The sequence below is a fragment of the Paroedura picta genome, chromosome 5 (genome assembly GCF_049243985.1).
Source record: "Paroedura picta isolate Pp20150507F chromosome 5, Ppicta_v3.0, whole genome shotgun sequence".
Taxonomy (NCBI): Eukaryota; Metazoa; Chordata; class Lepidosauria; order Squamata; family Gekkonidae; genus Paroedura; species Paroedura picta.
This window is the reverse complement of record NC_135373.1, coordinates 60,582,386-60,654,474: the sequence shown is the minus strand read 5'-3', so window position 1 is coordinate 60,654,474 and position 72,089 is coordinate 60,582,386. Positions and strand designations below refer to the sequence as shown.

General features: G+C 42.7%; 1 long non-coding RNA gene across 1 annotated transcript; it reads left to right on the top strand.

The window, feature by feature from the left end:
- Nucleotides 1-40,452: 40,452 nt before the first annotated feature.
- Nucleotides 40,453-60,532, top strand: LOC143839058 (uncharacterized). Its single transcript, XR_013231564.1, has 3 exons — nucleotides 40,453-40,725; nucleotides 59,259-59,426; nucleotides 59,715-60,532. It is a non-coding gene; the product is annotated as an uncharacterized LOC143839058 (long non-coding RNA).
- The last annotated feature ends 11,557 nt before the right edge of the window (nucleotides 60,533-72,089 follow it).

Below are 72,089 nucleotides of genomic sequence, written 5' to 3'. Positions count from 1 at the left end.
ATAAATGGTTTCCTTGAAGAGCTAAACCAGCTTGGTGTAGTGGTTAGGAGCACCAGTTTCTAATCTGGTGAGCCAGGTTGATTCCATGCTCCCCCACATGCAGCCAACTGGATGACCTTGGGCTCATCACAACACTGATAAAACTGTTCTGACTAAGCAGTAATATCAGGACTCTCTCAGTCCCACCTACTTTACAGGGTGTCTGTTGTGGGGAAAGGACAGAAAAAATTTCTTCCTTTCTAGCGATTTTTGTGAGACCAGAAACCTGTGGGGAACGAATGAAACGCTACTGGATTCCACTACAAATGCAGGTATGTGGAACGCCGAGATTCCACTATTTAAAATAGTGTTTCCGCTTTGTGAAAGCCATTGGCAACATTGGTCCTTGTGCGGAAAGGCCCTGGGAATCCCATCCAGCTCATGAGAAAATATTGCAGTATGAAGCTACCATAAGCAAAATCAGACCATTGGTCTATCAGTGTCAGAGTTAATACTACTGGTTTATGTATATATCTGGTGGTGCATGGCCCCCCCATTGCTGGAGTGGAGGGTGCTGGCAGGACAAAGGTGGGTAGCAAATCTCTTTTGGTGCAGACTAGCCTGTGCAGGAACCTATCCAGCCGACTGTGCACAAACGCAGACAGGCTGGGGTGTAGCTTTGGGCTTTGCGGGTTTAAAAGGAGGGCTGAGACATGCACCTGGCCTTCTTTGCCACCCATGCTGCCCAGGATTGTTGCTCCAACTCACCCATCCACCCACCCACCCTGTTTGAATGTATATCTAAATGTTTGTTCTTTGATTTCTTTGTCACAGCTGTGGTTTTCTTTGGGGCCGGAACCTTTGGGGTTGAGCCTGTGCCTTTGGCCGGGCTCTGCCTAGTCGGGAGCCTCCTTATGGGGATGCACATGTGCATATGTAGCAGTGTCTTCTCACATGGGGAGATGGCTGCAGCACATGGCGAGGTGGCTGAGGGGGACCCCAATAGAGGGTGATGCCCATGGGCTTCTCCTTACCTTCACCTTCCTGGCAGTTTGGCGGGCCTGATGGAGAAGGGGAGCTTGATAGGCGTGTCGTTTGGACCCTGCAAGTGGGCCTGCCAGTGGGTTCTCCTCCCCAAGGGACTGTGGTCAGCTGGTTGAAGGATGGGGAGGAGTGGTTTGTTGGATCTGCTCCCTCACATTGGTTTGCCTACACTCATTTGTATAACAATAAAAGCTGTGGCCTCAATAATGCCAAACTGAGTCTGTGGATTCTTTTTGTGCTGGTACAGTCCCACCCCTACCCAGCAAATGAATGACATCTTTGTAAACCCTGTTGTAGAGGAAGACCATTGAACGGAAACTCATGGAGAACTCTGCAAACAGTTTTGTTCTGAACAGACATCTAGGAAATGCATTCCAAAGTTCCCTGGTAACCAACTGGAATCAGGAGTTGACTTTTTAAAACAAAAGATGAAAGAAACAGGGTCTGAGGGCATTCCAGCTAAGAAACAATGGAAGCTGTTAAAGCTGACCAAATAAGACTGCAAGAAGGGCCTGCTGCCTTCAGAACCAAGTATACTGTCTAAAAGAGCTGAACTGATGAAGAATATTCTCCCAAAGAGAATATTTTAACAGCAGAGAAAGGAGGTTAAAATAATAATATAAAAACTCCACATTGTAAGGATAAGAAAAGAGTGATTTCTCTTGATCTTGTAGAGCAGGTAGAATTATTTGAAGGTTTAGGCTGTGCCAAGTTGTGAGAGTCTCCACTGCTTATTAAAACGCACTGCTGAAGTGGAACTGGAGAGTCTTAAGAGACAGCCACAGCAGCAAGGCTGAAACTGAACCGCGGAAGGACAGGAATGATGGGTACAAAAGAAAAGGACAGTATAAAGCAACAGAGGAGCCTGGTGAAAAGTGTGACAATTCTCTCCACTTTTACTTCAGTAGCTTATTAATCAGCATCCCCATTCTCTCTTAAAGAGGACTAATGGAACACTCTCAAATTTAGTAAGAGTCAAAGAGAACAATGATGCTTTTATTTTTAAAAAATACACATTCCACTTGGTCATTTAGGTATCTATAAAGTGATTGTTCAGGGCCCTACACAAATATTTTTTACAACACCACCAATATTTGACTATGAGTTCCTTCAAGGCCAACCTTGAGACTAGTTGATTTTAGGAAGTGCTCCAGAGCTAAGGAGATGTATTCCTAGGGAAATCACCTTGGAAAATTTGCTAATCTAAGTTCTCACATTTTTTTCTCCAAATGGGAACATCCACATTCTTTCAAAGTGGGTTGCTGGGCAGAAGCAATGTCATTATACCCAAATGCCAGTCACAATAATGTAAGACAGTGGTCCCCAAACTTTTTATCATGGGGGACCGGTCAACGCTTGACAAATTTTACTGAAGCCCGGGGGGGGGTAGTCTTTTGTCAAGGGACGTCACTGCTGCCGCCTAAGCCCCTGCTCCGCTTGCTTTCCCACCGGCGCCCCTGATTTCCTGCTGCCCACTGTGGGGTGCTGCCAGCAGCAGTTGTGCAGTGCCATGCCGAGGGGAAGCCCCAGCCCTGGCGTCTGCTGGAGAGCACCAAAGCTGAGCCGGCAGCAGAGTGGCAGGGCAACCCCCAAGGCAGCAGCCTGGGAGAAGGACGAGGAGGAGCCACATCTCGGTATCGACTGATCCACGGACTGGTACCGGTCCCCGGACCAGAGTTGGGGACCACTGATGTAAGACACAAAACAATGCCTTGTTTCTCTCAATAGCACCAGTGATTGCCTTCTTTTATGAGACTGAGAAGGACAAATGTTACAAGGACCCGAGCTCTTGCTTGGATTTGTTTCGATCAAAAAGGGACTGAATTTTGCAAACTGCTTTCATCCACTTGAAAAACATTGGCAGAAACCTAAATCAGCAAGTAATATGTGCTAAAAACTACTTGATAACGAGGCCCAATGGTACATAAATTTGGTGCAAGTCAAAATGAGCAAAAAAGTAACCATTTTATTATGATGATGGTGTTTGAACACTACAAATAGTCAATTATGTGCTTAACGAGGACTATTTGCCATTTAAATAGCTTGTTTTTAATAGTACTTGCCTGATCTCATTCAGCATTAAGAAGGGTTAGAATTTGGATGGGAGACCACTGAAGAAGTCTAGTGGTGCTATGCAGCGGTCTTGCTTTGGATACCTTGCAGGATCACCATAAGTCACTGGCAACCTGACAATTAATATTGATAATACTGATTTTTAATTACCTTGTGGTATTGTTTTTTTTAATTTCTGAGGCACCTCAAGTGGATTTCTAGGCAGATAGTATATAATTTTAATTAAAATTCTTGTAATAGTTATTTATCCCCATATCCCTAGTATTTTTGAAGTTTCAGAGCAAAAAAAAAAAAAAAAGAGAGAGAGAGAGAGAGAATGAGCAAAGAAATAACAAAACATCTCTGCTTCTAGCTTTGTCCTTGAGATCAGCCTATCCCTGAGTCCTTGGGAAAAACAGTGACTGGCTCCTGACTGAGATCCTCATTATAGTGCTGAAAAGCTGCCGTGAAGATGCCGTAAAGCAGAGTTCTGGGACTTCCATATTACTGAAACATGGAAAAAACTGGGAAGGAAGAAACAATGATCATATCTAAAATACAGACCCATCATTTATAGCGAGTAAGGTCGTTGCTATTTTTTATAAATAGTAAAGGAATACTTTAGGTTTTGAATTTTTTAAAAGGTTTTTTTTTAATGACAAATTGAAGCATTTTAATCCTTAGAATTAATTTCTGCTTCCATCTAGAGAAAATAATTTTCCTGTCCCTCTGGGTATCTGTTTTGCTTTGAATTATTTGAATTAATTATTATGTTTTGCTTTGAATTTGAAAATATATTGGCAGAATTTAAATCTGCAAAGAGGAGTAGAGTGCCAGGATGCCCAAAATAATAAAATATTTGTATTAAGATGAGAAACAACTTTGAATAGAAAGAGAGGAGGGAGAGAGTCCAAATTCTAACTACCTGTTATATTTATTCAGTCTGATCTGGAGGCCAGCTGGGAGAAAGTGTACTGAAAGGAGCAGAAAGTCTCCAAATGAAAACAGAAAAGAGAAGGGAAAAGAAACAGCCTGTAAAATAAGCAATTGAGAAATCTTAAAATAATCATAAAAATATATTAACTACACATTTTATTGCACAGTGCTAAAGGTCATTAAAAACACTGCATTAAAATCACAGTAGAAAATATATAAGAATTCTGTAACACTAAACTTGCCCAGATAACAAAACGATGTGTAACAAAATGATCTGATGTGTTTCGATCCATATTAATGTTCTTCAGAGGTCAATCCCAGGTCCATCCCTACATAAATATCCATACACAAAAAGCCACAAAGGTTGAATAAAAGGCTGTACTACACAGAGGTGCCAATAAATATCCTAGGTCTATATTGTGATGGACAGAACTCCTGATGATCAGGCTGATTTCTCAGAAAGACACCATTCTGTAAACCTTTCCTGGACTGAAGTAAAATCTCTGTGTGTGACTGAGTGCATATCAAAATAAGTATCCAAATAAGACAGTAAGGACATAGAAGAAGATCATCAACGCTCTAAATACACATCTCCTCTGACACCCCTTGTAGAATATATTTTTCATATTCTGTTAAATCATGTACACTACAGATCTTGCATCTTCCCACACAATAGAATAAAGATTACTCCCTGACACAGATGCCCATGTTTATTTCCATATATATCTGAGCATTTCATACATAATAGAATTTCCCATTCCTCCTAATGGAGGGAATCTTTTGAGGAGGGAGCTACCATGAACAAAGAAGATATCCCATCCTTAGGCAAGACTGTTTAATCAGGATGTCAGGATGACCTTGATGTATAAACTTTAGTCCTAGTTATCTGGCAATTGTCTTTTATCAATATATTAAAACTGCTAGCAATTCCTATAGACGAGTCATACGCTGATCCTACAAGACACACTATTGAACTTGGCACTGGGATACTTTGGTTCAAGATACATTTTAGATGTGGGTCGATGATCTTGGGTCACTTATACTCTCTCAGCCTAACTCACCTCATAGGGCCATTAAGAGGATAAAATCAAGGAAGGGAGTTATTATTTAAGCCACGTTGGGTCCCCAATTGGAGAGCTTGGAACCCTATGAATGAAGTAAAGAAAGAAAGAGGCACACAAACAAATAGGAGGCTGTGCTTGTTGCCCAATCTCCCAGCATTTGATACATGATGCCAACAAGATACGGTCCTGGAAACATCCCAATCCCACTCTATTTTAAATATCCAGTCCGATGAAGAATTCTCAAGAAGTAAGCTCATAGTGTGGCACATTGTTTTGGGTAATTTGGGTTGTTCTTAATCAAAGGCATCATGTGGCTTTCATTTTGGGCCACCACTAGGAAGGAGATTCCTTGCAGAAAGATCCACATTCTTGCCAAGGGCACTGGGGAGGACTGCAGATGCCTCCTTAAAGAAAGCCTAGGCATTCGCCAGAATGTTGGGTGCTTTTTTCACATAGTTATTTTTTTTACCATATCCTTTCCTCCACTCCCTTGGTGTTTCAGCAGCATTGCAAATATTAAGAGATATATGCAATGTTTAAAAATATTTTCAAATTCTGAATAGTAGACAGGTAACCAGAACTGCAAGCCTCCTCTGTCCAGTGCATGAAGACAAGCAATAATGTTGAAAAATAACATTCTGAAGCTATATGAACAGCTGGCAACCTCCAGGATGGCTTACATTGATCAATCTCCACTGGCAGCCTATGCTTAGCTCGTGGGACTGGCCTTCCCACTCTGGTATGTGTCAGTCTCAATGACACATAATATATGGAGAGGAAACACCTGCCAGATCACAGGCAGGTAGGGTTGTGGTGGTGTAGCTGTCTTCACAGCAACTGAAATAACTTTAGGACAGCATGCAGATGAGTCATGGCTGACTCAGTCCTGTCGCTGCCTTGACTCCATATGGCCCCATGCTGTGTAACAGCTGTGTGGCATATTGCAGCACCACACCTCGTGTGGAATCTGTGGCAAGTTGAACTCCATGCCTCTGAATTTGGCTGGCATATACTCATGATAGCAGCATAACTTTACAATTTGTAACGGTGTGCCATGGCTAATTATCCCTGCAGTAGATGTTGTTTCTGCAGTGTAGGATTTCTTGGATCTGGCTTTTTAAATACTGACAAGAGCCTGAAAATATGAACTTGAAATTCATAAAAAGAGTGTCAAGATTTATTTACTCCCTACCACAAAACTCCCTAAAATCTATTATCTGAAACAGGAAGGGACCAATATTTACTTGGTGCTTGGTTCCAGTAGTTCACGGCATGTGGTGGCATGCTTATAACACCATGGGATTGCATTGTGTGCTTGAAATTGGATTGTAGTGCCAAATTATGAGAATATGAGGTTATTATTCCCTTGAAGCGTTCAGTGAAGCCTATATTTTAAAAGGATTAATGATTATTTACTTCAGTGAGCAAACTTTTTTTATTGTTACTAGAATAATATAAAAAGCCTATTTGTACTGTATCATTTTAAAAAGTTGGCTTTGTGAGCCATATTTTTCACTAGGGGCAAAGCCTGTTGTATCCAAGAATACAATGGGTGCTAGAGCTTGGCAGTGGGAAGAGGAAGGGGAAGAGTTGTCCAGTCTGTAATGGCATGGGGTTGAATGTGTGTGTTGTGTGGGAGGTTGTGGTGGTGTGCTGGCAGATGAGGGCATGGGTGTGGAGATATAGGTGTCAAGAACCTGTGGTTTGGAATGTTCATTGAGTGTGGGAGATGACTGACCTTTGGGAATTGTGGCATAGTGGTGACAGATGAGCTTTCCAGAGCCATGTCCTCAGATATGTGAAGGAAAAATCAGACTGGAGACTCTTCTTAGGAGAAGATTACATGGCAACCAATTCCTCCCAGTTCCCTTCTTGTGTGAATTAGGCCACATTCACCGAAATGCCCCTGTGCCCTAATACACATGGGGTAGTCACAGTACACAGGTTTCTACCCTGTTCCTTCTGTCTCCATTTTTTCACTGTTGATAAAATGTTATGTGCCCACATGCTTCTTTCATGGTTGCTTCTTAGAAGAAGAATGGATTTTGTACCCTGTTGTTTACTACCCAAAGGAGTCTCAAAGCGGTTTACAAACACCTTTCCCCTTTATCTCCCCACCTGTGAGGGATGTGGGGCTGTGAGAGGTCTGAGGGAACTGGGAATGGGCCGTAGTGACCCAGCAGGCCTCAGGTGTCTCAAAGCATTTTCCAATCATCTTCCCTCACATGGAAGCTGGCAACCCTAAGAGGAAGACTCTGTGCACATCAGTCTTGACCATAGTAAGTTTTTTTATACCGTTTTTTTATTGGCCAGGCCAAGCTTGAAAAAAGTCATTTTAGTTCCCAGGTCTCTCCAGCCATTTACTTGTTCACTATTTACAGTTTCAGGCTGTAAATATTTACTTAAATCTTCCTGCACTTTCCAGACTCACAGGACTGATGCTGGTCTGCCTGTCTGCGCCCCAGAATACAAACAGTTGCTGGTAAGAGCTGGCCATAGCCCATAGCCCAGGAGGGACACACCTGCAACACTCCCTCTCTACTGCAGGCAAAAATGGCTCCTTTTAAGGCTGGACTCTGAGGCATTGTACGATTTTGAAGTCCCACCCCCAAACCTCGAGGTATATTTCCAACCCAGGGGTAGCCTGGACAGCTCCTGGAATTACAGCTCACCTGCAGAGTATAAAGATCAGCTCCCCAGGCAGAAAAGGCTACTTTGGACAGGGTTGTGATAGAGAAGAAACATTTATGGCCTCCCATACAAGTTGTTGTTGAATTGAAAGACTTGAGGCCTGCTGCACAGGGCTGTTGTGCAGATGAAACATGAGACAAAAGAACCTCTGCAACAGCATCCAGATGTGTCTGCAGAATAATGCTGTGCAGTGGCCTCAAATCTGCAGAGAAGAAAGACACATGGCTTGGCTGTGTCTAATCCTCGGCCAGAGCAGTATTTTAAGTGAGAAGGGGCTTGTCTGTGGCCTTCCTGTCAGCCAACTGTTTGGCAGAAGGGGAAAGTTCCCCACCCTCAAAAGGAATGCCCTCAGACTCCCCTGCATTACTCTTGGAATCGCCTTCCTCCCCTCAGTCAGGGCCTGTCAGAGGCTCCTTCACGGCAGGCCTGGAGGGGAAGGGAGCGCACTCACCAGACTCCTGCCAGCTCTATCAGTGTTCTGAGGCAATTTGCAGTTGGACATGACAGGACAGCCTTGGGGTGAAAAGGGCTGGTGCAGCTTGTCCAAGCCTCATCCCGCTTGGCAACCCTACTTACCTCCTCTCCCTGTGGTGGTCCGGGGCAGACTGGCAGCAATGTCTCCAGATTGCCCCAGGGTGGGCGGGCCCTTTCAGAACTTTGGCCCTGTCAGAACTTTGGCTTTGCACCATCCTACTGGCTGGAACTCTGTCCTGTCCTGGTGAGGGCCCAATCGGAAGGCATGAAGCACCGTCTGACTGGCCCCTCAGCTTTTCAGTCTGTGGCCAAGGGGCCAATCCAAGAGTTTTGATCCTGGACTCGGCCCACCTCAACCCCCCTTACTGTTTTATTAAGACGGACATATGTTCAGAATATATGCTTGGCACAGGAGCTATTGATATATAGTCATTTGATATATAATCATATGATCATCTGCTTTATTTGCTCACCCCTCATTTTTCACTTCCAGTCTGATTCTATTTATTTTATTTATTTATAACATTTATATTCCACCTTTCTGCTTTCATGAAAGCCACCAAGGTGGTTAAATTAAAATGTACATAGTAAATTCATATATTAAAACTATTAAAATATAAGAACACTAGAAAATAAGCCCGCTGCACTCAAAATACAGCGGGCGCTAGCGGGGCACGCCATTAGGGTGGCAGGGCTCTGCGGCCTGGCTTGGCAAGTCTGGTGTCATCCTGTGCCCCCCCCGGCTCGCAGCCTACCTGGTATTTTGGAGGCGAGGCATAAAATGGGGGTGGGAGAGCTTGAGGGCAGGACGAAGTCAACGGGCTGTGTCCTCAGCAGGAGGCTTGCGGTCGGTGGCAGCTTGCGCTCACTCCCCAAGCTTCTGCTGCTGGGCACTGGTGGCTGGCTGGCCAGGTGGGCAATGTTTGGGCGGCAGGCGGGAGCGGCTGTGGCCGGCGCCGTGGAGCTGGGCGGCTGGTGCCCCATGGTGGTGTGCGGCGCCGGCGGTCCCGAAACTTCCTCCGGCAGCTGCTGCTGGCTGGTTGGGCCGGGGGGCGATGTGTTGTGGGCGGCGGTGGCGACCTGCCCTCTTGCAACTCTGGGAGGTAATGGCGGCGGTCGGTCGGCTGCGTCCAAACTCGGAGGGGGGTGGATCAGGAAGCGCTTTGTGCCTCCCGATTCATCAGTCTGGGGGAAGGGGCCTATCGGCACCCTTCCTCATCCCGGACAGGGCCCGCCCTCGGGGCTCTTACAGCTTTATTTTATCAGCTCCGCTAGGAGTGGTTAAAGATAAGAAGAACTTGGCTAGGTCAGACCAATAGTCCATCTAGTCCAGAATCCTGATGTTCACAGTGGCCAATCAATTCCTCTGGAGGGACAACAACAGGACATAGGGACTAAGATTTTCCAATGATGTTGCCTTCTGTCTCTGAGATTCATAAGTTTAGTGCTTCTGAATGTAGAGATTCAGCTTAGTCACCATGGCTAGAAGCAACTGAAAGAGCTGTCCTCTATTAATCTTTTTATTCCTGTGGCCATCATGTCATCCTCTGACAGAAAATTCCACATTTTAATCACTCACTGTGTAAAGTAGTATTTCCTTTTTTCTGTGGTGAATCTACTACCCATCACCTTCATTGGATGTCCTTGAGTACTTGTATTTTGGGACAGGAAGGGAAAAAAATTACTTTGCCAACTCTTTCTATCCCAGGCATAATTTTATAAACTGCTATCAAGTCCCAATTTAGTAATCTCTTCTCTAAACTGCAAAGACCGTCTCTTTAGCCTTTCCGCATAGGAAAGGTGCTCCAATGCCCTGTTCATCTGGTAACTCCTCTCTGCACTTTTTCCAATTCTGCAATGTCTGTTTTGGGATATGGTCACCAGAAATGTGCACAGTATTCTAAATGAGGTACCACCATAGATCTATACAGGGAAATCACTATTCTGACCATTTTATTTTCAATCTCTTTCCTAATAATCCCTAACATGGAGTTTGCCTTTTAAACTGCTACAGCACACTGGGTTGAGACTTTCATTGAGCTTTTCACTACAACCCCAAGATCTTTCCCCCTCTCAGTCTCATTAAACCCATCAACACATACTTGAAACTGAGATATTTTTGACCACACCATGCATCAGGTTACAGCTACCAACACTGAACTTGGCTCCATGACCAACTATTCCAGTGCAGTCATTTATTATGTCTAGAAATCTCATTTCTACAACATGACTTGAGCACATGTTTACCTAGCCAATGTGAGGGTCCTAGTCTAACAGCATTATATCCTTTAGTCACCTCCTTATTTCTTTCTCCATCTCAAGATCAGCTTCAGGTGGATAATAGTACACCTCTACATTTAGGAGGTGCTGAAGTAGGAAGCCAAAAGATAACCGGGATAACAGGCAAGTTTGGCCTTGGGGTACAAAATGAAGCAGGGAATACAATGGTCATAGCAAACACTCTTTTCCAACAACCCAAGAGACGACTCTACACATGGACATCACCAAACGGTCAACACAGAAATCAGATTGACTATGTACTCTGCAGCCAAAGATGGAGAAGTTCTATACAGTTAGTAAAAACAAGACCAGGAGCTGATTGTGGTTCAGATCATCAGCTTCTTGTTGCAAAATTTAGGCTTAATTTGAAGAAAGTAGGGAAAAGCACTAGGCCACTCAGGTATGAACTAAATCATATCCCCGATGAATATACAGTAGAGGTGACAAATAAACCGAGTGCCTGAAGAACTATGGACAGAGGTTCGCAACATTGTACAAGAGGTAACAACTAAAACCATCCCAAAGAAAAAGAAATGCAAGAAATCAAAATGGCTGTCTGAGGAAGCTTTACAAATAGCTAAGGAGAGAAGGAAAGTGAAAGGCAAGGGAGAAAGAGAAAGATACACCCAATTGAATGCAGAATTCCAGAGATAAGCTAGAAGAGATAAGAATGACTTCTTAAATGAACAGTGCAAACAAATAGAAGAAAACAATAGAATGGGGAGGACCAGAGATCTTTTCAAGAAAATTGGAGATATGAAGAGAACGTTTCATGCAAAGATGGGTATGATAAGGGACCAAAATGGTAGGGACCTCACAGAAGCAGAAGAAATTTTTAAGAGGTGGCAAAATTATACAGAAGAACTATACAATAGCGAGCTTAACATCCCTGATGACCACAATGGGGTAGTTACTGACCTGGAGCCAGACATCCTGGAATGTGAAATCAAATGGGCCTTAGGACGTTTTGGGCTAGAATGTCATCAATATGCTGGTGACACCCATCTGCATCTGTTAATGGACAGCCACATGCTGACCAATTGCCTGGAGGTAGTGGTGTATTGACTCGAGTGGAGTCCACTGAAGTTGAATCTAGCTAAGATGGATGTCCTCTGGCTGAGACAGCAGGCCCAAGGGGAGATGCTACAATTCTTGATAGGGTCCAGCCAACATCTATGACCACTGTCAGAAGCCTGAGCGTGATCTTGGATTCTTCATTATTGGTTGAGGCCCAAGTCACAAATACTATCTGCCAGGCTTTCTAACACCTTCATCAAACACAGCAGCTAGGACTCTACCTGTGGGCACCCAACCTGACCACTGTGATCCATGGAACAGTCACCTCCAGACACTTTGTCACTGGAACAGGGCCTGGTATCTCACAGAGCTCAGTGTTGGACTGGATGGACCATTGGCCTGATCTAACATGGCTTCTCTTATATTCTTATAAAAAGGTATATATGTTGAATGACTTGCTACATTCTACATTCTACATGAACATATCAGTTAACACCCATTGACCCATAATTCATGGCAGCAACTACGCTGCGCTGCTGCTGTGCCATTGCGGTGGGGCCAAAAGCCCCGCCGTCCCCTGTGTATGCACGGGGGTGGAGCTCCACCAGCCCCATGCATGCAACACAGGGCCGGAAGCTCCAGGAGCACTGTTAAGCGATGGCAGTGGCTGCAAGGGGGGATTGCGAGCAGGGGGCCCCAACTGCTGGATGATGGGGAGCAGCATGCTGCTCTCCCACAATGGCAGGGATGGGGGTCACCCCTGTTGGCTCCACAGAACCACGGAGCGGACAGGGGTGAGAGGCACAGGGCTTGGTCGGGCTAGTCCTCGCCTGCTAGTCCCAGGACTCTGGAAGAACCCGTGTTTTATTAACATGGGTCTTCCAAGGGCCTGGGTCAGGCCAGGCCCTGGATGGCGGCAACAAGGCATAATCAAGGATTTTCCCTGAAGCCTTGTCGCCACCATTTCGGGCATTCCAGCCCGTGCATAATGGGTCAATGATATAGATACAGATACTGGTAGCTGGTTTACTTTTTAAAAAAGAAACACATGCTGGTGCACAGATGCATAATGCCTGCATGTTCACTGTAATGTGCATACCTTGCTACCTGTCTTCCATGAGAATCAATAGAACAAATCTGGCTGAACATAACCCATTTTTGCTTCACCAGTTAGTGGATTTAGACTGTTTAATCTGCATTTAACAGGCTTGAGTTTTTTGCCATTGTTAATTTCTGTAGTTTCCAACTACAATTATTAGAGGAACCTGATTTTGTTCCCATTTCTCACACTGGAAATCCATATTCTATTTTCTGGACTTGTTCTGCTTATACAATTCTCATTGCCAAGAAATAGCATTATTGAACTCAGAACAGCTGTGATCTATACAGAAGATTAGACAAGACAACAAAGTCTCTCCCTGTTCTGCAATCCCTCTGAGTGCCATCTTGCTAGTCCTTTGTTCTTGCAAGTCCCCCCCCCCCTCAGTGACATACACTTGTTTGTGGCTGTTGCTGGCTTGCTTATCGTGTCTCCCTCCACTTGCCTGTATATTCAGTCAGATCATTCAGATACAATAAACTATTTGCAGCTTGATGCATGTAGGGTCTATTTACATATCCTGTTTCAAAGTTAAAGATCTGGGCATTGTAGTTTGTTGTCATCCTGCATGGGCCTGCTATCAGAGTGTCATTCTGAAGCACTCAGATTCCTGGGCTCATATTAAGACAGTCAGATCCAGAACAAGGGATCCAGAACTTGATATACATATATTTTGTGATCTTTTAAAAAAAAATCTCAAATCTGCCTCCCCCCAAAAGACTGAGCTCTTTTACATGTGCTTTGAAAATAGTTTCATTATGCATCTATTGGAATCAGTTTTATCTGTCACTACCGCCTACAAAAAGAGAGAGAAACCACTAGGTTGGACTCGTCCAGGTCTTCTGTTCCTCTCCTGGCTGTTGGCCCTTTCCTGTATAGCCTCCCCCAACCCAGCTCTGAATCCCTAGCATAGCTCTTTTAATGCCAATAACTGTGCTTCCTTCTTCTTTCATCAGTGGAAAAACTGACAAGATCCAACTGTCTAAAACTCTGATGGGAGAGGAGGGGCCTTAACTGCTAGAAAGGATCCTGCAAGAAACAGCATAGACCCTTCCTTCTTGTACCTCACCATCTTTGTTCTGAACAGTCAGGAGACAAAATGTATCACTACTTCAATGGGTTCCAAAAACACAGAACACTGGCAAAGGCTTTGAATGAGGAAGGAGGAAGTTGCAGTATCCTTTTGAGCAACAAATGCACCCCAAAGAATCACTAAAATCAAAATCAATTTGATAGATCCTGCAAGGAGTTGAGACTGAAACGAATGCTGTGAGAGTAGCCAGCATCCCACAGCAAGTGATTTAAATCTTTAAAAATAGGGATGGACATGAACAGAAGTATGAAGCAAAATTAATGATAAATTCTGCCTTGTTTGTGATTCAGAAAGCACAGTCTATGGTCATGGACTTCCATGAACTTTTAAGGCCATGTTCGTGCTAGTTTCTGGGAAGAGCAGAAAACTGCAAAAACAGCTGAGCATCTGGGAGCATTCCCTGATGTTCAGCTCTTTGGCACATTTTTGTGCAGTCTCTTTACAGTTTAAAGGAACTACACAAGAAAGACAGGAAATGGAAGGCAGCCTGCCTGGGGTTGGGTGCCACTTCAACAGGGGAAGCCTCCATCCAGGAGAGCCCAGGGATTCAATCACTCTCCCCCTGTTATCTGAGGATGCCCTCCCAGATCTCCCATTGGCAACTCACCCAGTGGGGGGAGACAGGACAGCTAGCTGAGGCTGATGGTGGAAGAGATGGCTGTATTGAACCACATGGTGGCAGCCGCACAGCAGCTGGGACTATCCCAGGAGTCCAGGGTGGGGAGAGGGGAGGTGGTGCTGGCTGGTTAGGAAGGTGCTTGAGTATGAGGACCACAGGGGTGGTTGCAGCAAAGCTAAGGTCAGCAGGAAGCATGCCATACCAACCCATGGAGTCCTCAGGCTGAAGTCGCTCCTTCCCTACTGGAACTGCCTTCTCTGCCCAGGGCCATTGGGGTGGACCCAGCTGCTGTACTGCCACCACAGTCCATTGCTGTGGCCCTGCTGCTACATGGCTTGCATCAGCTGTCTCCTCCACCAACTGCTTCAGCTGGCTACCCCTTCTCCACCACTGGCAGCTTCCTCTTCCACCAGCCTCCTGGGTGAGCTCCTGATGGGACGTCCAGGAACTTTTCTGGGCCCACAAACCAAGAACTGAACAGCAAGTGAACTGATTCAGTTAGTGGTTCAGCTCATGGTTATAAACTGAACCTCATTTTGGTAACTCTTGCCCATCCATATACAAAATAACAGTTTAGGCTGGTTTACATTGGGAGCTCTTGGATTTGGGACTAGCCACCTCACTTTATTCATCTTACTGTTGTTGAAGATATGCCGCTCTTTCCTTCTTAGTGGCTACCATGTATTATAGCTGCCATATTTTAGGTAGAGAGATTGTACAGAGTTGTGCTAAATTATGCTGTTTTTAACCAGTAATGCAAGCCTTTGTTTCTACTCAATAGCCATTAGCTCAATCCAGGAAAACAGAAGGTAAGGTAAAGGTAAAGATATCCCCTGTGCAAGCACCAAGTCATGTCTGACCCTTGGGGTGAAGCCCTCCAGCATTTTCATGGCAGACTCAATACAGGGTGGTTTGCCAGTGCCTTCCCCAGTCATTACTGTTTACCCCCCAGCAAGCTGGGTCCTCATTTACCGACCTCGGAAGGATGGAAGGCTGAGTCAACCTTGAGCCGGCTGCTGGGATTGAACTCCCAGCCTCATGGGCAGAGCTTTCAGACTGCATGTCTGCTGCCTTACCACTCTGCGCCACAAGAGGCTCTAAAACAGAAGGTACAGTGTCTTATATAGGCAGTTTCCTCCCAATGGATTCTTAACCATTATTTATTTGTTTGAAAGCCAAATAAAAATCTAGTATGTATATTTAGGAGCAGCAGAATCAAAAGAAGCATTCAGAGCTTGATAAAGGTTTTACCAGGGGTAAAATCCTAATCTCAAAAAACTCAGGGACAAAACTTCCACTGAGATGAATGAATCCAGAATCTGTCTTCAGGCTATTTTCTTTATTCTTTCAGAAATGATTTTTGTCTTGTTTATCCCCATCTTCTGCTAACTAACAACTTAGATGTCAAAACTTCATAGAGAGTCACTGATATATATTTCTTCATAGGCTATCTTTAATAATATCATATGCATGTCCCGTCCCCCCGCTTTTAAATTGGGACTAGCATCTCAGCCCTGTACTTGGAAGAAACTTCGGCTCTGGATCCATACCAGTCTGGCTTCCATCCTGGCCACAGGGTGGAGACTGCACTCATCGCACTGACAGATGATACCCGGCGCCAGCTGGGTCGGGGTGGTTCCACCATTCTCGTGCTTTTAGATCTGTCGGCCGCATTTGATGTGGTCAATCACGAGCGGTTGGTACACGGCCTTCCCGGGGCTGGGATTAGAGGGACAGCAATTGAATGGCCAGTCTCCTTTCTTCAGAACTGGACACAGAGGGTTGCTGTGGGGGAGGAATTGTCGGACCCTTGTGAGCTCCCTGAGCTCCCACAGGGGCGATACCCTCCTCTACACAGGTCCGGGGCTATGGGCGGGGATGTCACCAATATGCAGATGACACCCAGCTCTACTTCCTAATGGACGGCTGACTGGACTGCCCCCTAGATACATTTGCTAGTTGTTTGGAAGCAGTACCTGGATGGCTCAGGCAGGGTTGTCTGAAACTCAAACCGTCCAAGATGGAGGTACTGTGACTAGGAAGAAGAGGGCAGGATCAGGAAGCACGCCTCCCATGCCTGGACGGTGTGCAATTAATATCTGCACTTGTTGTCAGGAATTTGGGAGTGACCTTTGATGTCTCCCTTCCTATGGAGGCTCAGGTCACTAAAGTAGCCAGGATGGCATTTGCCCATCTTCGCCAAGCCCGGCTACTAGTGCCCTACCTGTCCTCAGATCATTTGGCCACAGTGATCCATGCAACGGTCACTTCCAGACTAGACTACTGTAACTCGCTCTATGTGGGCCTGCCTTTGACTTTGATCCAGAAGTTACAGCTGGTACAAAATGCAGCTGCCAGGGTCTTCACTAGGACACCTTGGAGGGCCCATATTCAGCCGGTGCTTCGCCATCTGCACTGGTTACCATATGGCCTTAAGGGTTTTGTATTAACCTTTAAGGCCATATGCAGCTTGGGTCCTACTTACCTGCGGGGCCACTTGGTTGCCTATGCCCTGTGGGTCCCTCCACTCTTTGGGTAGAATTTACTGGTTGTCCCAGGCCCCTGGGATGTTCGCCTGCCTCGACCCGGATCAGGGTCTTTTTGATCCTGGCCCCAACCTGGTGGAATGAGCTCCCAGAAGAACTGAGGGCCCTGTTGGAATTGTCAGCTTTCTGCAGGGCCTGTAAGACAGAGCTTTTTCACCAGGCATTTGGTTGAGGCCAGGATAGACCCCCGGTGTTTCCATCAAGGACCCCTTCCCAAAGTCTATCAAAGTCTACTAGTCTATTAGACTATGGGCCACCTGCCTGATGCAACACACCTTCTTTTATGTGTCTTCTTTTTTTGCCATTGTGTTGCAGCTGACTTATGGCTGTAGGGTTTTCAAGTGAAATTCACATATTGTCACTGCCAATCTCTGTGTTGCTATCCTAGATGTACTTTGTGGTCTCCCATCCAAGTATTAACCAGAGGTTATCCTGCATAGCTTCCAAGATGTGATGAGACTGGATTATCCTGAATGTGGCTGTACCGAGAATTATTTTACATGTATAAAAATAATGTGGGATAGAAGTTACAGTACAGAGAACTGGGGAAGCTTGCTGGATCCAAATTCTATTACTATTGGTACTGTTTTCCAAGTCCCTCCTTGGCAGCCCTATATTTTTAGCTCTAATATGAGCACAATAGATCACTGGTTCACAATAGCTGCAGGAATTGTATTTTGTTTTTGTTTTGCCCTTGACTTTCCTCATTCCCTTTGATATTTTACAGGAATCAAATTAACAATGGATTTTCATGTCTGAATAGGACAGATGAGGCACAGTCTTGACAAGTCAAGAAACAGAAAAAAATGATGTGAAGAAATAGGAAAACATCTGACATTAACAATGCAGACATCCAGAAACTAGATGGAGAATACTTTTAATCTTCTGGACACTGGGATGCTGATCTGAAAAGTTTCTGTACTACAGCAAAAGCAATTTCAAAAGGTGGCTACACTTGGAAATTGATGAAGTAAACTATATAGGCAAATTAAATTTGATTCCGTTTGGACTTAATTTGATGATGGGTTCCTTTCTCGTGGCAGGTGTGAAAAAACAGCATAATACAAAAGAAAGTATTATTACCAGTGGTTGCTGCTGGGAACAGAATACTCCATTTTTATCATGAATTGATTTCAACTTGGCATAGAAAAACTACTGACTTACCCTTCTCCTCTGCATTCCATTAACCTGCTGCTTATATTCTGTCTCCTATTTGTACAGGATAACACTTCATGCATTTCATAAAAGTGAGCTTATGCCACGATAAACCTGTTGGGTCTTTTAGATAGTACAAGACTTGTTTTTATTTGGACTTTATTAGGAAGACTTCACACACACACACACCAAAAGGTCCTGCATGAGTTGAAAGCCTCTTTCCCCCTGAATTTAATTCATCTTAAGATGACAATCATGGATCTCAGTGGTATATTTGAGGGCCTGCAATAGTGATTAACAAAGGCCTGTTGCTATTCTGAAGTGCAATGAAGTATGTAATTAAACAGTTTCCCTCCCACATTGGGAGCAGAGTTTTAAAGAGAAAGCTGTTTGATTGAAAAGCCAGCTTTATGAAATGGTTGGATACTTCTTAAGCCATAGTCATCTGTGAAAACCGGATGACACCAGAAGTCCAGTGTGAGCTTAAATAGTCCACAGAACAAATTCTGTGATCAGTTTTCAGGCTAGTGCTTCTAAGGGCTTATAGAATGGGGATGACTTTCATGGATATGTAGGTAATATAGATAATGCTCAGCCAGGATCCCGTTTTTCTTCACACATACATCTCTGTGGGACAAGTATTAATTTCACTCAAATTAGGGACATCGCACAACAATATCCTCTGTTAATATTTCAGCCCCACGGTACTGCCTATGGATGAGTGAAAGCTCCCGGTTCCATTCCATTATGGTTCCAGAAGCCTGATTTATGTTGCATCTCACGTGTCCTTGATTTCAATTCAACTCGGAGAATAAAATGAATTCCAACAAATGTAACATGTGCCTTTACTGCTGTTTTTCATGCTAATATAATGCATCCCCAGAATTATGATGTGATCATGGTACGATTACACTAAGGTCCCTTTCTGTAGTTTTATCAGTGCTCACATATGAAGAAGCAGTGCAGAGTATTAAAGAAGCACAAAGGAAAATATCTTTGAATTGCACATAGGCTGCACTAGGTTTAGCAAAAGAAAAACAGTGTTAAATTTCAAGGGTTGGATGCAAGCTAAATTTCCCAGTGGCAGAATGGATCTTTCCTTCCTGCCTCTTCCTACAGCAGCCCACTGATCTCCATGAAATACTTTTCATGGGAAATGAGGGACCCTGAGGAATGACATAACAAGGGTCTTCTAGCTGAAAAAGGATATTCATGGAAATTGCCAGTTTAGTCTTAATCCAACCCCTAGTGTATCAGTTCTTCTTGGGAAATGGATAATTTGAAATTCCAAAACATAGGGATAAACTCTGAACATAATTTGATCCAATTTTGTATGATCATTTTTTAAAAAAAGATTCTGGCATCCTCCTCACAATTCATGGAAGATTTGTGACTTGAACAAAAGAGTAATCGGGCATCCCTGGTCAAGAATGTGTGTGAGTCATTTCAGCCTTTGTCCTTCAGAGTGCTATTGCCTTCAACCAAGGCAGTCAAACATGCTGTGATCTTTCACGACTTAGCAACGGACCAGATAAATGTATTTATTTATAATTAGGTTTCTATATCACCTATAATTGGGTTTCTATATGGGGTTACTGGATCAGGGCAGTTCACAACAAAGAATTATAAACAACCTAACTACAGCCAACCATTAAAACAATTAAAATTATTATATATTTGCATTAGCCATGGTTTCTTCCTCGCCATCTCCCATTCAGGGGGTGGGTTACTTTAGGGAAGGCCCATATGATGGTATCATTTTCCATCATTGACTAACCACAAGCAAAAGTCTGGCAGAAGACCTCCATTTTGCTGGCCCTTTGAAAGTGAGGAAGTTCCTATAGGCCTGCAGCTCTTCTTGGAACTCATTTCACAAGGTAGGAGCCAGGACTGAAAAGGTCCTGGCCCTGGTTGAGGTCAGACATACTTCTTTAAGGCATGGAAACACTCTAGTCTTAAAAGACACTGAATCTCTGTTCCCTGCTTAGAGAGGGGAGAGAGCTTTAGCTATATATCTGGAAAGCAAATGAACTGACTCCCTCCCCCCCCCCTCACTGCCTGTTCTCTGTTCAGAAGGGAGGAAAACTGTTGAAAATCAAAGTGGAGGTTTGGTTCAATTCAAAACTCCACAGACAAAAGATCTCTCTGGCTCCCGTTCTTCTTTGCAGGAGCTACAGAAAGCTATGAAAATATGTAACTGCCAAATAAGAAACAATCAGCCTAGATCTTGATAATCTGCCTATCTCTTTAGGGTGCATGCTTTTGTTGCAACTTTTTGCATTGTTGTGATGGGGAGATGTGAAATTATCCATCATTCTGGCAAGTTCTTGTAAAATCTAGAAGAGGATGGTCATTTTGGATTGTCCTGAAAAGTGAGAAAAAAATTGCAGCTATCATCTTTCTGAGAAAGCACCGTAATCATATGCATTAAGGACTCTAATTAATAGAAGGCTTCACTCTCGTGCTAATCATTTTCGCTTCTGGATGATGTGGCCAGCAGCAAGGTTGTCTTCTCCTCTGATGTTGGAGGAGCACCTGATGCATCTGGTGCCCGTGAGACAGTAACTTAATTCCCTGAGTATGTTGTTTCTTAAGCTTCCAGAGCTAAGATAATATAGGTAGAGCTATATAAACAATGATAACAGTAACAGCACAGTGAAGTTCAATGGCTAGAGTGTTTAGAGTATAGGAGTAAGACCTGGGAGACCTGTGTCCATATACTTGCTTTTCCATGATGCTCACTGAGCCACTGAGCTCACTCACCCTCTCAGCCTCACCTACCATACAAATTTACTGTGAGGCTAAAATGCAGAGCCCGTGGGTACTGCTGAGAGCTCATTAGAGGAAAGGCAGAATACAATGCACCAGGTTTTAAAAACTGTTTTCTGCAGGTATGATTTTAATATAGTCCATTATGATTCAGGAATAAGGCATTCCTAGTAACTTGATACGGTTGGCACATCTTGTTTCTGCTGGAGAAAGACTCCTCCTTCCAGGAAAATTCTCGCATCTCAACTCAAAAAAGCACATTATGTCATGAATAGACTCCATGGAAAGTCAAACTTGCAGCGGTTCAAGTTAATGAATTCAAATTCAAATTTATTTTAATACAGCACTGCGGCCAGATCAAACAGACAGCGAGAAAAATATTTCAGAGTAGAAAATTGCAAAATCAGGGAGCCAGTACAAAATTTAAAATATATAAAATTGTATAATTGATGGGTACATTATAAAAATACATAGTAAAATTCCTCTAAAAATCTTCACTTAAGCTTAAGTTGTCTTTCCCATGTGCTAAGCACATGCGCACAAAATTTGGCAACCTGCTTAATAATATGGCCCCTACTATTCCACAGGAGGAATTTTACTTTTTCTTTGTTTGAGCTGGTGGAGGAATTCCTGAGTAATGGGATGAATTTATTTCATCGCAGAGCTAAAAGTAGGGCACCTTAAGAGGACGTGTTCGATTGACTCTATCTCCCCGGAATTATAGGGGCAAGTTAATGAATTATCTATTTGTACTGTGTTGCTGTGGCCCATTCCGCACCAGGACCAATGTTGCCAATTGGTTCCTGCAAGCGGAAATGCTATTTTTAAAAGTGCTATTCGGCGTTATGCATACCTGCCTTTGTAGTGGAATCCAGTAGCATTTCAATCATTTCCCACAGGTTTCCGGTCTCACCAAAAATCGCTATACAGGAAGCGATTTTTTCTGTGCTTTGTCCTGCCCCTGGCCGTCAATCAAACAAGCAGCCAATGGGCAGTCGTTATCATGCTCCCCAAAAGCCCCTTTCCCTTTAAGCACAGTTTTTAAAAAAAATAAAAACACACATTGCAACGAATATGCCTTGATTCATTGATTCCTTAATTCCTTCTAATGTTGAGACCCATCTAGCTGGCAGCTGGCATGTGAGCTGCTGATTCATCATTACCACACTCCCCCGAGTGAAAAAAAAATCCCCCCCCCCCGTGCACAGGCACGATTTTCGGCCAAAAATAAAGGGGACTTGCAAATGGGTCTGTGTTGTGCTTGGTGACTTGAGGGGAGCTTTAAAGCAGCTCTGTGGAGGGACTGTAGCCAGAGAAGCCTCGCTGGGTGAATGAAGGCTCGATGGTTCGTTGCTTTCTGCTCGCTCTGAGAAAAAAAAAATGGCGATCACTTTGCCGGAAGTTCGGAGAGAGCCAGGGGGAGGGACTTGGCTGGAACCGCAACAATGGGAACACACAGATCTTTTTCGCTGATGTTGCAGATTGTTTGCAAGAGTGTAGTGCTTTTCGGAGGGTGAATCCACTTTTCTGGATTCCCCTTTAAGCGCTACAATAAATCGCTTTTTGCGGATCGGTTTCAGGAGTGTGGCAGATTGTGTGCGACGTCATGCATAACTGCAAATTAGTAGCGTTTACAATTTGGAAGCCTTTTGCAACATTGAAGTTGTGCGGAATGGACCTCAGTGTTCTACTATACTTTTAGAAAGAACATGGCCATACAGCTACTGGATTCTTGTTTAAGAAAGGAAGACCCTGTGCAAATCTTAAGTTATGTTCTTGAATATTCTCCTGCAAAACCACATGGAACAAGGATCTGGTCCGGTACGAGGCACCTTTAATATATTTCACATTGATTCGGCCAGAAACTTTGAACTCTGTGCCACAAACTTTGGACCACCATAGAAAACAGTTTGCCTTAATGATACTGCATTTGACCAAAAGGGCACTTTTACATGCTCTAAATAATGTTCTTTCAATGCCCTTTGCAACTGGTTTTTACTGTGTGACAAGTCAAAAACCACTTGCAAAAGTTCATGGAAGTGGATTAAACCTGTATTATTTAGCATGTGTGAAAGCACCCATCAAGTGTAGAGAGCCAGCTTGGTGTAGTTGTTAGGCGTGCAGACTTCTAATCTGGCGAGCTGGGTTTGATTCCGTGTTCCCCCACATGCAACCACCCTTGGGCTCGCCATGGCATTGATAAAACTGTTCTAACCAAGCAGTAAGATCAGGGCTTGTGCAGCCTCACTTACCTCGCAGTGTGTCTGTTGTGGGGAGAGGAAAGGGAAGATGATTGTACGCCACTTTGAGACACCTTTGGGGAGAGAAAAGCGACATGTAAGAACCAACTTTTCTTCAAGTGAGAAGTATCAGGGCTGTTCCTGGATGTGACAAAGACCATTCATTATAGATAGGCTAAAACATGCATGGAAGTTTGAGCAACACTAAAGCTAGTGCTGGTGACAGCATTCCAGTTGAACTATTCAAAATCTTAAAAGACAATGCAGTAAAAGTGCTACACTCAATATGCCAGCAAATTTGGAAAACTCAACAATGGCCACAGGATTGGAAAAGGTCAATTTACATTCCAATCCCAAAGAAGGGCAATGCCAAAGAATGTTCAAACTACCGCACCATTGCACTTATTTCTCATGCTAGCAAAGTTATGCTCAAAATCCTACAAGCTAGGTTCCAGCAATATTCTAGGCATATGGTTGAGGCCAGGGCAACTCTCCCACTAATCCATCAGAGGATCCCCTCCAATATTGTGATCTCTAACATCGAGATCATGGTTAGATCTATTGTATTGGTGCCAACCTCTTCTGAACATTATTCTCTCCACCAGGCTGAACTAAGATCAGAATTGTGACCACCGCCGCTATATGTTATATGTAACTTTTAATTTTATGGGGATTTTATTGTGTTTTAACTATGTATGTTGTAAACCGCCCTGAGACCTATTGGGAGAAGGGTGATCTTAAAATTAAATAATAATAATATTAATAATATGTGGACCAAGAACTTCCAGAATTACAGGCAGGATTTCAGAGAGGCAGAGGAACTAGAGATCAAATTGCCAACATACGCTGGATCATGGAGAAAGCTAGGGAGTTCCAGAAGAACATCTACTTCTGCTTCATTGACTATGCTAAAGCCTTTGATTGTGTGAAGCACAACAAATTGTGGCAAGTTGATGGAAAGAGCTGGAACTTCTCATGCTGATGGAAAGAGCTGGAACTTCTCATGCTGATGGAAAGGTATGATCTAGTAGGCATCACAGAAACTTGGTGGAATGATTCTCATGACTGGAATGTAATGGTGGATGGATATGAACTGTTCAGAAAAAACAGAATAGATCGAAGAGGTGGAGGAGTGGCACTGTATGTGAGGAAAGGGCTTACCTGTCAGGAAATTCTAGTGAAGGAGAGCATATCTACAGTGGAAAGCATCTGGGTGAAAATAAGCGAGGGGAAAACAAACAGTGTGGTGGTTGGTGTCTGCTACCGACCGCCTGACCAACGAGAGGATGTGGATGCTGCACTTTGTGAGCAGCTTGAGAAAATATCCAAACGGCAGGACCTTGTCATCATGGGTGACTTCAATTTCCCAGATGTGTGCTGGGAAACAAACTCTGCGAAGCGTACTCAGTCATGCAAGTTTCTGACCTGCCTGGCTGACAATTTCATTTATCAAATGGTAGATGAACCCACAAGAGGTTCAGCCATACTGGACTTAATACTGACCAACAGGCAAGAGTTGGTGGATGAGGTGAAGGAGGTGGGGACCCTAGGGGGAAGTGACCATGTCCTCATAGAATTCCTTTTGAGATGGGGAGCCAAGGAAGCTTGTAGCCAGACGCGGATGTTGGATTTTCGTAGGGCAAACTTTAATAAACTCAGAGACATGATGAGTGTCATACCATGGACGAGAATGCTGGAAGGGAAGGGAGCATGTGAAGGGTGGACGCTACTCAGACAAGAGCTATTGCATGCTCAATCAATGACTATTCCAGAAATACGAAAACACTGCAGGAGCTCTAAGAAGCCTATTTGGATGAACAGAGAACTTCAAGAGGAACTAAGAAAGAAAAGGAAAATGTTCAGGAAATGGAGGGAAGGACAGAGCTCTAAAGAAGAGTACCTACAGGTTACTAGGCACTGTAGATCAATCATCAGAAAGGCCAAAGCTGAGAGTGAGCTAAGATTGGCCAGGGAAGCCCATTGTAACAAGAAAAGATTTTTCAGTTACGTGAGGAGCAAACGTAAAGTAAAGGAGGCAATAGGCCCGCTGTTGGGTGCGGATGGACAAACTCTAACGAAAGATGCAGAGAAAGCAGAAAGGCTTAGTGCCTATTTTACATCTGTTTTTTCCCACAGGTCTAAGTGTTTAGGCACATCTAGAGATGGCTGTAGCCAAAGGATAGTGTCTGGGTGGCAGGTTAACATGGATAGAGAGGTGGTCGAGAGGCATTTAGCTGCACTGGATGAGTTCAAATCCCCTGGTCCAGATGAAATGCACCCGAGAGTACTCAAAGAACTTTCCAGAGAACTTGCACAGCCCTTGTCCATCATCTTCGGAACCTCTTTAAGGACTGGAGATGTCCCGGAGGACTGGAAAAGAGCAAACGTTATTCTGATCTTCAAAAAAGGCAGGAAGGATGACCCGGGAAACTACAGACCAGTGAGTCTGACCTCTGTTGTGGGGAAGATAATGGAGCAGATATTAAAGGGAGCGATCTGCAAACATCTGGAGGACAATTTGGTGATCCAAGGAAGTCAGCATGGATTTGTCTCCAACAGGTCCTGCCAGACCAACCTAGTTTCCTTTTTTGACCAAGTAACAGGTTTGCTGGATCGGGGAAATTTGGTTGATGTCATTTACTTGGATTTTAGTAAAGCTTTTGACAAGGTTCCCCATGATGTTCTGATGGATAAGTTGAAGGACTGCAATCTGGATTTTCAGATTGTTAGGTGGATAGGGAATTGGTTAGAGAACCGCACTCAAAGAGTTGTTGTCAATGGTGTTTCATCAGACTGGAGAGAGGTGAGTAGCGGGGTACCTCAGGGTTCGGTGCTCGGCCCGGTACTTTTTAACATATTTATTAATGATCTAGATGAGGGGGTGGAGGGACTACTCATCAAGTTTGCAGATGACACCAAATTGGGAGGACTGGCAAATACTCCGGAAGATAGAGACAGAGTTCAACGAGATCTGAACACAATGGAAAAATGGGCAAATGAGAACAAGATGCAATTTAATAAAGATAAGTGTAAAGTTCTGCATCTGGGTCAGAAAAATGAAAAGCATGCCTACTGGATGGGGGATACGCTTCTAGGTAGCACTGTGTGTGAACGAGACCTTGGGGTACTTGTGGATTGTAAACTAAACATGAGCAGGCAGTGTGATGCAGCGGTAAAAAAGGCAAATGCCATTTTGGGCTGTATCAACAGAGGCATCACATCAAAATCACAAGATGTCATAGTCCCATTGTATACGGCACTGGTCAGACCACACCTGGAGTACTGTGTGCAGTTCTGGAGGCCTCACTTCAAGAAGGACATCGATAAAATTGAAAGGGTACAGAGGAGAGCGACGAAGATGATCTGGGGCCAAGGGACCAAGCCCTATGAAGATAGGTTGAGGGACTTGGGAATGTTCAGCCTGGAGAAAAGGAGGTTGAGAGGGGACATGATAGCCCTCTTTAAGTATTTGAAAGGTTGTCACTTGGAGGAGGGCAGGATGCTGTTTCTGCTGGCTGCAGAGGAAAGGACACGCAGTAATGGGTTTAAACTTCAAGTACAACGATATAGGCTAGATATCAGGAAAAAGTTTTTCTCAGTCAGAGTCGTTCAGCAGTGGAATAGGCTGCCTAAGGAGGTGGTGAGTGCCCCCTCACTGGAAGTCTTCAAGCAAAGGTTGGATACACACTTTTCTTGGATGCTTTAGGATGCTTAGGGCTAATCCTGCGTTGAGCAGGGGGTTGGACTAGATGGACTGTATGGCCCCTTCCAACTCTATGATTCTATGATTCTATGATTCTAAGTTCTTAAAGAGATGGGAATACCAGAGCATATTATTTGTCTCTTGAGAAACTTATATGCAGGTCAAGAAGCAACAGTGAGAACTGAACATGGAATCACTGATTGGTTCAAAATTGAGAAAGGAGTTCGACAAGGCTGTATACTGTCGACTTGCCTATTTAACTTGTATGTAGAGCACATCATGAGAAAGATGGGATTAGAGGAGTCACAAATTGGGATAAAGATTGCAGGGAGAAATATCAACAACCTCAGATATGCAGATGATACCATTCTAATGGCAGAAAGTGAAGAGGAACTAAAGAGCCTGTTGATGCTGGATGGAGTCACTGAAGCAGTAGGTGCAAACTTAAATGGACTCCGAGGAATGGTAGAGGACAGGAAGGCCTGGAAGATCATTGTCCATGGGGTTGTGATGGGTCGGACACGACTTCACACCTAACAACAATAACAACAAAAACATGCATTTATCAGTCCTTTCTCCCAAAGTGATAGATTTACATAAAAGCTATGAGAGGCTGAATTTTATGCAGGGGAAGTCTCAAAGGAAGTAAATCCTACTAAATTCAACACATCTTACTCTCAAACAGATAGCATTGAGGTTTCACAGTCGTTGGTCTCAGGCAGGTATCTTGATCTGTAGAAAAGAAAACCGTACAGCTAAATCTATTCTCTATGGGTTAGCCCAGAGGGTTGGGTAGAAGATAAGCAGATGGGAAATTTAGAAGCTTATAGCTCATCTATAAATAGGATTGCCAATTAGAAAGAAGAAAAAACTGGTTCACCTGCTCTTAGGTTTCTACAGCAGCTTCAGAAATCAACATATGAAACTTTTCATGGCATAAGGATGAACTAATTCCTGCAACTCAATTCATTCTTAAAAACACATTTGCAAGAAACAGATGACCAGTTTCCAACTGGTAAAATAAATAGTGTAATCAAGGCCACCAAGAAACATATATGGTCATTAACTCTGCATTCAGCCAGTTGAAGGTGCAACTCTGATGTCTCCACCACACAGCTGTGCAGTCTTTGGCACTGGTAAAGCAGTTTGCATCAGCACCTCCCATTGACATGGCCAATGCAGGGAATTTGTGGGGAGCTGTTTCTGGGGGCCTATATGAGGCAGGAACTTAGAGGCCATTTTGAACAGGAGCAGAAGGGGGCATGCATAGGTCAGCAAAGGCATTCTGATAGCCACACCTGCATTTGGGGGAGCCTCTCCTCTCCTCAGCCTGGGTGGGGAGTGAAGGATATACCCATGATAACTGAATGCCACCATGGTGTGTGGGAGCATCACCAGCCCCATATGGGCTTCCCTTCATCAAATGAGGCTCAGCCCCTCCAGCACATGCCCCCATTTGGGTATGGTTTGAACACAGTGTTGCCTTGAGCACATGTGATCAGGTACATGGCTCATTCAGCTCTGTGGACATGTGCCCTTGGGCCAGCTGATGGAGCCATGGCAGCTTTGACATCTAGATGGGTCATTGAGGTTGCTGCAATGGGAATTACATGCACCTGGGAGCTTCAAGTCCCTGTGGATTTGGCCAGGAGGTGGCCTGGCCTTGTCAGCCATTCTGTTTTTCACATTGCTTAGGATCCTTTGAAAAGGGGAAGGATGACAGTGACTACAGAGCTAGGGTGTTCCTCCAGGTGAGATGGTTAAGCCATGCATCAATTGCACATCTGGCTGGATGGTTAAGTGTAACTTATGCAAGCAAAATGGAGAAAGGTTCATGGATAGGACTGCACAACTGAGTAGATGATGGATTCAGTCCATGGAGCAGGCCCCTGCTGCAGGGCCATGACCTCTGAAATGTACCGTATCTGCTCTGCAGCATTTTCAGATGCTGGTTAAACTTCACTGTGGTGGAGGGCCATTATGCCAATGGCTTTGTTCCAACAATGGGTCCAGCATTCATTATCCAACTGGGGCCAGCCGCTTTCCGCAGGACCATTCCATGGCATTGCCTCTGTAGTACCCTGTCATTGCAGAATGCCTCCCCATGCTTCCACAATGGGGGTTGGCCACCCCCCCCAGGCATGCCTACAGCTGTGGAAATGGTGGCCTGTTCCCTTGCCTTAGCCTCCCACCAATCTTTGTCAATTTCTATGGTCGCAGATTTGCCAGGATGAGGCCCCCACCTCTATTGTGTACACTGGGTCCTTGTTGTTTCCTTACAACTCTCCTGCTTCTCCCTCTCCCATGGGATCACAACAGACAAACACAATGGTTCAACTTTATTAAAGCAATCCAGGGCCTATGGAGTGGTTCTGGTGGGATTTCAGCTTCTGTGACTGGTAGCCCACTCAGTCTTTTGCTGCTAGGAGAGCCCCCTTGATGGTGTTTTAGCTGCATGGTTGGGGTGTCACCTCTCACCATTGGATCAGCACCTGCATATGGGTCAAAACAGACACAGGAATAGCCAGCAAATGTTCAGTCATGGCAGAACAAAGGGCCATTAGCACTCCCCCAGTGAAAAGGTATGCCTTCTCGAGCTGTGAAGCCGAAATGTTGGCTCCTGGGTAGCAGTACTCGCAGCTTCCTCACCTAGATTGGCATCCTATTGGCACATCCCTGTAATGGAAGAGGAATGCTGTTAGCACCTTCAGGACATGCTGTTCCTAGTTAGGAAATGTGGCCATAATGTGGAATTGTGCAGCACACAGGTAGTGCTTGCCAGCCACCCCAAGGTATTGGCCAGTTGTTGGGACTTTTGGACTTGACTCAGTCCTGAGTCCCTCCAGAGAAACAGAGCTGCAGAGTAACAAAGCATTTTGAAAGTATGCAGCTATTAACTATGTGGATGAAGTATAGATCAATATTTACAGCGCTTTCAGGTTTAAAAGAGAGAATCTTCACTGGGAAGGAATATGTGCAAATGGATATCATATTCATCTGCTTCAGTCTCCTTACTGAAGCAGAGCACAAAAAATTAAAGAGTACAAAAGCAGTATATTGTAAGCCTCTATGGCTGGACTGCAGGCAAACTACATGCCACACATATCAGCAAATAGAGAGAGAGCCGAGCCTGATAGCTGCTTGCTTGCTTCAGCATAAGGTACTCACTGATCTGTTCTTCCTGAAGAAAGAGGAAGTGGGTGGAAGCCCACCTTAAACAAAGGAATCCCCAGCCACGTGATTGGGATTTTTCCACTGCAATCTTAGTATGACCATTAGGCGTTACTAGTGAGCACATAGGTACAGCTCAACTGCTTTAAAAGCGTAACAACAGCCCTTCAAGGCTGACTTCACCAAGTTACTTTGCTGCCTGCAGTTCCAACAGAAGTGTTGTCACCTAGCTAGGCAAGCTGCTTAGTCCACACCCATCACAGTGTCTTCCTGGCAGCTGCCTTCAGCTGGCCCTGGAGCAGCTAAGAACCTGATGTGTCTGGATGCTTGCTGCTTGCCCCCAGAGCTGCTGGGTTTGAGAGGGAGAGATGCCATATCCATGGTGCTCAGTGTCACCACAGTAAGCCCATGAAAGATATGGAGGTAGAGGGCTTGGGAGCCTTGTTTACCTGTTTACATAAATTGCCCTTGTGCTGGTGTATGCCACTGTATGGATCAGTCGACTCTCTACTCCAATTTCCTGCCCCTCCTAGGATTCCTCTGTTAGATGTAGTTTTTAATATTTTTGTATTTTCGTGAGACATACTGTAAGCCATCTTGAGCTAAAATTGCAAAAGGAAGGTATGAATCTCTTTTTAAAAATACAACAAAAAGGAAATCTAGTAGATAGATTGAATGGATTTTTGCATTAAAATCCTGTACATAATCCTGAAAAATAATCTCACTAGGAATGAGAATAGATTGGATTATAAGTGTTAAATTAGGGAAATTACTTAATAAGGTATTCATTGTAAGTGAATAAAAATCTTCTGAACTTATTCCCATTACATTTCTTTGATACCAGCAATCTGGAGATGTAAAATAAATGAATCCAGTTTGGCTTTGTGAGCAAAGGTTGTTTTGGTTATGATGAATCCAGTAACTTTACATTTAATTTGCAGCCCCAGTTGTAAACTGCACGGAGCTTTTATTCAAATCGCAGGTCGATTCAGTCCCTGCTGTCTACACAAAATGCGATTTCCGTTTTGATTTTGGGCTATTTAAATTTTCCTTCTGCAACAAGAAGGATTGATCCGGAGTGACCCTACCTTTATTGTGCAATATCTTAGAGTGCTCTTAATGCTCAATATGTTAAAAATCGAATTGAGAAAGCAGGCTGTTTTGAATCTGGGCTTTGCTTCGTGGTAGAGAACCCCTGATTGGACAAAGCTGGTCATGTGACAAGCTTGCCTTAAGGAGAAGCCCCTAATTTCTCTCAACTTCTGTTGGTCTTGGATTTTTCTCCCTCATCTGCCTTCTTTGATCCTCTCCCCCCCCTCCAAGAAAAGAAAGAGGCTCCCTGCTTGGCTCCCCCCCCCTTCAAGAAAAGAAAGAAAGAGGCTTGGCTCTGCAACCCTTCTGAACTACCCTAACTACATGCAGAACACTTTTCTGTTTCAATGGGGAGGGGGGGAGGAGAGGAAGACCCCAGTTCAAATTGATCTGAATTCAACAGGATTGACAATGGAATAAACAAAGTAAGTGCAGACTCTGTCCCAGTTAGCAAAGAGGGCTAGCAAGGATCATGCTGGTCTTGGCAAGAAATTTCTCTTGGTTATAAAAGAAACACTGATTTTGCAGTCATATTCTTAAAGGTCCATCAGGGAATCTGACAGACCCATTTATGGAGTACAGCTGGATGTAGCCCTAGGTATACCATTTCTAAATTCCCTTGAAGACATTTATAATATAGAACAGGAACATAATTCCTTTATATTGTTCAATGCTTGGCAATCAGACCATGTAGATTACTGCTGTTAAAACTGTGGGTTTATGGAAGGAAGCCAGGACACTGAGCATAAGAACAGTTCTTTTATTGTGATCTCAGCATGAGTGCAAGTTGTTAGCGGGCAACAACAAGGCTGAAATCCTCCAGAAAACCCCCAGCATTTATACATAAGCAGATAATGGATCTTCCCACCAGTGTGCACAATTGGTTGGATCGAAATTAAAACTGATTGGATCCAGCAGACAGGATTTAGCGGCACATTGGTCAATTATAGCAACCTGGGGATGAAAAAAATCTATGCATATTTCCATTAGGGTAGTTGTCATGCTCCAACCAATCGAACAAAAATACCCCCTGGAGTTCATTGTTTAAAAAGCTGTTGATTCAGTTTTTCATGAAACCCTGAATTCTCTTTCTGAAATCTTGGAGAATATTTACATAACCACAGAAATGTAAATATCCAAAGTATCAAAAAAAAATTATGCATTTTAAATGGGTTTCTATAAGACACATGGCAGTTTATGTCATAGGTTCAAATAGGGGAATTTTTATTTTATAAGCATTATTACTCATGTCAAAGTGTGTTTTCAAGGTCTAGTACTGTGAAACACAATGATTTCTGCTACTACAAAAAACAAACACAAGCTTTGTAATACCTTTTCTACTCAAAGATATATTGAAATTTGTTTTCTGGAATAAACATACCCCAAATGCAATCTGTGTATGTTTCACACTGTTGTTAGAAAGTTAAATCAATAAAGAGAGCCCAGCAGTCAAGTGAGTTTTTCTGTACTCATCTCCTGATTTCATTTCCTATCTCCCTGCTAATATTCGCAAACGAAGCAAAAGTCGTATCTCTTCATGCATTTCTCTGTAATCTTTACTATGCAATGCAAAAGACAGTTTCTGCTGTTTTACTTTTGTCTTTTTAATATCCTCATATATATATATATATAAGATATATATAAGATATATATATATATATATAATAGGTTCAAACCAGGGCTTGTGTGCGTGTGTGTGTGTTCCAAATAATACACATATGCACACACAATTCTTTAGAGGAAGAAGGCAGAAAATAAACAAGACAGGGAATATTTCTATTCATAAAGATGCCTTTGAAAACAGGTACTCTCTAAAAATGTTCTATCTCCACACTCAAATAAGTTGCTGATGCTGATAATATCCCTCTTTATATTTAGTTGAAAGAGAATAATAGATTGCACAGTTTACCATTTCCTTCGTGTCTCATGCAAACCACTTTGTTAGATTTCATAAGCTCTTTAGCTCTAGTTACCAACACATGTTGACTCATAAAATATTCATTTGGAGAAACCACATTGGGAAGAAAACAGATTTACACAGGACTGCAGAGAAGAGAGAAAGAAGGTATTGCAAAATACATAAACACTATTGAATTTGACTATAAATAACAAAATGGGAGGGGGATACAATAATGATTTTGTGCAAAGCATTCTTAATCTTTAAACAAATCTAAGTGTGCACTTCCACTTTCAAAAGATAAATCACTTTTAACTGTTCAAATAGCCAATGTAATCTTCTACCAGAGATTGGATCCGGAACTAAAATCACAATTTCCACTGTTTCCCTCCTTCCTGCTGCACCGTTTCATTCCATTCCTAAGGGTTCCCTGACCCCTAGAGACAGCATTTTGTGAAGATTAGTGGAGGGCACTAGAAGGAGGGAGACAGGGCATACAAATACATAAAGCTGCCTTATCCTAAATCAGGCCACCAGTCTATCAAGGTTGCATTATCTACTTCACCAGGCAGGGTCCCTTCAGGGTCTCATGTCTTACATCACCTGCTATCTGATCCCTTTAAACAGAGATGCCAGGTGGGACCTTCTGTGCCAAGCAGGTGCTCTACCACTTAGACATAGCCTCTTCCCAAAAGTTAAATTCTATTTTGCCATTGGAAAACTTAGTCTGGATCCAAACCCATTTAATTGGGAAAGCTAGATCCTTATGTAGCTCCTGGGAGATGATAGTGACAACTAAAGTAGGTGAAAAGGCATGGAACACTGCAGCCATTGGCTCTACTACATCACCAACCCAGCTTCAAACTGTTCTTCAGAGCTCTAATTTTACCTATTCAGTACTAAATGCTTTGAAGTTTAGACAGATTACAATCCTATTTTACCACTATGTACTGAAACATGGTTTCCATCCATTCTGACTGAATGTCAAAGGTAGTCCAGTGTGTGTCGAAGGATAACTGATAATGGCTGTGGGATTTGCTCTACAGACAACATCACAGTGAATGGTACCACTGGGTTTCAAAGCAAATTGGGTAATTCTTTAGGCAAGAATGGCTCTGAACTATTCCAGGGAAGTCAATAATTTCAGCAAGGTACTTAGTCTGCCACCATATGAACTGGGGGGGTGGGTGATATAAAGGAGGAATAATCCTTAGGATGTTGAGGAAAACCAGAGAAATTCAGTATATCCCCAATGGAATTTACCTTCACCAACTAATAAAATGTCACTACTGTTAATCCAGGATAATAAATGGGAGTGAACTATAAGAGAGAGAGAGAGAAAGAAAGTATCAATGCACATGGCATTTAAAGACTACAAGAAGAAAGATGTCTGATATTTTTTATGAAGTTCAAGGGTGGCTTCCATTCAAACAAGAGAATTCACGCTGTTCATATGATGACTGTGGCATACAAAGATGCTTTGCCACTAGTGTTCATATAGCATAAGCTTTATTTATCAATGGTAACAGGTGGCTTTGGATGTTAAAGTGCTCAAAGAGCAAGCTGAGTCAAGCCAAGGAAAGGCTGAAAGGACCAGCATTCCTCTGCCTACCCTACTTAGGCTCAGCCAACTCTTCACTGCCAGTAGCTCAAGGACAAAGGGTCAGTCCCCCAATGAGTTTTAATTCTGTTCCATCAATGCTATCAGTCTGTTATTGGATCCCTCACGAGTAATCTCAGTGAGTTCATTTCAAAGTACTTGAACTCTGAAAATGTAGGTCACATCCAAAGGGAACTGTAATAAAGGTGAGACTGGAGAGAATCTAATATTCAATTGTTAGCCTTACTGGCTCTACAACAATTCAGTGCTATTAGAATATTCCTGATGATGAACTTGCAATGAATTCTCATACCTTCTGATGATCAAATCCTTTAAATTTCTTTAAGTGCTCTACACCAGCTTTTTCTAACTCTCTTCCACTCAGTGTACCCCCTATTGAAATCCAATAAATTAGGAAATGTTTAAACAGATGTTGGATAGCCATCTGACGGAGAGGCTGATCCTATGAAGGCTCAAGGGGGTGGCAGGTTACAGTGGATGAGCGATAGGGCTGTGAGTGTCCTGCATCATGCAGGGGTTTGGACTAGATTACCCTTCCAACTCTTTTATTCTATGATTCTAAGCCTGCTCTAACCACTAAACCACACTGGTTGTCGGTAGTTATAAATAAGAATTCCTGTCACAATGAAAGAAACTTTCTTTTTTATATATATTTTTTATTTATTTTTATTGTATATGAAGCGCTTACAGAAAGATGATTGTATGTCCCAAAGTTATTACTGGGGCTTAATAATGCTTTTGGGCTTGCAAAATGTCTATTTAGATTTTTACCTCATAGCTACCAGTAACTTAGCATATTATAGGCTGATAATACAATTTATACCCCAAAATGCATGTTAAATCCTTATCCATTGTTGTTCCTCTATATATTTCTGAAACAGCCTAGGGGGTGGGACGTGTCCGGTTGTCCCAGTTGGAATAGGGCCAATCAGAGTGCAGCCAGTTTTGTCCTGATTGGCCCTGCCCCTGCAGCTCCCGCCCTCTGGCCCTGGACTCTAACCTCTTTGCTCTCAGACGCCTCAGTGCCTGGAGCCAGCAGCAGGTAAGGGGAGGGAACCCTGGGCAAAGGGCTTGCTAATGAGGGCAAAGGGTCGTGGTGGAGGGCCTGCTAGGCTGGGCCTGCTGATGAGGGCCTTTCGGCCTGCTGATTGCCTGCTAAGGAGCTCTGTCTCAGCCCTGCTAATGAGCTGCCGAGCCCCCACCCACCCCACTTGATTTGGTTGTGAGCTGCGGCCCAGAGCCACCTTAAGCTGCCTGGCATGGGGAGGGGAGGGGACCCTTTCAGGGGCCATTCTTAGGAACGGGCTTTGAAGCTAGTATATATATATATGTAGAAAGGGTTTCTCTTTCCCTGTTCTTGTAAATGAGTCCTTCACCTTCTATTTGAAAGAGAACAATCTCAAGAATGAGGCTCCCAATTTGTAAGTCCTTTAATCTCAAAATTCAAAGATAGCACTTGCTGAGCCGAGGTTGCACTATTTATATCAAGTCTGGACTTAAGATACAGGACGGTGTGCAAGCACACACAAAGTCATTAATAATGGCTGAATAAACAAACTCTGCAGGGGTGCTTTTGAGCATTCTTGAAGCACCCTAATGCTGGTGGATTCCTTGAAATTCATTCTGCTTTAAGAAAAGCTGAACACAGAATTGTGTCATCTCAGTGAAAAGCAGAAGAAACTTGTCTGCACGAACTATTGATACAGCATGAGCAAGGCTAATAAGTATAATAGAACCGCGGTAAGCAAAAAGTGAACCAAATCAGAAATTTATTTTTAAGCAGTGATTAGAAAGAAATGTTATCACAGTATGTACCTGTGGAACAAAAAAAAAGTCATTGAACTTTTAAACCTTGTGAGCCAAGAAGGTATTTTGGAGGAAAGAAATGTGTTTTAAATCATTTCAAATTAGACAACAAGTTCTAATCATAATGGCACTCATATATACCTGAGTATATTAAAGCAAATTGTGAGCGTTAATTAATTAGGTCTCTGCTGCAACACCTCTATAAGGTAGTTATAATTATCACCATTTTACACATGAGTAAGCAAAATAATTGTATGTTTCAAAGAACTTTTCTTCTTTAGTGGTTATTTCCAGGCAATGCTATGTTTGTAGCACAGAAAAAGGGCTTTCAAAAAATCTGGATTATGTAAAAGTGGGCACCATACATGTTCCAGTTAGTGCTCGGTAAATATTATTCCACATAGAAATCAAACTAAACAGGTGTTTTCCAAATCCACCCTCATGACTGGAATTGAACTAAATTGCCAGGCCAAGCCGGGCAACTAGTGGGAGTGATAGAGGTCAGGGACACAGGGGAGTGATGCTGGTAACCCCAGAGGGGCTCTAGCAATTCCTAGAACTATCCATTGTCACATCTGGGTACAACCCCAAAGTGGCATATCAACACAGAGGCCATTGGAAGGAGGTCTCCTGCCTTAGTGGGGGATAATTGATAAGGTATGGTCACTGTGTTTTCCATTTATGCATAAGCAAGCCTTTATCCATACACAGCTCCCCATAAAACATTCTCTCATATATCCACCTCCTACAGTTTGAAATAATGGAGAAAAATAGCAGGAGATTGTGTTTGGAGAGTTGGAATAAGATCGTAAAGGTCTGAATACAAATTTGTGTCCTGCCTTGATGTTCACTTTGGGCCATCCTGCCTCTCAGTAGAATTCTTGTGAGAAAAGCAAAACAGGGAAACATGTAATAGATAGAAATATAACTTTCTGGAGAAAAAATAGGGTAAACATATACTGGACAGAAAGGGAATTGTAAATCCTGCAGTGATATGTGCAAATATACAGTTTGTATGTGATCCTGCAAAAGTAATTATGTCCAACATTATTTGAGCTACTGTTAGGCTGCTACCCAGAAAAGCTGTTCACAAACCACAAGAATCACAAAATCCTCTGGTGGAAGATAGTGTCATTAAGTCCATCTCCTGCTGGTGGTGATGAAAGTCTTGTCTCGCAGTGGTGGTAAAAAATGGTGGTTGCCTTTTGTTTCTCTCCTTTCTTGTAGTATCCATGCACAGCAGCAATGATGGGGAAATAAAATGGATTTTTTTTAAACAGTTCACTCTGTAAGTGGTTGTCCCCAAACACTCAACTAGGATGTAAACTGCACGGAGCTTTTATTCCAACCCCAGATCGGTTCAGTCCCTGCCCTCTACACTGAATGCAATTTCCATTTGGATTTGGGGTGATTTAAAATTTCCTTCTGCAGCAAGAAGGATTGATCCGGAATGACCCTACCTTTATTGTGCGATATCTTAGGCAGTGTCTGCACTTACTTTGTTTATTCCATTGTCAATCCTGTTGAGTTCAGATCGCTTTGAACTCAGATCTTCCTCTCCCCCCCCTCCCCATTGAAACAGGAAAGTGTTCTGCATGTGGTTAGGGTAGTTCAGGAGGGGGGTGGGTGGGAGCCAAGCCTCTTTCTTTCTTTTCTTGAAGGGTGGGTAGAGGAACCAAGCAGGGAGCCTCTTTCTTTTCTTGGAGGGGGTGGGGGAGTGGATCAAAAAAGGCAGAGAAGGGAGAAAAAATCCAGGACTGACAGAAGTTGAGAGAAATTAGGGGCTTCTCCTTTAAGGCAAGTTTGTCACATGACCACCTGTGGCCAATCATGGGTCCTCTACCACGAGGGGAGCCCAGATTCAAAACAATGCGATCTTATAATATATTCAGGATTAAAAGCACTCTAAGATATCACACAATAAAGGTAGGGTCACTCCAGATCAATTCTTCTTGCTGCAGAAGGAAATTTTAAATTGCCCCAAATCCAAACGGAAATCGCATTCTGTGTAGAGGGCAGGGACTGAATCGATCTGGGGTTGGAATAAAAGCTCCATGCAGTTTACACCGTGCAGTTTACTCCCCCCTCCTCTAAGAAAAGAAAGAGGCTCCCTGCTTGGCTCCCCTGCTTCTGAACTACCCTAACCACGTGCAGAAGACTTTCCTGTTTCAATGGGGAGGGGGGAAGAGAAAGATCCGAGTTCAAAGTGATCTGAATTCAACGGGATTGACAATGGAATAAACAAAGTAAGTTCAGACTCTGCCTAGGTCTCCTTTCATTGGACAGTGACAATCTAGTGGGCATGCCTAGGAGTAGGAGTCCCATCCGTCATGTTGAATCTTTGAGCCTCTTGAATAGATTCTGACTAACTTGCAGAGAGGGCAAGTGTGGAGGTCTGCAGTATAATGAACAAATAACAATAAAAGATTAGCCTGGAATATTTACAGTCTGTGTTGTTAACAGACATGCCATCTTTATTAATTGGCAGAGCTTCTCCACTCCAGATGGCCTACTGCAAGGAGAGAACATTATCCCAGTAAAGTTTATCCAGATTGGACACTGGGGAGTTTCATGAAAGCTGCTTTTACTTGCTTGGAGTTGGGGGAAAAAAACCCTAACAGTGCAGACCTACGCAATCCTAAAGTCTTCTAAATCTGTTTAAATCAATGGCTTAGAGGCATGTAACTCTGCTAAGGAAGGTACCATTAGGATTTTACAATTCCTAAAGAATAATGAAGTATCAATAAATGAACAGTCCTATATGCAGGAGAAATATTATAGAAACATTTCAAAAATACTTCATAATTGACAATAATGAACATTAGTGTGTGTTTATGGGGAGGTTTGAAAGCCAACATTTCCTTCCTCCGCTGTCATGAAGCTCACTGGATGACCTTGTGCCACTTGTTCTCTCCCCGTCTTATATTCTGAAGTCAGGATATCTGTGGATTCTTAAATCTGGTCACTGCAGCTGTGAATAGATAAGACAGTTCTTTCTACAAACCTGAAAAGGACCCTAGGTTTGCAGAAAAATGTGAAATCTACCCCTCCCCCCAATCCACTGGCAGCTGTAAAAAAATCTGAAAATGATATAAGGATCCCTACAGCTTTAAGCAACAGATTCCCACAGTGGCTGTTGCTAGGCAACTACTGTATTCAGCCCTGTTTTGGGTCTTTGAGGGAGAACTCAACCTTGACTAGGGTTGCCAGATAGATTAGGAAATTCCTGGACATTTTTTTTGGGGGGGGGGGACATATGGGGACAGTGGGACTTGAGGATGAGAAGGACCTCAGAAGGGTATATTGCCATTGACTCGACCTTCCAAAGCAGTAATTTCCTTTAGAGTAACTAGGATTTGTCAACTGTCAAGTGGTGGCTGGAGATAAGCCAGAACTACAACTGCTCTTCAGATGATTGAAATCAACCTCCCTGTAGAAAATGGCTGCTGTGAAGGGTGGGGTTTATGGCATTATAGCCTGCTGAGGGTGCTTGCTTCCCTACATCTCACTTTCTCAGCTCCCATCAACCTAGCTGATGGGTATAGCTGAATAGCCCCATATAAAAGCCAAACTATTCTGCTTCTATTCAGGCTCAGCAATACAGGTAGCTCGTCAGATATGGGAACTTGTAATTTGTTTAAATAGTGCCTGAAACTATCAGTAAGATATTTTAGTGGAATGCACACCCCTAGTGGACAGTTCCAAATATAGTTTGTTCCATAACAGAAGGTCAAGGCACCAATAGTCTTAGGCAGATATGTGTTCCAAGAGGTTCGGTCAGGTTCTTGTTTGAAAGTCAAAGCACAAGGAGTCAGTATTCTACATAAGTTCAATAAGGATAGTCAGGGTCAGAGAAAAGTTTGTAGAACGGGTAGTCAGGATGTAAGGTGAGTCTACGAGGGAAAAGCAGGAAACTGGAAATTAAAGTAGTTGGCAGTGAGGAACTAGCACTAACAGGGAGCTGGTAATTAAAGTAGTTGCTAGTGAGGAACTAGCTCTAACAACCCAGTAATTCTGGCATTAAGCACCCATCCCCATACAGGTGTTTCTTGTCCTTTAAAAGGAGTTGGTATTTCTCTCAGCTGTGAACACTTACCACAAGCGCATCTGTCTTTGTCTCTCTTCCCTTTGAAAGTGCAGCATTGTAACTTCTGGGAAGCATTCATGCTTGTTGACAGCTCCAACAGTAAATCTTGTGGAGGATCTGTTTGTTGGTGGCCCAAGTTATGAACCATTGGGAGAGTCTGCATCAGTTGCCTGCTCAGGCACTTCCTCCTTTAACAGATTGAGGCATTCCTCCTCTGCTTCTGAGTTGTTTTCAAACTCATCATTGGCTGGATTTGGCTGAAGCATTAGAGAGACTAACTGTAATGAATGGTGAGTCATGGTAGGAAGGGAGATGCCTCCAGCAAGTCCTTGTGGGTTCTCACTTGTCTAGTTCATTTCACAGGATTGTTCTAAGGATCAAATAATGAATGGGAGACCCAAACAACTGCCTGAGCTCCTGGGAGGAAAGCTGGGAGAAATATGGGGTAGAAATTGGTTTTAAAGGAGAAGGAAAGGAGCTGTGTAGTTGCATTTCATAGAAAATGTAATAGGGACCATCAAGGGGCAAAATGGCTTCAGAGTCAATGTGGATTGAGAACAAAGGAATCCTGTTTGTTAAGAAAAGGACAGGTTGTTGTTATTTTCTTTTGGCAACTGGGTGATAACCAGGAGATGGTTTTGGGAAAAGGTAAGCTATAGCTGAGGAAAAAGAACTAAGAGCAAATGTCGGATCCAGGATTGAGTTTTTAGGGAAAGAAGTAGCAGTAGGATTATTCTAAGGTTCTTTTATGCAGTACTTAAGAGTGGTGATGCATCTAAAGGTATTCATCAAAGCCAGCACACTGACCCTTTTAAATCATCATCCATTAAAATGGTTGTGTTTTTCTGCAAGGATTATGCATTGAAGACAGTCTTATCATGGCAAATAGTGTGTGTGTGGGGGAAGGCAATTCCTCCATTGTGCTAGAAACTCATTGGCAGACCATGGTTAACAGCAATGTCACATGATTGCAACTCTGGCACATGCTACTGGCAGGGTCTTATGGGAATTGTAGTTCATGGATATGGAGACCACAACAAGAAATTTCCATGGGGAGCACACAGTCTTTTGAAAACACAACAACCTTTCCCCCTCAGATGTATGCTGTTCCCCATACAGAGTGGATTGAAATGCTTGCAGATGACTCTGAGGGAATGAATAAATTAATTTCCTACTGTTGTAATGTTGTTATAGTAGAAGTGGGAGGGTCTGAACCAAACAAGGGTGTCTCCAGCTCCCATTGGTGGATGAGGGACTAGAGGCTGTCCATTTCCCTCATTGGCATACACAGGGGAGAAGATCAAAAACATGCTAGTGTGTATGCATGCAAAAACAGGCATTTTCATGACTGTTGTAAAAGAACAGGGCACCCCCCCCCCTCAGAGACGACACAGACTTACCCCTTTTATTTAGATGCCCATGGTTACAGATGCTGATAAAAGTACAAATGCCTTGTTTGTGTGCTATTTGGTTTCTCCCACCCCCATTAAAATATCTAGTGATGTACTTATGTAGGGCAGATGCAATATTTATAGGGTATATACATTGTATTTCTATTCTGCAGAAATCAGTCATTATAACAGTAACTTTAGCTGGCAATTCCATATGAAAGAGGTCAATATTAGTCTGATAGAATCATATCTCACGGATAGGCAGGACAGGCCTTTCTATTTACCAAGAGGACTATGATTTTGGGGAACCAGGGTTGTTTTAAAGTACCTTTGGGTACTCAATATTCTTACAGTAAACAACTGTATAAGAATGGGTTTGCTGCAGTGAGGTAGGTTTTGTGGTGCAGAAGTAGTGTGGAGATCACCGAGGCAGCATTTGTATATAAACCACACAGACTATTTATTTACAGGTTGATTTCAAAGAATGGATCAGCAGCACAGATCTCCAGGTAGACCATGAAGAAGTCTGGCTGAAGCACATAAATTTAAACTAGTTATGGCTTCTGAGAGTGATTTGAGTTTTTTTAACACTCTTAGTCTTTATTGACTCACCACTAGGCTGGATCCTCTCATATGCACAAGATTCCACCACACCACTGTGACCTTTCCCAAGCGTCAGACTAAATGACACAAGGTTTTCTCATTACTAGAGACAGGCCTAGCTGTAGGTTATTCTGATCTCTCCCAGAGGTAGAATTAAACTGCTCTGCCAAGCTGACTGCTCTTTTGCAGAGCGAAACCTGAGCTATCACTGATCCCTCTCTGAGGCAGAACCAAATTAACTGCTGCAGTACTTCACCATTCCATCCCCCTTCTGAAAGGTGACTGGATGATGGAGAAGCACTCTGCTAGGTGGCCTTCTCTGAGTTTGGGAATACCTGAAGACTTTGGGTGTGGAGCTGGGAGTGGGCGAAATTTAGGGCAGGGAGGGACCTCAGTGGAGTAAAATGCTATGAAGTCCACCTTCCAAAGCTGCCATTTTCTCCAGCAGAGCTGATTTCTTTGGTCCGGTGATACACTATGTCTCCAGGGGATCCCCAGGTCCCACCTGGGGACTGACAGCCCTAGGCTCTGCTGAGTGGCTGTTTTCTTCTTTAGGGGCATGCCAGCTTCCTGTCCAAAACAGTAAGTCCTTTCTTTGGAACTGCAATGGGGTGATTGATTTCCACTGTTCATATATTTATAGTGCATTCACATGTTTGAATCTGTTTGTAAGAGAGTCAAAGTATTTCCATATTACAAATGAAACAGTGTACCATTACCTGGATAAATTGGGGGATTGCATCAAGGGGAAAGCTGCCGCTTCAGCCTGATGTGTTCCACACCTGGCCAAGTAAGCAAGGCAAAAATCAGTTTTCTTGAACACCCACCTCAACAATGTCATTAACCTTCCAGGAGTTCCTTTCAACTTCTAACCATTTCACACAACTTACAATGGCTTCTGTTGTATCCCCTCCGTTTTGATAAGAGCTGGTTGCCTGCCAGCACCTTGGGCACCAACAGAAGGAAGTGTGGGGAACAAACACATGCCAGTGTTGCCCTTGTACACTTCTGGAGAAACTACAGTTTTAAAAAATAATGCTGCAGTGTCTGTTCAGTTGCTTCTGACTTGTACTGGAAATGGCATAAGCTTAGCAGCACCATGTCAGTGCACCAGGCCCAATTTCTCCCAGGGGATTTGCACGGTGGCTTGGCACCCTCAGATTTAAATCATATGTTCAGCTGTACATGCATTGACTGCAACATGAGAATTAATCAACACATTTAAAAAGAAAAATCACGCTTATCCAGGACATGGTTTGTAAAGTGTGTTCACTGTAACTTGTGAACAGGACTAAAGTGGCATTTTAAAAGCCTGTCCCCAGCCTGCACTCCAACGCTAACCACGCCAGGTCCCCCTGGGAGGAGGAGGGAAGGAAGAGCACTCCAGTGATTTTACTGTTCATCCCATTTTAATTAGATCCTTATACCCTGCTTTTATTCTCCAACATGGAATGACAACAGCTAAAAATACAAAAGTCTCCACCTCTATTTTATGTTCAGAGTGACTACTCTGTTAGGTAGATTACACTGAGAAAGAGCATGGCTGGCCCAATATCATTTAGGCAGGTTCCCTGAGCAGTAAGGGATCACGTTGCCCACATCCTGCATCTGGGCAGCAAACTGCTTGCTACATTCTCCATTTTAAAGTGCTTCTCTGGGAATCCCCAAAAGTGGATTTACCACCCTAAAAAGTACTAGCTTACAGAGAGCAACCAGCAGGCAAACAGCAGAAGGAAGGTATGGAGGCTCAAATGCACTAAAGTTGTTTGCAATGACCTGCTCTTGCTCCTGCCTCCCTCTCCCTTGTTCCCGGGGAGGAGAATTACTTTTTTAAAAAAATAGGTGGACACGGGAGGCGATGCTAGGAATAAAAGAATATTTCATTCAACAAAGCGTGCCTCTTAAAAGTTTCCCCCCCCCTTCAAAACCAGGAATGGTATTAATTTATGCATTTATCAAAGGACTCGGCCGCCTTGGCTTTGGCACCCATGAAAGTCAATGGCACCATGGACTATAATGGGAATTCCGGTGTTCCTGCCTTTCCCACGCCCTGGGGGGTGGGGGTTTAAGGTATAGCCTCCAAACTTTCAGGGTAGCTCTGGGAGGCTCTCCCCTGACTCCCCTCCAAATTTGAAAATGGGGTTCAAGGGGTTCACATCGAGGGTTTCCCAAACTGGGTGCCCCATCTGCTCCATTATATCCTCTGGGATGGACTCTCCTTTGGATATAATGGAGGGATGGGGGCACCTTCTTTGGAAGCACCTAGAAGTGGACCCCTTGGACCAACCATTTTGAAATTTGCATGAAATCTATGGCTGAATTTTCCAATGTAATTTTTATATTAAAAAGCACCATAAGAGTGCCCTGTTTTAGAGTGCAACAATGGTGTGAGGTTGTGGGAAAGGGGTTAACTCTTCCCCTCCACTGTTTCTCCAGTAGATTTAGGCATCAAATACAATTCACATAGATTGTTGATAAAATATAGGTAATTTCTCTCTTTTGCTTCAGTATTTTTAAGTGAGAGATATAGGGCAGAACGTGCAAAGTAAAGTACAAAGCAAAATACACTGGACTGACCATAGTTGGTTCTTTAGCAAGGAGATCCAGCTTGCCTAATCCTGCAAAAAGACAGGGAATGAATTTGGAGTAACACTGGGAAACATTGATTAATGTGTGTAGGAAGGAAAGCTTTTTAAACTCAAGGTGGTATCTCTTGTCACTTTGATTAAAACATAGATATAAATTATGGGGGGGGAACAGAACATTAGCAATGTCAATTTAAGGATGTGGTTATCTTAAGTATTGGACAGGCTCATTAATTGTAACCCTTTGGAAACAAATGTAGATTATTGTTAAACATATAACAAAATATGATTTTCCAGTGGAACCAAAAATTGTTTTTGATTATTTAAAACATTTCTGTGCTGATTTTCTACCCAAATAGAGTTCCCGAGGTGGCATACAGAAGAAAATATTAAACCATTTAATCAGTTAAACATTTAAGACATTAAAACAGCATTTTAATTTAAAACATCCATTCAGCATTTAAGCTAGATTATATAAAACAATTAAAGAGTACAGTAAAAACATACAAATACACATAGCACAACCAAGGAGTATGTCCAACCATAGTTACTGGGTTATGCTAAACAAAACAAAAAGTCTTCATCTACTGGCAGAAAATTACAATAGAGGGAGGCAGAGGGAGAGGGAGCTCCCATGGATGGAGCTGCAATGTTTGGGTGACTTAACCAATAAGATCCTTTCTTACTACCAATCTACACTAAGTGATGGGCCTATTAGATCATGGAAACAGAGTAGATGCAGTTTACCTGGATTTAAGAAAGGCTTTTGACCAGATTTGCCATGATGTTCTGATGGGTAAACTGGAGAACTGTAGACTGGCTTTTTGGATGGTTAGGTTGTTAAGGAACTGGCTAGAAAAACTGCACCCAAAGAGTGCTTGTCAATGGTATTTCACCAGATTGGAGGCAGCAGAGTGCCACAGGGCTCAGTACTGGGTCTGGTACTTTTGAACATTTTTGTCAATGATCTGGATGAGGGGGTAGGGGGATTCTTCATTAAATTTGCAGATGACACAGATTTGGGAGGAATACAGAACATCCCAGAAGAAAGAGAGAGTATTCAACAAGACCAGAACATGCTGGAAAAGTGGACAAATGAGAAGAAGTGGGCAAATAAGAACAACAAAGCAGCCCTACTGATCTCCTCTCCCTGCGGTGGTCAGGATCAGATTGGCAGCAATGTCTCCAGATTGCCCCTGGCTGGGCTTGGTGGGCGGGCCCTGTCAGAACTTTGGCTTTGTACCTCCCAACTGGCTGGAACTCTGGTCTGTCCTGGTGAGGGCCCAATCGGAAGGCGCTTTGCACCTTCCGATTGGGCCCTCTCCTGGACCGGCCTGCCCACTCTCTGCCCACTTAGGCCTTAGCCTTTTATGTTTATATAGCGACAGCTGTATAAAGATAGTGTGATGTGGTGGTAAAGAAGGCTAATACAGACTTGGGCTGTATCAATAGAGGCATCACATTGAAATCAAAAGATGTCATAGTCCTGCTGTATACTGCATTGGTCAGACCCCACCTGGAGTACTGTATGCACTTTTGAGGCCTTATTTCAAAAAGAATGTGGGCAAAACTGAGGAGGTTCAGAGAAGAGTAACAAGAATGATTTGGGGCCTGGGGACCAAACTCTATGAGGAAAAGCTGAGGGATTTGAGAATATTCGGCCTGGAGAAGAGGAGGTTGAGAGGGGACATGATTGCTGTCTTTAAGTATTTGAAAGGTTGTCACTTAGAGCAGGGGTAGTCAACCTGTGATCCTCCAGATGTTCATGGAGTACAATTCCCATCAGCCCCTGTCAGCAAACGCTGGCAGGGGCTCATGGGAATTGTAGTCCATGAACATTTGGAGGACCACAGGTTGACTACCCCTGACTTAGACGAAGGCAGGGAGCTGTTCCTGTTGGCAGCAGAGGGTAGGACCCACAGTAATGGATTTAAGCTACATGTAGAATGATATCAGTTATATCAGGGGGGGTGGGAATTCATAGTCAGAGTTGTTCAGCATTGGAATCAACTACCTAAGATGTGGTTAGCTCCCCTTCACTGGCAGGCTTCAAGCAGCAGCTGGATAGATACTTATAGTGAATGCTTCAAAATTATCCTGCACTGAGCAGTGAGTTGGACTATATGGCCCCTTCCAACTCTATGATTCTTATTTGACCCATTAGAATGTATGGGGATTGTGATTCGGTCTTGAGGAGCCCCAAAATCACTCATATCAGCATTGATTTGAATATTTTGGGGGAGAATTCGAGCCGAATCACCCATCCCTAGTGTCCATACTGGTACTATGTTTGATAACATAGCATTTTAGCCACAGTCTTTCCCTAGTTTCTGGATATTGCTGCATGTGGGTGGTTTAGAAATAGGGCTGACACCTTCAATAATAAATCAATATTTCTTTATATGGTCATAGACTAAAATACAAGAATATAAGACTTCAGTAATTCTAGCAAGCCATATCATCACAATGTCTAAAAACTATGGCTAGATTGATACACATGCATTATATGCCACTGTAAAGCACTGACTGCACTGCCATAAAAGTGTTTATCATGAGTGTCAACAAGTACCCAAGATTTCCCTGTTTTTTCTAAGAGTACAGAGGAAGCCAAAGACATGCTAGACATACAAGAGTACAGAGGAAGCCAAAAGAGCCTTCCTGTTGGAAAAGGGAGGCTCAGAACTTTTATATGCAGAATTCTTTTGGGGGTTGAGAAATGTCAGTGCCAAATTTTCAATGACAAAAGTATATAGACTAGCTTAGATGTTGTTTTCATTAGCACTCTGCAGTTTCTAAATGGAATGGGAGAGATTAGTGCTTCCTGTGAAATGAATTACAACACTGAAAGAATGTTTCAGCAAAACATAATTTGGAAATCTGTGCTTACAAATATGTGTTGGCTACCTTGTGACTTACATTTCAAATTAGTTCTTTGGATATGATACAGATTGTCCACTCCTTTATGTTTACAGGCCTCTTCAGTTCCTGCCAACCTTATAGAGCAGATACATATAAAGGGCCAAATAACATTTCAACCCAAATGTCCTTTGGAATAATATTTTTTAATGATATAGTTGAGGAATATCTGATCTTATATTATTAGGTTTTTATAAAATAACAATGTAAAAACAATAGACATTATTATATTTTGAAAATTCTGAACAATATTAATATTAGAATATAATATTAGAATATATTCATTGCAGTTGAATAGAGTTCCATCTAGTGGCTGAATGAACAAACTGCATCAGTTGTTCAAGTGATGTAATCAAAGGAGGGCATGATGGGAAGATCCATGTATTCCTACAAAGAAACCAGTTGTGATGTAAATCTGTAGTATTTGAGCTGTGTTTCTTAAATGTTATGAAGCTATAATGGAAATGAAGTTACTCTTAAAAGATGTCCTCAAAGTCAAAATTTTCAGGTTTTCAGATTTGATGGCAAATGTAATCTGGTGACCTAAATATTTTTATTTTATTTATTTATTTGTTAGATTTTTATCCCACCACTCCCCGAAACCTCATGGCAGGTTACAGAATATAATACATAAAAAACCCAATAAAAATACCCTTAAAATTTATAAAATCATATAATCTACAACCCCAAGATGTATCGCAACAAACCAATTAAAAAGCGCCCCCCGCCCCACAACCTCCCGGGTAGACATAGGGGATGTCATGAGCTGCCAAAGATGGTTCCAAGGGGGGTCAGATCTTCATGTTTTATATAAAGCATAATTTTTCGTTGTGAATTCTTTTGTGCACAGAATGCTATTAGGGATGGAAATGTGAGTGCTCAGATAGCAAGTAAGCAACATCAGACTTGGATTTTCTTTGTAACAAATTCCAACAGGAAAATAAAAGCAAAAAGAGTAAAGCAAACAAAGAAGGGAAGGGCCATTGCCTTAAAGAGTTGTAGCTAGAGCACAGGTAGAAGAAGCTGGTGTAAGAGGATAATGTAAGTCTTTTTTTACTTGCTCATTGACTATTTTTGGGATTCATTTCCTTTAAATATGGACCTTCCGGCTACTGGCTTCTCAGAGCAATCCAAGGAGGGAGACACTCAGGTATTTCCTACATGGAGAGGTGATTGCGTGGTTAATAAGGAAGAAATGCTTTTGTCTTCTGTGTTCAGTTTGTGTGTGTTTGTATGTAGAGCAGAGTGCTACACAGCACCCATCCCCATTCCAGGGGGACTGATCTCTGCAAGCTTGAGAGAAGCTTTCATTCTGGGGGTTCTCCAGGTCCCACCTGGAGGCTGATATACCTGGGAGCTGGAGATCCAACTTCTGCGGTTTGTCAAAGCCTGAAGAATATTTAAGGGGGTTCTCAATGATAAAAATGTCGAGAAAAGCTGACATAGAGGCAGTAATTGAGAAACCCTCTGTAAGTTGTCAGTCGTTGTTTCTGTTTGATTGTAACATATAACTGTTTTTTATTTATTTTGATATTGAACTGAACTGAAGAAATTACAGGATGAAAGTTTTTCAGTTCTTCAAGCAAATTCTGTTATCAATTAAATATTTTCATTGAAGTTTATGAATTATCAGATGTTTATTTTTATTAGCAATTACTGCCACCCAGCTATTCTCTTTCTTTCCCACCTGGAGCCTGGCATCCCTGCACCTCCATGGGATCCAAAACCTGGGCTTTCCTTCAGGGGGACTGATCTCTGTTGCCTGGAAAAGACCGGCAGTTCCAGCAAACCCCCAGGTTCCAACTGGAGAATGGCTTCCTGCATCCTCTCTGGGGCACAGTGCCACAGAGTTCCCCCTCCCAAGCAAGCCCTTTCATCTCCAGGAGCCTGGCAATGATTTGTCATTGCAGAGCCTCCCCTCCAAAAAAAACATCAATTTTTCCCTGGGGAGCTGATCTCTATAGTCCAATTCCGGGAGACTGGCAGGTGAGGCCCATATGGTCTTCTAGTTCCACCATGTGTACTGGCCTCAACCATATGTCTGGCAGAAGAGCTCTGTCTTGCAGGCCCTGCAGAACTGTGACAGCTCCATCAGGGCCCTGATGTTCTGTGAGAGCTCATTCTGTCAGGCCCTGCTTGAGGCCAGTCACACTTCTTTGGGGCTGGGGATTACCAATCGGTTGGTATATATGCATTCTCTCACTGCCTTCTTGATGGTCCCCCATTGGGGGTCACCTCTTTTAATGTCCAAGTCTGCCTGTGTCCTGTGTACATAAGAATTGTAACTTCTCCCAAATAAGAGCAATTTCTCCCATTGGTGGGCCTGAAAAATATCATCTCAATTGGTTAAAAATGAAAAGCTGGAGCCAGAATTGTGTCTCCCATTAAACTAAGAGAACCAAATAAAGAACAGAATAAATTATCTGACTCAGTATACAAAAATTATGATTAAAATGAAAAAGAACAGAATTACTACTGGAATATGATCTGGAGAATTCATACCTCCATAAGATTATGTGTTTATTTCTACATTTCACAGCAGTTTATCTAAACAGCAATGATTCCTATAGCACAGAATAAGATCAACAGTATTTAGCACTAATTTAGCTTAATAGGTTTATGGGATGAAAAACAAATGTTGCAAGCCAACTAACATTTTTCATAAGCAGAAATTTCTTGCTTTTACAGTGCAATCCTAAACAATTTACACTGTTCAAAATCCATTGAAACTGATGATTTTAGAAAGGTGCAACTATGTTTAGATTTGTGCTGTTAATACTCATAAAACCCAGATTAAGGGCATAATCCTGCCATCAGATGTGCTTGAAGAATCCCCACTGATCTCAATATGATTTATTCATGAGTACCTATTTACAAGATTTCAGGCTCAGTAATTGGATCGCTAAATTGGATCATGGCATTGTACTATATGATAGGATTCTGCTTCCCTACAATGATAATAGCTACTCCACTCTATCCCCGTCCCATCCTGATCCCAATCTTTTCAATAGATTTGGTAATTTCCATGTTTGACACAGTACTAAATTTTTTTTTAAAGATGATAAAACAAAGGAAGCAGGCAATTTTGTGATCAGTCTTGGCTGCCCACTGTGGCCAGGTGTTCATAGAAAGGAGAATAGAATAGCAGTGGGCTGAGTTTGCACATCAGCACCATGGATGCTTTCAAATTTTTGCATCACTTCTTTGGCAATATAATTACTCTTTCCACTGTTTCCCCCTCTTTGTCTGTTGCAGTCAGCCATAATTTTCACTCTTTGAACTTTGTTGGCTTTTCTGTTTTCCTCTTCTGTCTCCTTCTCTTTTCCCATTCCTTCAGCTCCTCTCTTCACTCCACAAGTTTGCAGGACCAGCTCTCAGACTGATTTTTCAGAGCCAGTAAACCACCATCTTGCACTCTGAATACAAGGAAGCAGGATAGAACTTGGAACAAGGCCATGGGATATGTATTAAAGCTATTCATTTGTAACCTGAAACCCATTTCTGAAAGTTATTCAATATAATGGAGGAACTGTGGAGTCTAAGGATTCAACAATTTCTGCGGAACAATGACTTCAAGGAGAAAGGCATTTCTGGATGTACCTTATTGATTTAGGCTATGACTGTAAACTTCTGTCTGTGAATGAGAAACAAACTTCCAATTGAGTGAAGTACTCTCATTTTAACATCAGTGTAGTGGAGTGGTAGGGGGCAATAGAGGTCTGCCGCAGCTCTATTCCTCGTCCAGTGGAGTAGGCTGCTGGGCAGTTCCTGGAGTTGGAGGAGTGGGGGGTGACGGAGCATGATATCACATCCAGTGGGAGTGTCTGGGTGATGTCATTTCTGGTGACATTTGACTTCTGGGAGTGTAGCTTTGAGGTGTGATCTGCTGACATGACTTCTGGGGTTTCTCAAAGCCTGAAGAATGTTTCAGGAGTTTCTCAATAGTAACAAGATTGAGAATTACTGATATATACAATTGCATTCATTGTAACTTTCATTTTAATCATACCAGTGGGTCCTATGTTGAGATAAGTAAACCAACATGCTCCAATTACATTAACTCTTCTATCTGTCTGTCTGTCCGTCTGTCCGTCCGTCCGTCCATCCATCCATCCATCCATCCATATTATTGAATTTATATTCTGCCCTCCCAGAAGGCTCAGGGTAGTGTACAAATATAAGTGGATCTAAACCTCCTATTGTCCTCCAACCAATCTTACAATTTCCGTTTATCCAGATACAAATTACTAGATCATGAGCAACATAATTCTTTTCTTCCCAGTCATGGTTCATTCCACTCTTATAATTGGCTTCCAAAATCAGTTTGGAAGAATGATCCACTACTTCAGTACATGAGAATCCCCTTTCCTGTGAAGGGCCTTTATGTTAACATGTACAAATGCCTTCCCATATAAGGTTCTATCCAGGAGATATAGTCATGTCCCTTTTCATGAATGACTCCGTTTGTGTGTGGTGGAACTGCCTAATTCTATTTCCCATACAATCCCAGAATGTCCTTTCTCCCCACAGGAAATTTCTTTCAACTTTCCTGCAGGATGAGGCTTATCTATACAAAGATCTGGTGTGCAAACCAGTTGCAGTTTCTGGAGTAGGAATAAAGGTAGGCCCACATAGAGTGTGTTACAGAAATCCAGTCTAGAAATAACCATTGCATGGATCACTGTGGCTAGGGGCTTTAGGGAAAAGTAAGGTGCTAGTTATTTGGCTTGTGAAGATGGAAAAATGCCAGCTGCACTATTCTTGTGACCTGCACCTCCATAGAAAGGGAGTTGTCAAATATTCCCGGCAGAGGGTGCAACAGATAGCTGCACCTTTCCAGCATGGCAATCGTCCTTCCTCTTTTGGACCCTTCCTACCCAGCCACAGGATCTCTGCCTTTGGAGGTTTGAACTTCAGATGACTCTACTTGAACCACCTTGTCACTGCTTCCAGGCATCTGGTTAAGGCTTCTGGGATGAATCAGTGCAGTCATCCATCAGGAGGAAGAGCTGGGTGTAATCTGCATATTGATGACACCCAAGCCTGAACCTCCAGATCAGCTGGGCTAGAAGGCACATAAAGATGTTAAATAAGATTGGAGAGAAGACTGCCATATGGTGGTACTCCACATGGGAGTTGGCAGCAATGCAATTGTCTCTGACCAATAACTATCATCTGTCCACAACTCTAGAGAAAGGAGATCAGCTATTGGAGGGCTGTCCCCCATATTCTGGTGTCAGTGAGATGACAAATTTATGATTGACACTATGTCAAACACTGCTGTAAGATCAAGCAATGCGAGCAGTGCTGTCCTCAGTGACTAATATAAAAAAAGGCTCTATTTTTAAAAGAGTTCTAAATTGGATTTTAATGTTCTGGTTCATGCTGGACTAGGTAGACAGCACAGTGATTGAAGGGCTGTGCATGATGATAATTCAGACTTCCAATGGAACCAGGTAACTTCTCTGAGCTATTTAAGAAGGACAACTTCAATGTATCTATTGCATGTTTTTCTTCAAAGGAGTTCAGGGAAGTTCTTCCATCCACCATTTTATCATCTTAACAAGGTAAGGTTGAACTAAAGGCACACAGCAAACTTTTTATCACTAGATAGGGATATGAACCTAGGCCTCCCCATCATCCTAACCATTCCACTATGTATCACAATGAACATATGCCAACAATGGCTACCAGCTTGATCGTATAAATGCTAGCCCCTTCTGGCCAAGAGTGGAATATCAGATCAAATCATCCTGTTAATTACAAATGAAATAAGAGTTGAAGAGTAAGGGTATCCAATTGTAAAGAATATGTCTTTACAAGCAAGGAAATACATTATTTGAAACATCATCAATATCAAGCCCTATTCCCTCTTATGACTTAAGGGTTGTTAATGTTTTTGGTCAGTATGAGTATGGCGTGCATATGAAAAAAGAAAGCCAGAGGATTCATTGAATCTTAGCTAATCATTTAGTAAATATTTATCCTGCCTTTTCTTCAAGGCATACATGGCTCTACTCCATGGTGATTTCCATAGATATTTTACAAACAGCTTTTCTGCCAGGGTTTGAGTAATTATTTTATGCTTGTTATGCTTGTTCACTGTCTCAGTGAAAAAGGTGGGCTGTAAATGAAGGAAACATAATACATCAGGAAACATAATAAACTGGAAAAGTGCTTAATGCTAATTATTTAACATTGTTTTGTGCCACTCAATTTAAGCATTAAACAAATCCCCCCCCATTTCTTATGTTTCTTGGCATGTTAAATGTGTTCATTGTTGCATAATTGATTAAATCCCTAGAAGTAAAAGGAAATGAAAAAAAATATCAATCTCATGCCACATTTTCAAAGAGTGAGTGTAACCCATCTCTCAACTAAATATCAGATACTTATTTGCTGTCTTTTATGATTTTGTTATAGTTTTGGGAGGGGCACTATATACATGCCCCAGTCATTTCCTGGAAACCATTTATTTCCAAAGAAAATACATATCAACTTAGAAAATGTGTTTTGTCATCATTAGGGGTAAGCTCACCAAAGCCATGAAAGTCTCTTCTGCTTTGGTTCAATTTCTGAATGGTGATCCCCTGCAAAGGGAAATCCTTCCTAGGACAGCAATAACCAATTTTATGTCTGCCTAAGAGCTGGCACCTTCAACCAGTGTCCCTCAGGGTACTGGTCCCAGACCGCATATGGCTTTACTTTAGTTGTTTTATAATGTCAATATAATGTTGCTCTGTGGCTTTCAGTTCTTTGCTAACAATGATCAAAGATACACATGAAAAGATGCAATATGATTTAAGCCTCCCATAAAAATTATGCAAAGCTTTATTTGTATTCAAGTGGGTAGATGTGTTGAAGCATTAAAATAAAGTTTGAGTCCAGCGGCACCTTTAAGGCTAACAAAGTTTAATTTTGAATATAACTTTTGTATTGTTATTGGTAATTTTCCATGCTCATATATGTTAAATCCATTGGAATTTCACATGCACCATCAGTGCTGGGATATTACAGAAATGGGAATTGTGTAGTGGTTGAAGTTTTAATTTGGTATGCTTAGATTGACCCCAAGCTAATGAGGTGGTCTTCATTGGGTTATTATCCTCACTTTCCAGATCAGCTGTGACCATAAAATGATTGTGCTGGGAGAATGGAAGGTATATAAATGGAACAGATAATCTTGGCACATTTGTGGGGGTGCAGTTTCACACTCTTCCCGTATAGTAGTAGTCTGTTATTAGGGGAGTCTCTGTTATCTTGCATTACCTTTCTCTTGGCCAGGTTGGTCTGCAGAGTCATTCTACGGCTTATCCTGATCACAGGATGGCACCTATGATCTTTCTGTTCTGGGTACTGCGCGCATCATTTTTTCCAGAGTTTCCAAGAGAAAAATTGCAGATCTGGGAATGTGCTGAGTGGAAACCTTATCTTCACATCCCAGGAGACATCTTAGTAGCCTGAGTATAACTCAACTCATGACAGCACAATGAAAAATAAAATGCACTTGAGGTGCTGGAATACAGAAAAGTGTTACAAGGGAGAAAAGTTGTCTGTTACAGCTAAACAATGGAAACACATCTACACACAAAAATGTAGGGAATCCAGAAATGAAGCTACAGTCCAGCAGCTACTCAAAGCCAAATAGCCTTGAAGATTTCAGTGGGATGTTAATGAAGCGATTTCCTTATTTAATTCTATTTATTTTACAAAATATATGCCCTCCCTTTCTGTGTTTGTAAGAGCTACCTTCTGTCTCTCATCTGGTTAAAACATGGCTACCTACATCTCTCTACTTTGAGGATATCTCAATTCAGCTGGTAAAGAGAATGATTTATCAGACAGAGGAGAATCAACTCAGAAAGAGTTTGCACTAATGGGGCTTCATGCACAACATCAAGTAAAACTATTCAGTTGGCTTCAATTGACCTTATTCCTTGTGCATTAGCTGAAATGCATCTCTAGCATTGTTAATGCCAGGGCTAAAACAATTCCTCTGAATTTCCAGTGGAAAGGAACAATTTGTCACTTCCCATTCCCAGAAAGTCAGGGGTGCAATTCAGCACCAGCAACATTTGAAGTCTGCCTGTTTGCACAGAATGCTAGCAAGACCAAGTCCTAAGAACAATTACCTGAAATGCCCCCTCCCAACACATGCACTTAAATTTAAAAAAAACTAATGAAGAATTCTGGGGTACATGAAAAGTTGTGCACTGTTTTGTGGTGTAAAGGTTTATCCTAAGGTACTGGGAGGGAAGGTTCATATGATATGCCCTAATCTTGTCAACTCTTGGAAGCTAAGTAGGGTCAGTACTTGAATAGAAAAATGCCAAGAAAGGCTGAAGAAGAAGGCAACAGGAATCTATTACTGCTTCTCACTTGCCTTGAAAGCCCTTTTTGCATTGGCTGAGCACAATATCTTTATGGTCCTCTACAGTGTTAGAAATTTCTGTTGGCATAGGTTTTGTTTTGGTTAGCAGAATGTGTGGGCAATTGCTGACAGATCTATAATTATGGTGACTGTTTTTCTGCTTTTTTCCTCTGGCTTTTAGCAATATTGACTATACCCATGTTCAGTCCCCACTTGCTCTGGCTTTTTAATTAACAACACAGAGGTTAAAAGGTACACAAGATCTTCAGAAAAGTCAATAGTATACTTTCAACCCTAATTCTTCCTGTTCTATTGAGTATGAGCAGAAATTGAGTGGTTTCAGGACAGGAACAAAACTTCCTCCAGTTTCTGTTTCAAAACACAGCATTTTAGACATAAGTTTAAATAATGTGATCTTCAAATAGATGAATTTTATGTTCTCTTGCATTTCTTGAACAGTCATAGATACTCTGTGGCTGCTCTGTATATTTCTTTCTTTCTTTCTTTCTTTCTTTCTTTCTTTCTTTCTTTCTTTCTTTCTTTCTTTCTTTCTTTCTTTCTTTCTTTCTTTCTTTCTTTCTTTCTTGTTGCATTTTTATTTTGTAATTTTGCCTTGCTTAATTATTTATTGTTGTGAATTATTCTTTGATTACAGATTAGAAATGCTTTGTTTTTCCTAATATTGTTTGATTGATTCATACTTTAATTTGTATCTGAATATATCAGACATTTTGAGAACCATTTAATCTTTTTAATTAAATAAGCTGCTGCATTTCAGTATACAATTTTAAAGTGGGGCTAATAAATGTAATCGAACACAATTCTATGATATATTGAGGTAGCATTTTTCCATATTATTAGTTTCTTCTTTCAGATGCCTCTTCGTAAACTTGAGCATGGCAAAATATGTTCATAGCTACCCCAGTGGAGAGACATTGACAGAAGAGGCCTTCTTTATTTTCCTCCTTCTGCTGCTTCCCACCATGGGGGGACAAAACTGGGATCTATAGAGGAAAGAGAAAACTGGCCCAAAAATTACACTCCTCTTCTTAAGAAGGATAATTCTGTTCTCCCAGTATAACTGCTAGTGTGCTGGTGGATCCATAATTTTTGGATTGATTCCTTTGTTTCTGACCCTGCCTTGGCTATAGTCCCCTCACTTACTATTTTTTACATTGGTTGGATCCATATGAAGTTGGGCATATCTGGTGATTTTTTGTTTCATGTTGAACCCATCCCCCCAATTACATTGCTCAGGATCCCCCATTCTCCAGTAGCAGCATTTTGTGCAGATTAGTGGGCTGGAGTGGGAGGAGGGGACAGGAAAGTTCCATTCCACCACTGGAAAATGCAGTCTGGATTCAACTCATTGTCTCATCTTACATAGGCATCTGGAACATGTTTGATTCAGTCCAAATCATCCACAATATAGTATTGCTTTGTCCAAACCAATTTGGTTCCATTGAAAGCAATGGCACCATTTAAGTAAATGGGGATTCCCCCCTTTCTGTCTTTTCCAGGTGATGGGGAATGGAGGTGCAGGTAGAGGTGCCAAACATTATTTCCCATGGAGAACTAACCAAATTCTCTGATCTCTTCATAAATTCCCATCATTGGATATAATGGAGGTTGGATGGGGGTGCCTCTTTGGTTGCCTCTAGGACTGGACCCCTCAGTCCAATCTTTTTTTAAACTTGAGGCTCCTGTAGCTATACTGCAAATTTTGTGCCTCTACCTCAACCCCCACCACAAGAGTCCTGAAAAGATAACTTTATGAGAGTCTCTGAAGTGAACAGGTACCAACAGGACCAAGTGCACACAGCAGAGAGTGTCACAGGTGAGGGAGGGAAAATAAATTACAAAAATGATATGAGTAAAGGCTAGCAACAAGACCACTCTCTGCCTTGACACTGCCTTGTAGCACCACCAAGCCAATTATTGCCTGCCCACCCAGCCAGCAGCACAAGTGGACCGATGCATCACCCTGGGATGGCCAAACAGGTCTGCCACACACATCTGTGGCACCTAAACACATTCTCGGGTGTGGGGGGGGGTCAGTCACAGAAAAACAAATTCTTAGGGCTCAGTGCCAACTGAGTGATGCAGTCACTAAAGTGCCCATCAGGAAAACTCTGTGGCCAAGCATCACCTAACAGCTCACACATGGCAGCAGTGCAAAAATGCCTTTTGGCTGAAAACTGCTCCCAAAGCCTCCCCCTCCCCTCAAAGCTGGGCTTAGGCATGCGAAAGGTTTGTGTGCTGTAAGACCTCATTTAAATGTATTTGCAAAAATAGGGAACTTAGCCATTGATCTGGAGGGGATGCACCCCCCCTTTCCCGGAAAGGCATGAAATCAAGAGTGGGAAAGGTAAGAGTGTTTCTCTTTCTCCGCTTGTTTCCTTTAAAATTTTAAACGGCTACATGGCTTATCCGAATTGTCAAGTCGTGCTGAAATGCAATGCGGACAGGCCATTTAAACTAATGGCAGAATGGAGATTCGGATTCAGTTTAGCTGATATGGGAACTTTTCCGCCAAATTACCCACGCACCTGCACCTCCTTCATGATGTATATGTAGCCAACTGTTTAGCTCAACACCATCCCACTGAACTCAGGGGGATTTATTTGCAAGGGACCTTGTTTAAGAATGACACTTGTGATCTAGATTTATACAGCCTCACCGAGAATAGATTCTTCGCAGGTAAGCACGCATAGAATTCCACCTTTAACCCAACAAAACATTACAATATGAACTACTTTGAAGCTGTTCAGGATCAGATATTATGTTTCAATAGGGTTAAGGCACACGGATGTTCATGTATATCATATCCAGCATTTCTTTGTCCTGGGTGGAAGAAAGAAGTGCGGCAGAGGAGAAGAAGAGGTTTTGGGATTATGCAGTCTCTGGATACAGTGTTAGTATATAATGGTAACATCGTACCTTTGCCCTATACATAGAATTGCTGCAGGCAAAGCCAATGAATTGGCTCTTTGGTGCATAGGAAACCATGGAAACAGAATTAAGTTAATAACCACGCTGATGGAGGATGCAGGAAAAAGAGTACAAATGTAATCCAATCCAGTTTCCAGCAACTGTGTTGACTGTACAAGCTGATGACAGCAAAGGTAATAAAGCTTCATTTGCTTTACTTGGTTTCCCATATTACCTGGTGTGAGTCATTCTACACTGGAAGAGAAGATCGCCCTTTTAAGGCAAGTACTTTTTCTGCAAGTCACTTTGCAGATCAGAATTGGATTTTAAAGGGTCACCCATACCATTCGGGGCTCTATTAAATCAGAAGCTGGAGACACAGTCGGTGAATAATGTCTTTTTTGTGCCTCAAGTAACACTGTATTTATAATTGTGTTTCAAAATTATTGCATTTTAATTACATTAAATTTTCTTTAAACCAGATTGATGCTTCAGGCAGAATGACCATGCAGTGCGGTTTACGTCGAACCATTTCCTATGTCTGCCTCTCTGCCCTGAGTACCAGTCATCAAAGAGGAATAGAAAAGAAAATGCCAGCAGGAATGATTTACTATTCACGTTTAGTCTGAGTTTAGTTACAGAGCTTTGGGCCGAATACCAAATCCCCATTTATGAGTGTTCAAGAAAGGAGCTCAGAAAGGAAGAATCAGCCTTGCAGTGTTTTCTTGTAATTCCAGGAATGTCTTAATCCAATTTAAAATTAATTACCTGCAAGCCATATTTCAGGATACCTTTGGCTCTTTTCAGCAGTAGAATTTATCACACTAACTACCAGATCTCATTTTTATGTGGCTTTGAAAATATGATATGAAAATTACAGACCACTTCCAAAGATTTCTACAACTTTTGTTGGGACCTATTAGCGGCAAATAAGTCGGGGGGGGGGGGTTGAATTATTTGTTGTGGTGCCCATAATGTACATCTTACCTAAAGTGACTGTCAGACAAGAATAATAATATCACTTGACTTCAGTAGTGTTCCAATTACTTTACATCAAGCCCTGTATTAAAACAGTGAATACCTTGTTAAGAGTGACTGTTCACTATGGCACTTTGCTTTCCCAGACAGGATTTCCTGCTGTGGTTTGAAATGTTTGCACACCTCTTTTGTATACAATTGGAACAAGGGAATTTAATTTTCAATGGAGCAGAGCAATGCATTCCAAACAATCTACTGTGTTCTTTCTATATGATAGAAGAGGTTGCTAGTTCAAGGAAAATATCAAACTCCTGGGTTAAAAGACAGATGACTTTTTAAATTTTTGCTATTGGAAATATGCTAAAATTGAACTGGCTTTAAATCCTAATATTATGTCTTGCCCTCTATACTCATATCTTGTTATTGGAATCCTAACTTGCAGTCAGCCTGTGTATAGGTCAGGAATTCCCGGAGCAAAAATAAAGTAGACTTCAACTAAGAATAGTAGCGAAAAGATTATAATCAATTCTGTGTTCAACCAAAAAAAGTAAATGAAGAGGTTATGGCCTGCTACCAAGAAGTAGCCAATCAGCAGCACCTGACCTAGTGGATCATTGAAAGGGCTCCAGCCACTACCACTGAGTGCTGCTGAAGAGGATGTCACAGCCGTAGCTGGATGGCTCGAGCAGAGTCATCTGAAACTCAACCCTGCCAAGATGGAGGTCCTGTGGTTTAGGGGGAAGGGAGCAGATCAGGAAGCTCGATTACCCACCTTGGCCAGGATGCAACCGACCATTGCGCCCCAGGCAAGGAATTTGGGGGTGACCTTGGATGCCTCGTTAACACTGGAGGCACAGGTCAAGAAGGTAGCGGGCCTGGCTTTTCTCCATCTCTGACAGGCCCGGCTACTAGCACCCTACTTGTCTCCTGACCACCTAGCCACTGTGATCCATGCAACAATTTCCTCCAGAATAGATTTCTGTAACTCGCTCTACGCGGGTCTACCCCTGCGCCTGATCCAGAAATTACAGCTGGTACAAAATGCAGCTGCTCAGGTCCTCACAGGAACAGCTTGGAGGGCCCATGTCCAGCCTGTGCTGAGGCAGCTGCATTGGCTACCGATTGCTAGCCGGATCAGGTTCAAGGTTTTGGTTTTAACCTTTACGGCCATCTGCGGTCTGGGACCCACATATTGAGGGACCGCCTGATGCCTTATGCCCCCTGCCAGGTGTTACGCTTGGTGGGGACTAATTTATTGGTGGTTCCTGGCCCCCGGAAGGCACATCTGGCCTCGACCAGGGCCAGAGCCTTTTTGGTCCTGGCCCCCGCCTGGTGGAATGAGCTCCTGGAGGAGCTGTGGGCCCTGCAGGATTTGCCATCCTTCCACAGGGCCTGCAAAATGGAGCTCTTCTGCCAGGCCTATGGTTGAGGCCAGCGCCCCCCCCCTTTTAGATCGGCCCACCCCCTGGTTTTTTTTATAGTTCCGCCGCCATCAGGTAGGGGGTCGGGTGGGTTGGGGATTGTTTTAGGGGTTTTATGTACTAGGGGTTTTATGGGGTTTTACATGTTGTTACCCGCCGCGAGCCTCAGGGGAGCGGCGGGCTAGAAATCTAATAATAATAATAATAATAATAATAATAATAATAATAATAATAATAACATGGACAAGGCAGCCAAAGACAGCTACTGGGTTGGATCCAGCCCAATTTTCTGCTGAAAGAGCAAGACAACATTGCCTTTGACCACCACCAAAAGTTCTTCTAAGGATCATGCATCCTGCATGCACAAAAGTCAAATGGGATGTGGGGTGTGCTGTGGAGAGGAATTGGGTTTGACTCAGTGACAAAGCTGGCTGGATCCACCTGACTGAGTAAACAATAGAACCTGGTCCTTCTGACAATAGATGTTGCCAGAACTGGATTAATGCAAAAATTGCAGTTCATTACATTAAATTTTGAAGGGCCTTGCATGCTTTAATGTTCTTTATTTTTGGTCTTCATTTATTTAAAATATTCCAGTGACCCAACAAGTCTTGGACAACATAAAACATACTAAGACTGCCATCTAATTCCACCCTTTTGTTGAAGCCACTGCAACCAAAAGGTTGCCATGACTAGTGGCGGCTAAGAAGAAGATGCTGGGTCAGCAGAAGATTGAAATCAGAAATCTCCCAAGGGGGCCACCAGCACACAGTCAAAGATGATGTGAGCCAATATTTCAATTGGACGAGATCCGCAAGGACACAGTCTATCTGAATAAACTACTCCTTGGGAACTGCCCAGCAATACAGCAGAGGGAAACGCATTTAACCAGAGGTGTCGAACTCATTTGTTACAACGGCCAGATCTGACATGAATGTCACTCTGTTGGGCTGGGCCATGTGTGCCATAAAATGTAATGCCAATCCACACACTGCCCCTCTTGCCCCTGCCAGCCCCATCCTTTCATCCAAACGGCTTGTCTGTTCACCTATTCTCATCCATCCCCTTCACAGTCATCATTTGAATGATTGATTTATTGAAGTACAAGACTATCAAATAAAAATGGATTCCACAGTAAAACATTCCACTGTAGTACAATAAATATGTCATGAAACAACAGTGACATAAATAAATGTATAGGTAAAACACATTTTTTTAAAAAAGGAGATAAAATAAAGCAAAAACAAAACAAAATAATTGATTCATTCAATAATATTTAATAGACCAATTATTGGGATGTAATTAGTTGGCTCTTTTTTGTTGTCCTTATAAATGGAAACAATCATAGCTGGTCCTCAATTATTGGGCCTTCTTCCTGTCTTACCAATTGCCATAAATAGGAATGCAAAAACAGAAACTCATCATTTGATATTTCTTTTTAATAATTCTGGTGAGATTAAATATATGTCAGCAGACTTGAAAGGGCTCAAAGTTTCAATACAATTCCTCACCTCTAAGGGTCCAGTTTGGTATATTTTCAAGACTGTGATAGTGGACACAATTCCTGCAGTAACCTATCATTCAATGAATTGCATGGTGGCTCATGGGGAAGCACCCTTGGTTCTGACCCTGCTTATGACACACACACGCATCTGGTGTGACTCAAATGTTGACAGTTCATGTGAATTTTTAAGCTATTTGATAACACTGTGGCTGGCATATATCACTTATCTGTGCTGCCAACCAGCCATGACTAAATACTAGACTGGGGCATGCAAAGAGTCCGGATTTCCCTATTTTCTATTGAAATCAGAGAAATAAAGTAAGACACTGACCAATTTTGCATGGCAGCAGCCATGCAGGCTGCTGCCAAGTCCCTGCATTGGGGTAGCATGCCCTGCTGCTTCCTGCATATGCATGGGGGAAAGAATCTCCTGGCATCTGCGAACTGCCCTGGTGTAGCACACGCACACAACACCAGGGCTGGAAAGCCCAGTGCAGTGCCCAGCGGCAGCAGCTTCAGGAAACGGGGGGCATGGGACCCCCACTGCATGATGGCAGGGAAGTGGCATGCCACTCTCCCACCAAGGTGGGGGTGGTGAACACCCCAACAAGCTCTGTGGCTCCATGGAGCTGACAGGAGCATGTGGTGTCCCTGCAGGGTCAGGGGAGGTGGCTCTTCCGATTATGTACAGCGCTGGCCCAACCTAGCCCCCAATGGTACCCACTGGTCATCCGAGGGCCTGAGTCGGGCCAGGGCTGGGCGGCGGTTGGGATGGAGGTGATATCGGGCATAATTGGAGATTAGGCCCGCAGCCTTGTCACTGCCAGACCAGGTATTCTGCCCTGTGCGTAATTGCTCCAAGTCTTTCCTTATGGCAGTAAAGGCACAGATTTAGGAGAGGTGGAAACCTGCAGTGAATAAGTATTCTGAAATTTCTGTACATGAAGGATCTCATGTCTGAAAATTGGTGATCTCTTCGTGTTACCTATGAAAGTATTTTCAAATCACAACTGCCCCCAGAAAGGGCTTTCAAGGTGAGGTGTGTTTTTCCATTAGTTTCCTCTGTGGTCTTCCTTGGTGGTCTCCCAGTCAAGTACTAATTCTTCACAGCTTCCAAGATCCATGCCACCCACCTCCTCCTTGACATTGTTAATTTTATTTAAAATTAAAGTGATTGGGACCAGATATGTATGTGTCATTTGATCACATGTAAAATGAAGTAGATTGGATCTCAGTCTTCAGGTAAGTAAGGCAGTCTATGAATCTCCACCCTGTTGAAACATTCCTTTTTCACAAAACCATAAATCCGGTAGGAAGCTGAAATTGATTGTGGAATGAGACTGGAAGGGTTAATCTACCCTTGACTAGACACATGCCAAGGTTGTTATTTCCAAAAGATTTTGCAGGAAAACTTGCATATACCTAGCATGGAAACACACTGATAAATAATTTTCCCTGTATGGTGAATTTTCAGCTGGATGAGCCAACCAGTTGGTCCATAGAAACAACAGCAGTTCTAAACTGAGGGCATGAAACTTCTCTTTAAGATTTATGGATATTTACTGAGTGCTAATGACTGGGCTAATATATTAGTCCTTGGATCATTAATCACCAAGTTGTTCAACATATGGACAGTGAAGTTGAGAGCAAAGTATTACCTTAGCCAATTGCATATAAATTGCATTCAGACCACCCGTTTATATGCATTTTCCCTATATAGATAAATCTGTAGTTGGCCAAAGTGAAAATTCCTGAACAGGACAAGAAAGACAGAGCAGAGTACAAGGGGCAAAAAAGAGCACACACGCTTTCCTCTTGGATCGTGACCCCAAATGCCATGAGCAAAGCACTAAGGTAAAGGTAAAGGTATCCCCTGTGCAAGCACCGAGTCATGTCTGACCCTTGGGGTGACGCCCTCCAGCGTTTTCATGACAGACTCAATACGGGGGGGTTTGCCAGTGCCTTCCCCAGTCATTACCGTTTACCCCCCAACAAGCTGGGTACTCATTTTACCGACCTCGGAAGGATGGAAGGCTGAGTCAACCTTGAGCCAGCTGCTGGGATTGAACTCCCAACCTCATGGGCAAAGCTTTTAGACAGCTGCCTTACCACTCTGCGCCACAAGAGGCTCTGAGCAAAGCACTAATAGCATGCAAATTTCAGAATTATATTCCTCTGACAATCAGAATCTTACCTTCTTTTTTGTGCCTCCACTAAAGGTTATGTATTATACAGCAAAATGTCGGTGATAACTAGAACTGAAGAATAGATCTGGATTTAAATAAAGACTGAAGAGTTGGTGGATAAGAATTTGTGTATAGCTCAGTGTGGACTGTACTACTTATGCTGACCCACCAATCTCTCTGTGTTCTATTTGAACTAGAACTGGCTTATAAAATGTTGCTTTAATGCCAGTACGGTAGATTAGGAATTGGAATAGAGCTTGGGAGACCCTGCAGTGCAATCTTGTACAGAGTTCTTCTAATCCAAGCTAGTTAGCTTCCATGAATTTAGATTTAGTGAACTTCTGCTAAGAGTTGGACCATCAGATCCAGATCTTTGATCAGAAGTTCACTTGGGACATTCACTGCCTCTTTGTTTTAACTGCCTCTCGGGGTTGGTCTGAGTATTAAATCAAGGAGACAACTCCATGGAGCTTGTTTGAAGCCTGTTCTCAAAACTCTCCAACAGTTGACATTCTCTCAGTGGAGGACTAATTAAAAAACACAGCAAGTCAAGAGGAAAGCCTTTTGCTACAGCATAACACATCTAGTAGGGCTTAAAAGTGCTCATTTTCACTCTTTCCATTCTTGCAAATGTTCTCTCTTAATGTTTTCAACACTTCCTTTGACATTTTAGCATGAACATGCTGAATAGTTATTGCCACTATGTTTCAAGAAATGGCATTCCTATAATAGAAGCCAAGGATTAGATTTGGGTGGGAGAGGGGAACTATGGGATGTTGATCCAAATGTATTTACTCATCAACAGTCAGGGCCATTCCGCATGACTTAAATTTAGCAGAAGGCTTGCAAATTGTAAACGCTACTAATTTGCAGTTCCGCAAGACATCGCATACAAACTGCCACACTCCTGAAACAGTCCCGCAAAAAGCGATTGTAGCGCTTAAAGGGAAATCGGGAAAAGTGGATTCACCCTCTGAAAAGCGCTACACTCTTGCAAACAATCTGCAACACTAGCGAAAAAGACCTGTGCGTTCCCATTGTTGCGGTTCCAACAAAGTCCATCCCCCTGGCTCTCTCCTCCGAACTTCCGGCAAAGTGATCACCATTTTTGTTTCCTCAGAGTGAGCAGAAAGCAACGAACCAGTGAGCCTTCATTCACCTAGTGAGGCTTCTCTGGCTGCAGTCCCTCCACAGAAGTACTTTAAAGCTCCCCTAAGTCCCCAAGCACAACACAGCCCCGTTTGCAAGTTCCCTTTATTTTCGGCTGAAAATCACGCCCGTGCAGGGGGGGGGATTTTTCTTTTCACTTGGGGGAGCGTGGTAACGATGAATTGCCAGCTCATATGCCAGCTGCCAGCTAGATGGGTCTCTGTTGCAACAAATTCGTTGCAACGTGTTTTTTTTTTTAACTTTTCTTAAAGGTAAAGGGGCTTTCCCGGAGCATGATAACAACTGCCCATTGGCTGTTCATTTGATTGACGGCCAGGGGCGGGACAAAGCACAGAAAAAATCGCTTCCTGCCTAGTGATTTTTGTGAGACCGGAAACCTGTGGGAAACGAATGAAACGCTACTGGATTCCACTAAAAAAGCAGGTATGCGTAACGCTGGGATTGCACTTTTAAAAATAGTGTTTCCGCTTTGTGGGACCCATTGGCAACATTGGTCCTTGTGCGGAAACACCCTCAATATTTCCCAATATTTCTACTTCTCCATTATCAGGAATTAATTAACCATGACATGTCATACTTCTTGAACTTTCTATATGGCAAACCTCTTATTTTTCATTTGCATCATTTAAATATAATCAATTTTTGAGGATTTTGGTTTACTGAAATGGGCTAGATGCAAACCAGTCAAACAAGATATATGTGTAGAACATTACTGGCTAAATATGGGGGGTGGGAATCACAGACACAGTAGTTCAGCAGTGGAAAGGGGTGGTGAGCTTCCTCTAACTGGCGGCCTTTTAGCAGCGACTGGAGAGATATTTATCATGGATGATTTAGGCTGATCCTGCATTGAGCAGGGGGTTGGACTAGATAGCTTGTATGGTGCCTTCCAACTCTATGATTCTATCTATGTCTCCAAATAGTCCCACCAAAAATTTTGTAAGAGTTGGAAAGGCCTGCCAAAAAGCTTGACATGGTTATTCCAAAAAATACTGATCCTGCCATTTCTAGGCATATATCATTTGAATGTGAGAATACAGTTGTAAAGAATAGTTTGACTTTATTCTCTGTTGCTTAGGGCAGCACATTATTAAAAGAGCTGGTTGAATAATTTATAATGAGTAAGATTTGTGATGAATTCTGAGCCTTATGCTGTCTGTGTGAATTTCATTTCAGCGCAAAGGGCATTCACTGGACCCATCATTGCTAACATTTTGAAATCCAGAAGCGGCAGATATAGAGTCATACCTCTGATCTACAGTCCTTTCCCTCTACCACTCATAATGCCTGCACCAATGAAGGTGGTAAAGCACAAGTTTCATTCAGAACATATCCCTTCATATATCTACAAAAAATAAAAAGAAGTGACACAAGGATAGACCATGATCCAGATCAAGCTTAAAACCCCTGTATGACCAATATTACATACATTGCAATCAGGGCATGTGGAGCAGGAGCTGGCATTAATATGCTGGATTTCCTAAGATTTGTAATGATATTGGCAGGGATCTAAATGCATATTAGTGTGGGGTAAAGCTAGTGGGTACAATCCTGCTCCTGGTATGCTAGTCAGTATTTACATATGACATAGGTTTCAAAGTAAGCACTTGTTTTTAAGCAAAAAGAGATATCCCTGTCACTGAAACCAATTCAAATCTGGATCATGTGTATAGATTCCTTAACTCCCCAAGCCCTTATGTGAGTAGGATGGCAAGGAAATCCAATAATTAATAAATATTATCTATCTATCTATCTATCTATCTATCTATCTATCTATCTATCTATCTATCTATCTATCTATCTATCTATCTATCTATCTATCTATCTATCTATCTAAGATTGATTGGTACTTCTCATGATGTGCTGAATGTTTGAAAGGCTCTAGAGCAAGCCCCACCATCAAGGAGCCTTCTGAACATTCAATGTGCTGGAAGAAATACACAGAGAGAAGCAGGGGCACCTCTGGGGCCAGGGAGCTGGACAGCATCTCTCAAGTCTCTCACCACCATGGAGCGGGGAGCTGGGTAGTGCCTCACCTGGAGAATGATGCTGCCTAGCTTCTGTATTCAGAGAGAGACCTCTCTGTGCCCTGCAGGAGCAGCGAGGGGGCCAAGGAGCTGGCCAGCACCTGATGGGGAGAAATGCTGGCCACCTGTATAACTCCCTTGTCCCCCCTGGGTCCAGAGAGAAGCCTCTCTGTGCCAGCCCAAGCCTCTACCTAGTGCCCGATACACTCCTGATTGCACTAGGTTTTACTTCTAGTACCAAATAAAAAGTCCATGGTCCTTCTGACAACAAGCCAGCCCTTTGATTGGCCCCTCACTGGGGGACATGCTCCCAATAGGGGGATGACACTCACCCACTGAGGACCAATCAAAGGCTCTTCCCTGCCCCCCTCATTCTCCTCCTTCATTCCACTTCTTGGCACTTGCCACAAGGAAGAAGAGCTGGCAGGAGGTAAGCCGTGGGGCCGTGGGTGGCCTTTTACACACTCTGTGCCTCTCCATCACAGTTCCACTGTGCTTCTTAAGGATTTAAGTTGTTCATTAAGACCAAATGATCAGGGAGGAGGCTCTTAGATCCTTGGGGAGAAATGAGCTTCAATTGACTCCCACTGCTACTTCATCATTCCTTTAATATGACACATTGTCATGTTGATATTAGTTTGATAAAGACTCCATCTTTCATTGCTAGGCTCATGATGAGATGTACAAATGTACCAGTGGAGATCAAAAAGGTGTCCTCCATGATGAGGAGTCCCAGGGACATCAGGGGCCTGTTCAGGGAATTCAAGCAGCTGGTTGAAACCTCAGGGGAGGGGAGGGGAGGGTTTCCCACTCTGGGTTGGAGGTGGAGCTGAGAGTGGGCAGAATTTGGGGCAGGGAGGGACCTATGTGGAGAATAATGTTATAGAAAGCAGCCATTTTCTACAGGGAAACTGATCTCTATCACATGGAGATGAGTTATAATTCCAGGGTATCCCTGGAATTGGTAAATCCAGGCAGGCTTGCCAAACACATTGTGGGAAATACTTGAAGATTTGGGGCACAGAGTCTGGGGAGTGTGGGGTCTGTGGAGGACTTCAGTAGAGTATAATGCCATAGAGTCTACCTTCAAAGCAGCCATTTTATTGAGGGAAGCTGGTCTTGGCTGTCTGGCAATCAACTGCAATAGCAGGAGATTTCCAGGGAGCACCTGGAGGTTGGCAACCCTAAATCCAGGGTCAGCTCTCCCCCCTCCCCCCACTAATGCAGTCTTTTATTAGGCCAGCCCAGGGATTATTGAGGAGGAAGGGCCTATACATGCCTTTTCAGCCAAAATACTGCATGAGGCTGTAGAGAGTGGGAGCTCAGGTTGCAAGTGAACCCTTTGGCTCTCTTTAAACTGAGGCCCAATCCTTGAGTTCATTGAAGCAAGGACGCTGGAGGGTGAGTCTGCCCTGGATTCTGACCTGTTGAAGTAGAGCCAGGAAACTTGCAGGGTTTCTTTTTAAATCTAGGCTTTTACAAAGTTAACACGGCACACATATGTCTTAGACTTTTTTTGAAAAAGGTGAAATCTCACCATGATTTATTTATTGACATGCTTTTCACATGGTGAAGTGGTTCTAAAGAAGAGAACTTTCCATATTCAGGCTTGAGGAGGCCACGCTGTGAAAACTGTTCTGACAGTATCATTCATTAGAAAGCTTCAATGAAGAAATAAAATTCTTTTAAAAACTTTCACACAAATAATGTTCTCATTGGCAAAATACTTGAAGAACAGCTTGCTTTCTAGTTTGGATGAGTGACTAAGCAAATGTGGCAGACGTTCATAATGAATACACTGACATGTTTTAGGCAGTTGTAGGACAGGAAAATATGTTCAGTTCATTAATACCAACTTTAAAATCTTGTTCTTTCTTATTAAAGGTAAAGGTAAAGGTATCCCCTGTGCAAGCACCGAGTCATGTCTGACCCTTGGGGTGACACCCTCTAGCGTTTTCATGGCAGACTCAATATGGGGTGGTTTGCCAGTGCCTTCCCCAGTCATGACCGTTTACCCCCCCAGCAAGCTGGGTACTCTTTCTTATTATTTGCTGGAAATCTACCTAGCTACTGACTTATAGGTTGAAACTTGGTTAAACCGCTGACCGAAGTGAAATAAAGCAACAAGACACTAGGGAAGATCTGAATTTCTGTTGTGGAAAGGCTGCTCTATAAACAATGTGGACAATTTTTCACAGGGCAGCCTTGAAGAAAATGTCACCCTCTGAAAGTCTCAGTTTTAAAGCTATCGTTCATTCTCATTTTGCAATGTATGATCTCAGTAGATGTAAAGGGGAGGAACTCGATGTAATAGAACCATTGATTCCTCTAATAGTCAAAACCAAAACAAGGAATTCCACAGGCTGTGTGCATACATTTTCTTAAATAAATCCCAATGTTTGTTTATTTCTGTAATCATAAACTTCTTAAGCAAATCATAAATGATTATTATCTTGGGCAACCAGAACAGGGTCCCGGGTATTGGATTCACCCGTTTTTCCTGAAAACTTTCTCAATGATTGCTCCTTCATTCTTAGTTTGAAGATTAATAATTTTTTTCAACAATGTTATACAGTCTACCTTCTAAGCAGCGATTTTCTCCAGGAGAACTGATCTTTCTTGCCTATAGTTTTCAGGGGTTCCCCAAGTCCCACCTGGAGGCTGGCATCGCTAATAACAGCCATGGTAAGTATAGGAAACCTCCTTATATAAAGGCAGTATAGCTCTGAATACCAGAGGCAGGAAGCAGGAGAAGACCTGCCCTGTTTGTTGGCCTTTCAAGAGAACTGGTTGACCACTAAGTAAAATAGGATGCTGGACTAGATGGAACACCAATGTAATCCATCAAATTTCTTTGTTTCCTTATGTTCATAAATATAAACATGATGGATTTATTATGGGATACATCTCTGGCCTGCTGAGATTAGAGAAACCTGGTAGGAGCTGTATGGACATTTCTAAAGACGTGTAGCGAAGAAGACTCACGGTGGCTAAGAAACGGGCTTTCTTCAGCCTTCTTCATGCCTTAATTTATTTTTTAAAAATCATCAGAATGAACTTTCAGGGGTTCTAATATGTTCAGACTCTATAATTGCTTCACAAATGTTTATTATACTATTTTGTTTCTATTTTTTTGGGGGGGGGGAATTTAAACATTATTTGAAAAAAAGAAAGAAATGTACTAATCTTCCCCCACTGAGCTGGCATACTCTGTGCATTTTTTAAAATTCTGTTTTATGAAGTGGCTTGAAATAGGCAAGGGGGGACAAGAGAGAATAAGTTTGGAACTATTTTTTTGTAGACAGAATTACAACACCAGCTCTTTAAAATGTAAAAATCCCACCTAAACCTTTGCTCGGAGGCAACTGTTGCAAGATTGTCTCTATTTCATGCCCCCCCCCCTATTTCTGGGACCAGCATATTTTTGCATGTATTTCTTTAGGTGGGCATTTAAAACTCATCTTTCTCCATTCAGTGCCAACTCAGAGTGGCTTATTGTGTCAAAACTACACATGAACACCATCAATACTGCAGATATTGAAACCCATGTTACTTAATAACTTATCTAGCT